The 72,089-nt window shown below is 41.2% G+C and overlaps 4 protein-coding genes across 6 annotated transcripts in view; 1 reads left to right on the forward strand and 3 right to left on the reverse strand.

The window, feature by feature from the left end:
• LOC306972324 (insulin-like growth factor-binding protein 3) overlaps nt 1-2,214 on the forward strand; it is a 7,580-nt gene extending 5,366 nt beyond the window's left edge. For all 3 annotated transcript variants that reach the window (XR_013793492.1, XM_079568907.1, XM_079568908.1), the window contains one exon: nt 1,430-2,214. Coding sequence is in view for 2 of the 3 variants with exons in the window: in XM_079568907.1 (XP_079425033.1) it covers nt 1,430-1,534 (105 nt within the window). In the remaining variant the exon portion in view is untranslated. The remainder of the gene's footprint in view (nt 1-1,429) is intronic.
• A 1,616-nt stretch (nt 2,215-3,830) lies between these two features.
• Nucleotides 3,831-5,253, reverse strand: LOC306972392 (insulin-like growth factor-binding protein 1). The gene is made up of 4 exons (XM_079568980.1): nt 4,906-5,253; nt 4,418-4,533; nt 4,140-4,268; nt 3,831-4,017 (listed from the first exon to the last, which is right to left on the reverse strand). The coding sequence occupies exons 1-4, from the start codon at nt 5,237-5,239 to the stop codon at nt 3,898-3,900; spliced, it is 699 nt and encodes a 232-aa protein (XP_079425106.1). The 5' UTR covers nt 5,240-5,253; the 3' UTR covers nt 3,831-3,897.
• A 5,921-nt stretch (nt 5,254-11,174) lies between these two features.
• Nucleotides 11,175-51,173, reverse strand: LOC306972492 (adenylate cyclase type 1-like). Its single transcript, XM_079569138.1, has 20 exons — nt 50,444-51,173; nt 43,444-43,593; nt 42,273-42,391; nt 34,703-34,814; nt 25,327-25,454; nt 24,591-24,749; nt 24,358-24,499; nt 22,024-22,179; nt 19,736-19,933; nt 19,535-19,632; nt 19,154-19,238; nt 18,990-19,079; nt 17,057-17,319; nt 15,990-16,116; nt 14,022-14,138; nt 13,779-13,925; nt 13,599-13,697; nt 13,401-13,515; nt 12,891-13,015; nt 11,175-12,357 (listed from the first exon to the last, which is right to left on the reverse strand). Exons 1-20 carry the CDS (start codon nt 51,050-51,052, stop codon nt 11,968-11,970), a joined length of 3,429 nt encoding a protein of 1,142 aa, XP_079425264.1. The 5' UTR covers nt 51,053-51,173; the 3' UTR covers nt 11,175-11,967.
• An 18,199-nt stretch (nt 51,174-69,372) lies between these two features.
• The window catches only part of LOC306972534 (NAD-dependent protein deacylase sirtuin-5, mitochondrial-like), a 5,497-nt gene continuing 2,780 nt past the window's right edge, over nt 69,373-72,089 (reverse strand). The window contains exons 5-9 of the mRNA XM_079569198.1: nt 71,991-72,078; nt 71,862-71,915; nt 71,412-71,535; nt 71,183-71,298; nt 69,373-70,467 (exon numbers count right to left, since the gene is read on the reverse strand). Coding sequence (XP_079425324.1) covers nt 70,404-70,467; nt 71,183-71,298; nt 71,412-71,535; nt 71,862-71,915; nt 71,991-72,078 — 446 coding nt within the window. The 3' untranslated portion in view covers nt 69,373-70,403. The remainder of the gene's footprint in view (nt 70,468-71,182; nt 71,299-71,411; nt 71,536-71,861; nt 71,916-71,990; nt 72,079-72,089) is intronic.

Raw genomic sequence — 72,089 nt, forward strand, 5'->3', positions numbered from 1 at the left:
TAAAATTGGCAGTAAAATAACAGCCCTTGGGTAGCTCCACAGACTCAGTAAGTCATTTGTAGTACCCATAATTTGGAGCTGTGGGGTATAATCAGCAACAGATGATTCGCACTGGCCACCAAGCGCCTCAAAATAGAATCTCGGTTCGGAGTTGTTCACAAACGGCACTAAGCAAATATTTTACCAGCTTTCTGTTTACCTTAAAGGGCTCTCTATATGTGTGAGTTTGAAATACCGCAGCGTGTTGAGTAGCCGCGACTCAGCACAATTTCACCGCTACACTGACATATTGTACATTTTTTGACTGTGTTGCGATGTTGCCCTCTGATAAAGATCACACCCGGGTTGTGTTTTGTTTCATGCATGGTTGAGATACTCGGGTCACACAGGCTGTCTCCTTTCAAGTGCTAAAAAAATGAGGTGGTGACCCTCCATGGTCAACCTGCCTTCTGATCGATTCAGTGCTCAAATTGGCTCCATTGCAGATCATCTGTTGCTTAAAGTGATGGACTGTAAGTTTTCAAAGCGAGGAGAACAGGAACAGAATTTTCAAACGATCAAGCTCCTCCCCCCCCCCCCAGGAAAAGCTTGTCTCATTGGTCAACGCTGGGGGATACTAGACTCTGATTAGTTGCAGAGATCCAGGAAGGAGGGACTTTACAAAAAAATAATAAATATATATACATTATTACTTACTTTGCATCAATACGCAAGACCAGGTGGCCGATTTAGACTTCCACACAATCAAAGAGGAGACAATGCGCAATCTAACTTTGAGGTTTTAGGCTTGTTTTTCTCTTAACATAATGAGCTCACACTGTTGCACTGATTACATATTTCTCCATTGATTAATATGGGAAGTTGTGGCTTCATTTTCATTTTTCTCAAATTGTAGCTACAGCTGCTGTGCTAATGCAGCTCCTGTCGACTCAAGGTTTTTCAGTCTTCGGAAGTTGTTTATTTCCTAGATTTGTTAATATCTACTTACAAGCCTGATTTATTGAGCTTTGAACCCCAAAAGACAAGGATGACAACAATTTCTGTAACTTTAAGACACTGTAACACTTCAAGTCTCAATAAGATATCCAAAAAAAACCTCTGATTTGTTTTAATGAAATGAATCACCATAGCAAACACATACATTTAAACTTGACTTTTGAATTCAGTCAATATGGACAATTTGGGCCATTTTCAACCATTATCTGTCTTATTTTCATACGATAGAACGCTTGCAATAAATTGACAGAAAAGGTTTTAAATTGATAGTTGCCCAGCAGAGTCTCTCCTCACAGTTTCCCATACGCACAGGTCATTTGAAGTCACGTTTTTCTAAGCATAATACAGGGCCTTCAGCGCCTCTTTCACTATTGCCGGCTTTATTGAAGCTGTGTTCCTCAAGCCGCTATAACTCTCCTTCTTCTACTTGCAGTGCCGTCCGTCCAAAGGCAGAAAACGTGGCTTGTGTTGGTGCGTGGACAAATACGGTCAGCCCCTGCCAGGAGACGCCCAGTACTACAACTCCGAGAGCCAGTAGGAGCAGGGCAGGAGCGAGGGAGGGAGGGGAGTGCCAGCGAGATGAACTGTAAACAAACAGAGACACTGAGGATATTGGAGAGAGGTCAGGAGATGGTTCCAGCCGATATATGGATGTTTGCTGAGCGGACCGGTTGCCTGCGGGAGCTTTTTTTTCTTCAGAGTGAAGGAGCAGAGGAAGAGAACCGGGAGGAGTGATGTCTCCCATCGCAGATACACGCTGTACTTTTCTGCAAGGGTTGACCTTTCTAAAATAAGCTATTTGTGTTCTAAATCAGTCAAAGAGGACATTATTTTTATGAGTATTGTCATTTTTATTGACTCCGAGATGAATACGCACAATCATGTGTACAGAAATGGGATGTGTTTTTGTCGCACTTTGTATACTTCAAGAATGCATTTGAACAGGAAGGAATGTGCCAAAACACACCGGTCTCGACGTTATCTCGAACGTTTCTTATTTTACGTTGCCTTTTGCAACTGTACAGCTCCGACCACAGAGAGTATATTAAGCTTTTTGAGCCACAGATACGAGCACATTGCCATTATTTGTTCTGTGGCCATTGCCGTTTTAATGTCAATGTGCTTATAAGCTGAACTTTTGTGTCCACAGTCCCCTATGTTCAATCTCAGCGGGATAATTTAATCACTTTTAACTTATGCTGTTGTAAAATGCAACCACCAGAGACTATTTTTACTTAATAAAGGCAATATGAAATGATCCACATGTTGTTCGGCTATATTGAATGTGTTGATTAAAGTGATAGCCTGTAAGATTGCAAAATGAGGAGATATAGAGAGAGCGAAATTAGAAAGTAAATGATCAAGCTCGGATTGGACCTGTAAGCCCCTCCTCGTTCCCTGTGCACGTAATTGACAGGGATTCTGATTAGTTGCTGGGATCAGCAAAGGGAGGGACTTAATAATATGTTATTGTTTAATATGACTTACATTATAATAAAAGTGCTGGCCCAGGCGGCCAATCATACGGAATGTGTTTAATTGATAAACATTTAAAGCAGTACAAAGTAACTCATGTCCCTAGAGGCCATAAGCGCCACTGCAGAAATCGTAGCATGTTGTGTTTTTTACTCATTAATTGTCCATGAGAGTAAATACTACGCTGGAAGAAAAGACTAAGGGAGAGAGTGATGTTGTACATCCAATTACACAATGGAGCTATTTTTTTTCACTCAAACTTGGCTGTAAATACTGTTTAAGGGATGCTAGCCCGTAGTTAGCTTCGCCCGTTAGCCTGTTTCTTCTTTGTCATTCCATTAGTGTGTATTGGGGCCTCTGAAACGGTGCAGGAAAGCTGCAAATGTGGTTTTCTGGCCAGAGATACCGGGGGGGGGAGATGAAAGACCCCCAATCTTCCCATCAACACTTGTACTACCACTAGAGGCACTACGAAAAGGATTTATTAAGATGAACAAGTTACTTAGTACTACTTTAAACTTACAGACTATCACTTTTTGGAAAATAGTATGTTTTATTAAGGGAAATGTAAGTATTTATACACTTCTTTCGGCACAAAAGAACATATAATGTACATAATGTCAATAAGGTCATATGAAGGAATCGACATTTTTAATATATTGATAAACGTGTAATATCATAAATACATACAATGTCTTTAACAGCAGTTTCTTACTCTTTTCGTAAGTAGCATTGGTACAGTGGTCCATTGTCCACTTACTGACATGATCAGCCAACAAACGCATACACATAACCATAATAAATATTAGATAACACAAGGCAAACATATAAGTCATGATATGTGAGCTGCTATGGCCGTGGAGGTGCGGAGGTGAGTGGAGGTAGACAGATGCAGCCCGTGGCAGACCTCAGCGCGGCCTGGATGAGCCCTGATATGTTTGTGCTGGGCCACTGTGCACATACCTGCGGCGCTTTAAGTATTTCCCCCCGCAGCCATTGAGGAAACGCCAATGGAGATACATTCAGACAATGTCAACAGATTGAATGAATGAGCAGCTGTGTTGTTTCGTGAATGAACGAATACATGTGAGAAAGAGAGAGAGGCAGAGAGGGGGGGAAAAAAAGAAAACGCATCCTGGACACTCCTAACTGGGCTTGGCAAGAGGCGCTGACCTGCGGTTTGTGAGCAATGGAGTTATTTAGACGAAAACACAAATGTATACAGTGTAGCCCTATTTACAGTGTTAAAAAATAGACAAACATATAAATATCTAAAAATGAACAAATGGCTGATGCTGGTAATGTACAAGTGAATAAATAAAGAGTGAAGCATATATATATATATATATATCATGTACATAAAATAAAGAGGAAACGGGTGAGTGGGTGACTGAGTTCATCAGCATTAATCTAGAGGGCACAGTTTTAGTGGGTGACTTCCTGTTGACAGTCTCCGAGCAGGTCCGCTGAGCCCGGGATCCTCTTGCCATTCCAGGAGGAGACACACCAGCAGCGCGCCGGGGGCCCGATCAGTGACGACTCACACTGCACACAAAGTCATCATTAATATCACATGTCGATTTTATTAAGGCCTGGTGGAGTTGTTTACTTCAAGGGAATACAATCTGACAACAGCCTATAATATGGACTTGGATGTAATATCTCACCTGCTTGGCCTTATAGAACCCATGTCTGTCGCAGTTGGGCAGGTAGAAGGTCGTGAACTCTTCCCCCAGTGTCTGCTGAGAGTTGGCTATTGTGTCCAGTGCAGCGTGGAGTTCAGTGTGACAGGGGCCCTGGGGAAAAAAAGGAAGACGCCGCCACATTAAAGGCGCGCTTATCAATAGCAAGTGCGCCCTCTAGAGGAGCAGCGCTGAAGTAATGCTGTTTATATTCTGCTCTGAGTGCCCCATGTTGTTGTGTGTGTTGTTTTTTTTGCACCCACCTGCTGCACCAGGTTGTTGCGGATGGCGTTGACTTTGGCCTTGATGCTCTCCTGACCTTCTGCAGATCCTAACAGGTTCTGGAGGGAGCTGTGCTCTGTTTCAACGTCTGTTTCACCTGGATCAAGCACAAACAAAAAGGTATGGTTTAACAGATGACTTTGCTCACTGGATTTTTCACACCTGCATGACTGTTTAGTGACGTGTCGAACAATATTGCACTTCATTTATTAATGGGAAACTATATTAATAGGAAACAGGAAATATTTTGGCTATTCATTGTTTGGATTCTGTTAAAAAATAGGATTGTGCATTACGCATTTAAATGCACATGCCTAATAATGCATAACAATTGCTATTATTAAATTCCAAATCTATTGAAGTTAGTTAATTCTTTAGAGAATATGGTTGATGACATGATAACGCTATAGCAGCATTTTAGTATTACACATTCCCTTGCCTAGTGGATCTCAGTAATAATGAAACATACCTTGTCCCAGGTCCTCAGTGCAGACGCCCTGTCCCCTTGTGAGTGCGTGCAGTGGTCTGACCTCCCCTGGTCTGGGAGAGCACCTCAGCCCGTCTCCGCAGTGGGCAGTGTGGACCCCGCAGGACGCCCCTCTCTCCAGGGCACAGGTCATACAGCAGCCACACCCTGGCTCCCTCAGCACCTGCCTGCAGTCCGCTGGTACCACCGGGCACTGGCTCAGCTGCTCCTCGGAACACGGTGCGCACCGGATCGGCTCGGGCCCTACCACCGGGTTCGACCTCACCGCACCCAAAGTCACCAAAAGTACAAAAAGGGTTTTATCCATTCCAGTCATTGTCACTCTCTTCAATGTCCTGCTTTTCTTTTGGGATTCTATGCATGTTCTCTTGCTGCTTGCATATATATATACAGCCCCAGCAAAGAGTTAATGATTGATGTAGTGTAGGTGTCAAATATTTTTGCTTTGAACGGAGGATGACCCCATTTTCGTGCGTCTGTCCGGGTTCATGGGGTCCGCAGTCAATATTGACTTGGGGACATAAAGTGATTGTACATCAAAACAAGAATGTTTTTGACCAGCCGATCGACCATCAGGGGATTGAGCCTTGAGAGCAAAAACATCCTTTCTTTTTTAATGTTAATACTTACATTACAATATATTGCTTTATTTTTTTTTTCAAGCATAAACGCGCACAACAGTGTCATTTTGTTGTACCATTTGTTTCTGCATGGTCTTTGTGCAATCTTATCAGGCGGTCTGACAAACAGCATTGCGTAAGGCCAGCTGTATGGATGGCTTGGTCATCATAACATGTTTGTCTGAAATGAGATGCTATAGTAATTGGCTGTTTGCTCAGTGTAGTATTTTGTAACGGTGGTTACGGGCGATACGTGCTCAGAGTCGTTCTGCATCATGATCCGCAAACATCGTGTGGATTGTGTTATAAAACTAACATAAACGCCGATGTCACGCAAGGACAGGTTTCTGCAATGGCGAGGACAAAGAAGTCATGTTTACAGGTTTCATCCGGCCGTTTATAGATTTCTTACATTTCTTTGTTCATTCTAGGGCTGGGCGACATATCGATATTTAAGATATATCATTATATTTTTAAATGAGATATGGAATTAGATCGCATATATCGATATAGTTTAAATTTGCGCTGTTATACTTGTTTTATAGGCTATTTTTATCCAAGATATTTTTATTATTTAAAACCCTTTGTAAGACAGTGTTTATGTTTACATTTTATAGTTAGTTTTCAATAAAACTACTCGTATTTGGCTTTGACTTAACATTTCATTTCACAGCTCTCACTTTGTGGAAATAATATTGGAATATATATTGTATATCGATATTCAACCTAAATATATCGGGATGTGACTTTTGGGCCATATCGCCCAGGCCTATAGTTCATTCCCAAATAACTTTTTAGCCACAGTTTTCAAAAACTGACAATTTTTAGCCATGACTTAATTAACTATCTAATGACTGGAACTAAGTATCTTTAAGAAAAAGACAGATTAACAAACAGACATTTTATTTGGAGAGGATGCACATACAGAAATCTGCACTACAGTCTGATATGCTGAAACTGAATTACTCTCTCACCATGAAATAAAGCTCCTGAACAAAACCTTTAAATAATGTGCATAACCTTGCATTGGTACTTAGGCTTCTTTCTATTCTACAACCAACTCATGTGTAGTAGCCTCTTCAATATTGAACATCAGCTGCACCACCCAGTCAGGAAACAGATCCGCCTTAAAACAGACACATTCAGAACTTTGTTGCCATGACGAAAATCCCCACGAGGTTTTTTTTGTAGTTACCTGGAATTTAACCCTTGCACCTGTCGTAGACCTTCTCTTTCTCCTCACTTTTGGTTTTGCCGCACTGATCCGGAAGTCATACTTTCTCCGTTTTGACTGGGGCAGTGCTGACAAAGATCGTTCTGAGCGGCGAGATTTACGAACAATTGAAGGAGTTTCTAATTCTTCTTCTTCTTCTAGCTCTTGTTGCTCTTCCTCTCGATGTGACAACTGCGCTGCCTCGTCTTTCTCCTCCGATCCGGGACTTTTCCGCAGTTGTTCCGGTCCTGCTTCTTGTTCCTCATGTTCCTCAATTGTAGATGCTGCAGATTCATCATCTTCCTGGATGGGCTCCAAGCGTTGCCTCTGCAAGTACCAAAAAAAGGGTCCTGTTACAAACCGGACGATATACGATTTCTAAACACGAAGATTTAAAACATGCAACTCACATTTAGTCTTGGGAAATCCATTTGTACAACATGAACTTTTCACTGGTTCGTTAGAGACAGTCTGCCTGATGGCACATTATTGGGTAATTCAAATCAGGTGTGTGTGTGTCGGATGGAAGCCCGGAGAGCTCAAAACAGCAAACCCATGAAGAACATTAGGCTTGTGTTTTAGATGAACTGCTCTAGGATATGACGGAAACTATCGAAGCTTTCAATGGTCCCTTAACCTCTTAAACCCCACAAGCATAATTTTTCCGGGTTTGGCTTTACCCAAATCTAAAAGCTTCTTGGTAGAAATGGTCAAAATAGCAACGAAAATGAGGATGAAAATGCAACAAAAAGGCCAAAAAAGAGCAACAGAAAAGTGATGAAAAAGTGACAAAAAGCCACAATAAAGTGAAGGAAAAAGTGATGGAAAAAGTGATGAAAAAGTGACCAAAAAGTGACCAAAAACCTACAAAAGAGCACCAAAAAAGTAATAAAAAGCGATGAAAATGTGGCAAAAATGACACCTCAATCCAACAAGAAAGCGATGGAATTTTTTTTTCAAAAAGTGGCGAAAACGTGAGGAAAAAGCTCCATTTAGATGCGTTTTGTAGGTCTTAGCTTTCAAATGAGGCATTACCTTGGCCTATAGGCTGTAACCTTATAGATTTGGGTCAAACTGAACTGGAGAAAATGTGTTCGATTAAGGGTTAAAAGAGACATTGTGACTTTTTTACACAGTTTTGTAGCCAATACTTCAAACCTAATCGGAGCATTGTCCACTGATGAACGTATGATCCGGGGCGACAGTGTATTTGCAGCCCCAGGGCAGCTGTGGCTACAATCGGTCAGACCCAACAACCGTCACTTCCTGGTCAAATGCCGGGGTCACCATATGGGACACAAAGGACAGCGTGTATCAATCAGTGCGTGTTGAAGGTGTCACAGGACTTGCATCCATCACAGCAAACTCGGTAACCTACCAATATGGAGCGAATGAGTAATGACGTGGAAGCCATTATTATCTGTCGGTGGAGTGTGACGGAAACAGAGCAGGGGTTCAGTAAGTTTGAAATGAGTTCTATTCAGGATCTGAGCACAGATATCGCAGGGGGCCTATGAAGAAGTCCCATTTTCTTTTATGAGTCATTTACTTTATGGCAAACAGGAGGAAGGAGGGGCGGGGGCAAACAACCAGGAGCATTGGAATTTGAGGGAAGACTGGAAAACTATGACTTGCCAGATTTTGAAGTCCTAATGAGTCAGTGATAAAATAGCTAGCCAAATGTTAATGGTGAATCTACAAAATGATAAACTTTAAAGACTGTGAACCTGTAGGTCAAGGTCAACTCTCTTGAAACTGTTGGCAAATCTGGCCATAGTGCCTTGTTGTCATAGTCGCCCCCCATCGACCTGTGATATCAGCAGTACAGTGTGTTAACCGCTCGTGTTTTTTTACCCTACGCCCACACATTTGCCTCATTTCCCCTCTGAACTCTAGACCTTTCTACATTACAAGCCACTATTACAATAAATCGCTTACTCATTCTAGATTGGTTGCTAAAGTAAGAAAAACATGGTTTGGATTATTCATCTCACTGTGAAAAAAAAAAATCTATTGGACACCTTTTATTTTCCTATTGTTGGATAGTAAATGTTTGCTACTTTGTTGTTGAACCATATAAAGCACAAAAATACTACTCCTTTTTATGTTAATTCGGGGGCAAGTGAGACACTGCAAAAAATGAATTCATGGATTAGTGGAAATTTCTCAAATGTGGCATAATAATCTGAATTTGCCCTGTTTGACTAGTTTAGATTTGGTTGAGAGATTTTACCGAGTCATGAACCAAGCTAAGTAATGTAGGCCATATTACTTAGTAAATCTAATATAATCTAGTTGAAACTACTCAAAAATAATCTGAAAAAAAATCAGTTGTAAGTAATAATTCATTCATCGAAATTCATAATTTTATGTCAGTAAGTTTTAAAGGGACTATACAGAGGTTTAAAATGTTAAAATTAAGTATTTTACTATATGTTCCAGCAATGTCCTAATGTGTAGAATGAGCCCAGATCTATTCACCACAACTGCCTCCACAATGCTGCACTGTAATTGTGTGACTATGTTTTTGCAAAAATACTGTGACTATTGTGTCATATGCACTTTAAAAGGGACTATACAGAGTTTAAAAATAGTAAAATTATCTAATTTCCTCCCCTTAAATGTTCCAACAATGTCCTAAGGTGTAGAATGAGCCCAGACCTGTTCACCACAGCTGCCCCTAAAATCCTGCACTGTCACTCAAAAAGGTGTCACTTCTGGTCAAATTGCCTTCATGCACGCACTTAATATAGAAGGTGCAGTTACACGTATGACCTGAGGTGGCAGTAGTGAGTGTAAAAATGGTTAACTTGCATCTAGCCCCTTTAAGTTCAAACTCAAGCTCAAGTTTTTTAGCGTAAGCAAAAATAGAAAACAAATCCACTTTCGTATAAGTTGCTTCCAAGAGTTACATTTACAGCCCTTTCCTTTTTACTTTTAACCTACTGCTCAACCTAGCCCAAGAAAACTTTACTTCTGTCTTATTTTATATTACATTTGCTTTCATAAGTGACTGAGAAGGCCAAAAAATACACGTGAGTATGTCTCCTAGCTGCTGCATTGAATGGTACACAGAGACGTGCTGCTTGACACATAGGGCACAGGACAGCCGGCTACCGACACAATAAATCTGTCACTGCTTCACATAATGGAGTGAAAAGTGTTATTTGGAGTCATAAAGTGAGGTGTGGGAAATGACTTTTATAGGGTGAGGCTAACATGGAAACAGCCTATAAAAGTTATTATTGAACCCCCTGAGTACGAGAGCTAGTGTGGATAAATAAATCTATTATGCAGTCGTAGCTTTGAAACTAACGTAGTAACATAGTTGTTGCAGTGGAAGTAGTAGTTGTGTTGGTCATAATTGCAGTGGAAGTAGAATTTGGTGTGGGAGAGACACGTCAATTGTGCTGTAGTTGTCATATATGCGAGGAGGAATAGTAGTAGTAGTATTTATAGAAGTAGTGCTCATTTTAGTGCTAATATAAACACAAGTATTGGTCTGTATAAACAATGTAAGGTTGTATATGGTTTGGAATAGCTGCTTTACTTCATGTACTGATACTCTGTCATTGTAGTATCAAAAATTGAGCAGAAGTTGGTTGAAAAACTTTTATATTTTATACACCAATATTGTCTTTATTACAAAATATTAAATAACCCAACTTTACACTGTACAAGATACACCATACAGTAGTTTACAGCATTTGGCTATGTACAAAAAGTACGGTCTGCATATCAAAGTGAATATATCTAAAAAGGCAGATTGCAACCACTGTAAGCTTTTGTAGTAAGGCATACAACTTGTGTCATATTTACAAATTCGCAGATCAATCAAAAAGCTCTACACCAATGTAAAGAGACTAGAGTAGTATAGAATAGGCCTATTAGCAACGGCATGCGGAAGCGACGAAAATAATAATAATGATAATTAAAAAACATTGTGGCTTATTACAGTCGTGGTATGCGCTCGATACATGTACCACGTTTACAGTAAGATGTACTGGTCTCATGTACTGTCATTTGGTCCAGATTTGGCATCGATTCCACAATATAAAAACATTCCATTCGCGACGACTTTAAAGGGACCGTTTCTCTTCAATGAATCTAGAATTAAGGCAAAACACTGAAAAGGATTCGGAAAAAACGTATTGCTGTCAATATGAAAAATGTATTGCAGGTTTTGGGTAATTCCATGCTTTGTAAAAATCCGTATGTTGATATGAAGATGACGTATAATGATGGATAATAAACTTCAGTCATTTTTTTTCACCACAAAAAAAAAAATACAAGCAACCATTAGGCATGAAAACAACTGGCAAATTTGCTGCGTATGTGCCCGTATGGGGACATGTGCTTCAGAGGATAAATGATTATATTAAAAATTGAATTATAAAATATTCATCATATTAAAAAACGAACTTTTCCCCTTAGTGTCTTGCCTTAATTTGCTGTATAAAGTCTCTCTTCTTGTGCTTCCCTTTGGCCAAGGAGTTTAAAGCCATCATTGTCAGACTCTAATAAACTGCTAAATATCTCTCTCCACCTTAACCATCTTGTGGGCCAAAAAGGTCTGTTTCTTCTTCACCTGGATAAATAACTAAATAATTGACATATTAACTGCTGAAACTAAAATAAAAAAGACACGTTTTGAACGTGCTGTGTTGTGAGGCAATGGAAACTTCAAGAAAACATGTATTATTACTTTGGTTTACTTTAAACACCTATGGCTGTCCACTTGTATAAAGTCGTGCACTACTTCACTGTAAATATGCCTCAAAGTACTGCAAAAAGTGAGATTCGAGTATAAAAAGTGATTATTGTTGTTATTATTATTGTTATATTGTGCTGTCGGTTGTATTGGTCACACACATGCATTCACACACACCCACGTGCATGCAAAACGGAATACCGGTTTTGATATTGTTAACAACGTTATCCTTGGCATAATCGGAGAAAGACAGTGCAAAAGCGAGAGAGAGCATGAGCAGTGTCGACATGAACGCACACAACGTTTGTGCACTGTACAAACAAAAAGTCCTGGACACGACCGAAGCCTTGTGTTTGAACGATATTCTCCATGTGTGATTGTCTATGTCGTCCTGAATTGTTGAACCGGTTCATCCCGGTAGCTTTGTCCTCTGGTTAGCTCTTCATGTTCTAACCAGGCGATTCCATTCTTCAATCATGGCTAACTTTTTTTTGCCTTTTTCACACCGCGTCATCTCCATCAACCACCTCGATATCTATCTCCGTTACATCCACGTCTTCCTCCTCCACCACTTCCCTGACGGCGGGCACGCACGGAGAGGCGAGGCATTGGCTATTGCTGCCGCTGTTGTTGGCCTGGTTGAGTTGGGCGTTGCTGGCCACGGAGGAGACGCTGCCCAGGTTGGCGGGGACGCTGGTTTTGCCGCAGGAGTGTATGCGCCGCGCCAGGCTCGCCGAGCGCATGACGGAGGAGGTGGTTACCGTGCCGATGCCCTGGACCTTGCCCTCTAAGAAGTAGGTGAGCATCTCGCCTTTGCCCTTGACGCTGACCTTGCCCCGGCACACCAGGTCGTAGTTGGTGTTGAGCAGGCGGTAGACATCTTCGGTCACCTAGCGAGAGAGCAGTAAAGAGTCTTTTCATACAGTTAAATTGGCTAAACTAGCTCTTTTTTTCAGTGTTTAAACAGTTTTCAAAGGAAAAAAAAACTGACCAAACCTGGGAAACGTCTGTGACTTCTTTGAACTTAAAGCCCATTGCTTAGTGAGGGATTACTGTTTTTGACCTGCAGTGTGACATGCCACTACAGGGCATGTATAGGTGCACAACAAAGGCATGACTTCTTTGTCCGTGCTACTCGTACCCCGATAGAGAAGATCTCTTGTGCCCAGTCTGGTAGGTCATGACCATTGTGGAAGATCATCCATCAAATCTGACATAGTTTTCGCTATGTTAGTTTACCATCACAAAGTAGTCGGTGTCAAACTTAAGCGTTTTTTTTACTCTTTTTTTTTTTTTGCTTCAACACATGTCAAGGACAAAATTCTGTGCAATCCATCCCCTCTGACAGGGTCCTCATGATAATAAATTGTTTGACGTTCCAGTGGTCACAATAGTGGGACTTGTAAGGCGTCGACAATAATACCTGTATTTTCCCTGGTACTCCAGTGCTGTCCATGCGGCTGGCCACGTTGACCGTGTTCCCCCAGATGTCGTACTGAGGCCGCCGGGCCCCGATCACGCCTGCTACCACCGGGCCCACGTTGATACCTATAGAGATATCGCTACTGTTAGGGATAGAATAGCCTGGTCTCCAGAAGCTCTCCACGCCTTCTCTAGTAACTCTCCACTCTCCACAGAGAATGTGTGCTGTAATTAAAGCTAAAGGCCTCGAGCTTGTGACCTTTTTTTTTTGGTCAGGCAGTGCACTGTATAATGAAGGATATAGAGGAAATATGTCATTATCTGTAATTGTATTGAAACATCATCTAATAACTCTTGCTGGTGAACTCCACCGAAGTCTCATAGTTACACCAAGTGTCATCAAAGGATAAGAAGCTCTCTGTCCTTTTTGTTATGTAAAAGTAACAAAAATTATGAAGTGAAAAAAATTGGAGACCCCTGACCCCCTACGTGTCAAGAGAAACAAACATACCAACTCTTAAAACAAATTCATTGTAAGATTGATAGTTGATTTCATCCAGAACGTCAAACATCTCAATGGCGTAGTCTGCGATTGTGCTCAGATGGTCGTACCCTGATTTTTTAGCCTGGAAAACAAAAAAAACAAAAAACATTGACTTTGAATTTATACCTCAATGTCTAAAAATGTACAGAGAAGTCGAATGCAAACCTTAGTTCCTATTGTTGGAACCAGCCCCACAGCAGCCATATATGTGCTGCCAATGGTTTTGATTTTCTCAATGTCTTTGTAGCACTCTTTGTCCATGAGCTGTCGAAAAAAATGTAAAAAAAAAAAATGAATAGCTGCTTCACTATTCCAAATCCCCCAGAAACTAGACTGTGTTTGTACCTCATCAAAGTCGGCTATGATCTCATTGAGCAGTCTAAGGCACTCCACTCCCATGTTGTTGCCGTCCAGCTCTATGTAGAAGTCATTGAAGTTGGGGATGGAGGCGAACAGGACGCCCACTTGCGCGTAGGACTGGTAGTACAGATCCTTCGGAAGAAACGCACGAGCACAGTTGCAAGGTCTTTAGTTTGGAGCCAGTGCGGAGTCTTTCAAATGGTGCGAAATGAAACCTGTGCGGCTCACCATGTTCCTGGGGTTCGACATGAGAAAGTGCTGGGCCACATGCGCGGGCAGCAGGTTGAAGAGAATTCTGCGGTTGTCGAGCTTGACCTTCTCCATGCCGTCTCTCTCTTCCTCGGCCTGAAAAGACAGTGCAGTTGAGTTAAGTAGGACTGTGTAATGATTGCATTGTTGGCAATTTCATCACAAGTACGTACAGATAAATTCAATTGCTTTACTTTCTAACTGTTGGTGCAAGCAAAACAGTACGTCAACGCTCTATATGTACACAATAGGGGGCAGCAGAGGAGGAAGGGCATTTTATCTTTGCATTTTGAACTTGAGACATATACTTCTGGTTCATTGATAACATTCGATGGAATTAGGCTTTATTACTCCCTTCTAATTTTTTGAAACCATGGATTGTTTCTTAAAGGAATAGGCCACCGTTTTTACATACTGAGATATGTTCTTACCTTAGCTTTGACGAGTTCTTTAGGACCTGTCTGGTCTTCCCCCGTGCCTTCAATCACGTAAACACAGCCCAGATGGCGTTAGCATTTAGCCTCTCCTGCTCTCCTCTATAGCTCCAAAACAGGTCAAGATAGAAGCTACCAAGCTCTTCCACGTTTTCCCTATTTAAATATGGTTACGTGAAGTGTTCCACTACAAAGTATAATTACACAAAATTAAACAATGTGGATTTTCTAAGCGGATAAAAGGGGGAACTATATTGTAAGGCGTAATAATACCAGGAGTAGTTCGAAATCCGCGCAGTAATCTTCACTTTACTGCGCAGTAATCTTCACTTTACTGTGCGGATGCCAAATTACTCCTGGTATTATTACGCCTTACATTATAGTTCCCCCTTTTATCCGCTTAGAAAATCCACATTGTTTAATTTTGTGTAATTATACTTTGTAGCGTAACACTTCACGTAACCATATTTAAATAGGGAAAACGTGGAAGAGCTTGGTAGCTTCTATCTTGACCTGTTTTGGAGCTATAGAGGAGAGGGGGAGAGGCTAAATGCTAACGCCGTCTGGGCTGTTTCTACGTGACTGAAGGCACGGGGGAAGACCAGACAGGTCCTAAAGAACTCGTCAAAGCTAAAGTAAGAACATATCTCAGTATGTAAAAACGGTGGCCTATTCCTTTAACCCCCACTTGAACCGATCACATTTTCTCTAGATTGGCTTCACCCAAATCTAAAAGCTCCTTGAAAAAAAGTGTCAAAATAACGAGGATGAAAATGCAACAAAAACGTGATAAGAAAAGCAATGAAAAAGTGAAGAAAAAGTGATTTAAAAAAAAGCACAGAAAACGCAACAAAAACGCCACAAAACGACCACAGAAAAATGTCAAAAAGTGATGAAAAAGTGACACAAAGGTGCGAAGAAAACGCAACAAAAAAGTGGCAACGCAAGGAAAAGATCAGTTTAGATGAGTTTTGCAGGTCTTTAGCTTTCAAATGAGGCGTTACACTGGCCTGTTGGTAAGCTGTTGGATTTGGGTAGGAAAATGCACTTGGTGGATTAACAGGTTATCTCAAATTGTTCAAATTGTTGGGTGTTGTTATGTTACAAAGTGATATTTTTTATACATATTTGATGATAACGATTCATTTTACGCAGGTCAATGTAGCATGAGGAAGTTGCTGACACTGGATTGGGAATAAAAAAAGTTGCACTTTTCCACCACATGGGGTCACAACTTCACTTCCAACTACAAATAAACTGCTGTTTATTGAATACATGTATCAATGTTTACTTTTCCACAGTGATAAAACATTCCTGCCGAGAAACGCCAAGCGAAACCTAGCCAAAACAGCCCTCTTAGCAGGATTCTGCCAGGGAACAGACAGCTGGCAGCCTATAAATACAAAAAATAAAAATCCTCCCACATACAGTACAGTATAACCCAATATTTGACGTCTCTATCAGGAGATCTAGAGGCCCGGGACAGCTTGTCTTACATGCAAGGACTCCTCACCTGCACGGCCCATAGGAAGTCCAGGCGGAGTTTGAGGTCGAGCTGTCTGGAGTGGAGGGCCAAGGCGCTGACAAAGAGGAGCAGAGACAGGAGCGGCTCGTAGCCTCGGATGTGGAAAGACCCCCCACTGTGGAGGAGAGCAACGGTCAAGTCAGCGCATATATAGGAGCGAGACCACACAGGAGACTTCGACCCCACACGGCGGCGCAATCAGGGAAGAACTCATATTACGCCAAACAACTGTAAAGGCCTGGGGCTCAGGTTATAGAATCTGGTGTCGAAAAGGCTATGGTATGCAGTGGTTCTCAGATTGTGGTATCTGGTAGAACGTTTTTTTTTTATTACTTGGCTAGAAACTCTTTTCGACGTCTCAAAACATAAGCCTCTTTAATTCTGTCTGACAAATAAATGCACCCTTTTTCAAGTGCTACTGTTTGCAATAAAGCAAAAGCCGCCAGATTATGATATAAGTTCCAACGCTCTTGACATTGCCTCGCTGAGAAATAACTAAGCCATCACGGTGCCCACATTGTCCTGTCAGGATTCAATTTGGAGCTAATGAGCCCATGTGCAAGCGCTTCAAAGACTGGCTGCTGGAAGTGCGTGGGCCGATAAGGATCTCTGCGAATTCACTGTACGCGCGTTTTTCTCCCAAGTCCGTCCCCGCTTATCTGTGACGAACCAACAACTTTCACAGCCAGACATTGTTTCGGCGCTTGTAGGGGTTTGCGATTTCGCTGTGAGAGGGAGGAAGCGTGCGCGATACTGCGAGAAAGTTACGAGTGTTGTCATCACGGCCACTTTTGGATGTGCTGTTTCCAGGAAAGCGGAACCCGTGATTTTTCTTCAGAACAACAGCGGTTCGCTTGTGAAAATGTCTATATTTATTCCGTTTCAGCCCCTCAGTCCCCAAAAAGTTTATTCTTTTACTCTTAGGTCCTGAAAATCTTGGCTTGCTTTCCTGAACCCCAGAAAACCCAAGTCCTTTAAAAAAATGATCAACCTTGTCTCGGTGCTCCAGCCCAACAACTTAAAAAAAACTGTGTACGTTTTGCCTCAAATATTACCCCGTAGTCTTGCGAAATCCACTCAGCTCCAGCACAGTGACATACAGGACGCCCAGGAGCACCATGAGCGCCATCTTGGGCAGCCAGGACACCCGCAGGAAGAGGGCCAGGGTGAGAGTGCCCACCACGCAGGAGATGAAGGCGTAGCGGGCTCCGTCGCAGGGCAGCTCGGCCATGGTGCGGTTGGCGCCGCTGTCCACGTCGATGATCATAATGGAGCTGTTCGAGTAGGCACTGCCCCACAGCCACGGCATACAGCCCACCTGCAGAGCACAAGGATCCACTTTAACAAATGGTTACTACGATATTGTGCTTATGTCTCTCTCTCGGATGAAGGGTCAGTATTATAGTATTTACGGAAGGTTACACTAGATTTAAAAGAAATGAACCAAAGGAACATCTGCATGTTGATTATATTAGTGTCAAAATGTTAAATAATCCACCATTGTTATCTACCATACAAACATTTGAATATGAATAGGCATTTTGCAGGGTCGCATCTCAATAAGACCATACAGTGTATGCAGATTATGTCACAGCATGGCAGCACAAGTCAAATGTTTGTCATGTTATGCTATTTGTTATTATTTGTTATGAGGGTTGGTTTAGAATAACGGTGTAAGTGCATACTCTATAGAAACCTCTGATGACATCAGATGTAGCACCAATGTTTCAAATGCACATTACAATTCCAGAAGAAAATATTTTTCTGGTGTAATTCACACTCCATAACAATCTAATCTGGATTTCTAAAAGGTTATTACACATACATATAAGAATATGTACAAATACATCAAATAAAAGTACACATATCTGTGTATAAACAACCTGTCAATAGAAACCTGTCAATGACTTCCTCATTATTGCAGATTGCAATGAAGGTCCTGATTTACTGTTTTATTTAATGTTTGTTTTTTTTGACACAATTAGCCAAAAGAAAAAAGAAAGGCCCTATACCTGGGGCCTTTCAAGCCACTAAATTAAAGTGTTAGTGATGGTCGAAACTCATTCCTAATTTTTTCATGACATTTGTAGCATCCAACTTCGTCACATTCAGTTATAGGCACATTTCACAACTTTTCAGGGTCACTTTCACACAAAATGCCAGAAAACTCGCCTGAAAGTTCATGAAATTGGTAAAAAAATGTTTTATAATTTGATGCACAGTGTTTTCCCCAAAATGTTTGACTTTACAATACACGAAAGGAGTACAAACTAAATGTTGTCAGGTATATCACCCGTATAGAGCCCTGGAAGTGACATTAGATATAAAATGTGTTTATTTATTTTTTTGGGAATATTATCCTGAGGGAATGAGAACGTAAGTTGAGCATCTCTAATTGCAACCTAAGAACAACTGGCCCGGAGCATTCTGGGACGTTTTGGGTAGTATGTATTAGGGCTGAACGATATTGAAGTAACATGCAATATGCGATACGGCTGTGAAATATTGCGATAACGATATTATTGCGATATTTAAGATAAGATAAGATAATCCTTTATTGATCTCACAAAGGAGAAATTCACTTGTTGCAGTCACTAAAGTCTACTAAGTCACTTTCACTAAACTAACTACTTTCAAGAAAAACATCAAACACACCATCAGGACCAAAGCAAGACTAAAACTGAACTAAATTGGGACATGTTAAATTAAAACTGAACTTAAAGTTTCCAAGAAAAATGTGTCATCTCAGTCAGATGAAGACTTAAGTGATGTTGTGATGTATTGTGGCTTCTTGCGATACGGATATTGCATCGCCTAATGTCGCAATACGATATTTTTTGCGATCTATTGCGCAGCCCTAGTATGCATTGTTTTTTAAATATGAATATCAATCCATATAGCTGTGCGTCATGAACAAACAACCTATCATTTAAAAAAAGCGCTTACATAAAAGAGAGCAGACAGGTGTAATCATAACTTTGTACATACCACGCAGGCCTGGGCCACCGAGTAGATTAAGAGCACTATGAATAAACAGAGCGCAGTGCGGATCTGAATGGTCAGGCACCCTGGGAAACACTGAGAGAGAAGAACATGTCATTAACGTTATGCGCCGCTCGTGTATGACTGTGTCGCTGTGGGAGAAACCTTACCTGTACTTTGGTTATATGCAGATACATGATGCAAGCTACTAGGAAACAGATGCAGAAGACGAGCAGAACGAGTACTAATGTGCCCCTGAGAGAAAACGAAAAAGGGATTAGAAAGTAGTTTTTGAAATTAGCTGCAAATTTGACTTGCTTTTGTACGAGATTCTGAATTACTAATAATCAACAAAAACGTGGGGGTAAAAACTGATTTGGAAAATGACTGATTCTTATTTATTTATTCTCTACTCATCTTAAAATCAGTGAAAGAAGAAAGATAATGTTTTGAGATTTGAGATTACGTTTTGTTTCAGCAATGTTGCTGGCTGGCAAAAAGGAAAGATTGTCCCAAAAGATATTCACACTATGAACACCACCCAAACTCACTGTGGTATGATCAGCAGATAGACAAGGCCAAACAAGGCGGCGAGCACCAGAGAGACGATGACTGCGCTGGTGAAGTACTCGTCTGGAAGTTGATGGTACTGTTGGACAAAGACAGATCTTATTAGCTTTTCTTTTTAATACATCCAGCAGTGTATAGTGTTTTTTTTGTGTGTGTGTTCTTTTCTTAATTTTCATTCTCACCCTGTGCTCTCGTTCGGAGCACTTGTACATGAGCGTGAGGACGTTGAGGTCGGCCGTGTCAGATTCGGTCTGCCGGGCCTCGATCAGACGCCCGATGTAGCGGTTGACGCGCGTCCGGGGACTGCTCTGGGTCACCGTGGTCTGGTTGGTGTTGGAGCGGTTGCGCAGTTTCTGCGGAGCTGTCCGCATGGCCCTCCGCTGGCGGGACAGAGGAGAAGAGCAAGTCGGTGGAGGAGTGGTGGAAGCAATAGTCAGGTTGATATTATTGATTATGGGAGATCAGTTGCTGTTGTTTCGAAAGTGCAGCCAGTTTAGAGTGAAATGTCAACATCTTTCATCGAACTTGGTGCCCATTCATTATCTCCATTAGCTTGAGTAACAACTATGCCTAACAATAACCCTTTGTGTGGCTTGTGTCTATTATTTGTACTTGATTTGAGCTCTTATTTGGATGCAATTCAGTGGAAACATAAACCATTTTGTCTAAGTTCACACCATTCCAGTCGAAACCTATGTGGGTTTAGGACTGGTACCATGCATCGCCTCTGACTATCATGCAGAATAAAGTGGAGCTTCAAATGAGTACATTTAAAGTAGTGATTTTATCAGAACAGAAGCGACCAATAAATAGGTAAAAGAGCCAAGGACCATTCAGGGCATTCCACCGTCAGTTTTAAAAAACAAAGCCAGTGTGAGTCAACACTAAATATATGCAGTTCATTATACTTTCAAATTACTGAATTCCCTTCCATTTAACTTCATTAGTGAACGCACCCTGCTGTGCTGTGTCAAGCACTTTTTAAATCTCTGGGCACTAAAGTAGAACAGGAAAATGTGAGCGTGTGCATTTTTTTGTATCTTATCCTTTACATATGAATTAAACTATTGTTTTACGTTGTAAATGGCCTTTAGTGCAAAGAACGACGAGTAAATTCAGTGTTTTCTGTTCGGTTTTGGGCCTGTGGAAAAATCAAAGTGAAAAATGTAGGCTGGGTTCTTTCTGTAACTCTTTTGTGTTTACTTCTCCCTTCTCTCTTCCCTGCGTTAGGGTGTGTGCAGCGGTGCGGTGGGCCGTAGATGCTGAATCCTGCTTATTTGTGTTGTTTGCTGTAGCATGGGACACATAACTGACACCCTGTTCACTGGGTCCTGGCTGTATCATGGCTTTACAATACGCTACTCTTATTGCAACAGTCGTGTAAACGAGTATGGACAAGAACACAAAGACAACACAACATCACGGACACAGACTGGACACAGTGTTATGTCACAGAATGTTATAGCCTTATGTTTAAAGAGAACCCTCCTATCCATATAAATCCTCTATTTTGATCTTTTCCCCATGTTATAATCGTGTGCCCTTATCAAAAACATACTTGATTACTTGAGTAATCCTGCATATTCACAGAGACTTTGAATCCTCTGATGGCGACAGTGACGGTTTGTGTGAGCAGAATATTGGGCTGAATTATACCTTTGTCCTAGGGCTGCTACATAACTGTCTTGAATAGGGCTGGGTATCGTGAAAAATAAATATACTGAAATATGTGTCAAATACTGTAGCATGGAACAGATTAATAATGTATATATGTTCCTTTTCCTTTTATTATTATTATTATTATTTTTATTTGAGGTGAAACAACCTTGTCACTACAAAAGGGTGGGAAAAACACTTCACAGGTTTTCTTATTTTGTCCCCCACTTTTTAACAATTTTTGTTTTTTTCTCAATTTTGCCCCAAATTTCCCCACTGTTTTTTCCCATTTTCCCCCCCCAGATCTTTCCATATTTCTTTCTTCTTCTTTTTTTCTTTTTTTTTTTTTTTACCTGTGTTTCACTTTTTTCTTCATTTAAAATTTTAAACAACATCAAAATTGAATAGAAAGATTAAATATTTTGTTACCTGCTTTTGATACTTTTATTTTTTTCTATACCAGTAGTACCTAAACCTTTGTTTGCTTTGATACCATACTGGTATTGTTTAACCTAGTCTTGAATTGACTATTGTGATATTTTACCATAAGAAATTTAAAAAAAAAACTCATCAAATTGTATCAAGACAAGAGACTTAAAAAAAATGCTATCAGGACCAAAACATCAGTAATCAGAAACTGGTGAGGAAAAACTAAACTTTTGCCCCTTTGTGTGCAAGGATCCCTGTGTATGATAATTTGGCGATGTATTTGTGCAGCCCTGATCCATGTTCGATATACAGGGCAATCATAATAGCTGACAGGAGGGACAGACACAGACATGTCAACACAACAACACAGGTCACAGAGGTGTACCTTGTCCCCGTCCTCGCAGTTCATGACATTGGAGAAGGGAATCTCAGCCTTGAACATCTTCCTGCAGTGCATAAGCTGCACTAGTAAGTAGCACACAGTTTTGAACTTCATCTTTTTGGCGGGCTTTATGTCCGAAAGAATCAATCCTGGGAATATCTGTCACCGGATAGAAATGGGAACAAGGATTAAGTCATGATACCCCACACACCATAGTAAATACTTATGTAAGGGTATAAGAAGGTCTTACATAAAAAAAGAAAAAAAACAGACACTCATTGCACACATAGTACTGTACACGCATGCAATGCCAAGTGTAAATATATAGAAAACAGAGAAGCCTGTGAACTATAAATAGAAATGTACACTTTGTATTAGAACAGCTGGACATTAGGAGGACTACAAAGCCTGGCCAGCCATACCATTTATTTGTTATTTGTTTTTGTTTTATGTGCAATGAATTGTATTGTTATGTAGGGCCACACATTTACTGTATTAATCTTGTGGCTCAAAGTCTTTTAAGTCAATAACAATCACACCTATGTAATTAAAGCTACAATTTTAATACTACAGTGAGAAAACATTAATACTTGACAGAGGACATTAAACTTTATGCCATTTAATTATGTCAACAAGAGATATTACGGTAATCGTGTACAAGGTTTGAACATTCACATTTTTGAAAGTTAAAAGTCAAATTCCATAGATTTCTGGCACCATTAAATAGAAAAAAATATACTACTTTTGGCCTTCCATAACTGTATAATGTGAATTTAGTAACAGATTTAGTAACAAATTAAGCAATGTAAACTGCGCAAATAAAGATGTCTTGCATCCTGTGTTACACATGGACGCAGCCAAGCAAAAAAAAAAAGAAAGAGAAATGAGGCTTCACATAAAGCATAAAGCCCGCCCACTTTTATATTAAATGAGGAGACTTTATATGCACAGATCTCTTAGCAGAAAGTGAATGGGACTGGCTGACCAGGCTAAAAAGCATGCGCATGTTATCACTGTTGGGATAAGGGTGAGGTTACAACAATACTGCAGCAGCATTTTATCATTTTACTCCTTTTTTTAACCAAGCACTACGTTGCATGTGCAGGCCTCTTATGTGTCCCTAGGCGGGAGTAATTAAAGCCACTAGTGGAGTGAGGAGCTGCCTTTCCAGCGCAGCTTAGCTTCTCTGAGCCGTGCCTTTGATGAAGACTAACATCAGCGCCATTAAGAGGATTAGGCAAGTCTGCGTATCAAAAACACCGAGATGTTACAGGTCTTTAATAGGTCCTACTGTAACTTCTATACGTATGATCTTATGTAACGGAAGCTGAGGAGAGGAAGCACAGCAGATGACAGCAGGGGGGAGACTATAGCGGCTGCCGGCACAAGACTGAAATTCCCTTCCAGCTGCTGTGGCTCATCTGTCCATGAGGATGTCTGAGGGTCCTGCATCTGCGTGCTTGCTCGACCGTGCACATTTGAAAGCGCAGATGCCCTGAAGGACTGTTTTGTTTGTTTTGTTTCTTTTCTTTCTGTCTTGGAGCTTCATTCCAGACAAGCCTTGAAGTGACAATTCCCAAGAACTTCGTATACATGTGTTGCATGCGAAAAGTCAACATTTATCAATTTATAAGAGTCTGGGGTTAATTAAATATCAAAGTCATGTCACATAAGTTGGAAAAAAACGTTGTAGCATTTCGTTACCATAAGTTCGGTAGGGGTGCACCGATCCGATACTGGTATCACGGGTACGATATCCGGTATCTCACCGCTTTAAAAACACAACTTTCACCGACTAAATCCAAGTGAATATAGGCATGCTTTATGTTATTTTGAAGGGCAGAACCTGGAGAATTCAATCGTTGAGTTAGTTTTATCCTCAACATTGTTTTTGCCGCACAAAATGCTGTGGCTAGGATGCTAAAGCTAGCGGCAACATGCCAATGCTAACATCAACAAATCAAAACTGGGACAGAAACTAGGACTGGATCACCTAAAGTAGCCAAATGAAATAAAATCAATACATTTTAGTTGAAAAGTATGAAATGTTGCGAAGGAATAACTGATCTGACATATTAGTTACGCACAAGTTGTAACGATCAGATCAATTTATGTAAGTTATTCTTGGTTAATGTTTTTCTATTACACTTTATTACACTTTATTTGTTCATTCACAGTAACTACTTTTAAGAAAGTCTCATGGTATCGGTTAATATCGGATATCGGCAGATACTCAAACCCCCAGTATCGGTGTCGGAAGCAAAAAAGTTGAATAAGTGCATCTCTAGAGTTCACAATAATTACTATGTGGAGGGGGTAATTGCTCTGGTGCCGTACCTTCCGTCGGTGAGATGGCACTATAAAGAAGGTCTCGATTTCGTGTTTTTGGAGGAAGGCGTTCCTTTCGTGTCCGTTTCCAGGCTCCACCTCGTAATCTCCGTTCAGGCACTCCAGCGTCGATTTGGTGATGTGGACTTTCCTGTAGCGAGCAACGATATCAGTAAAATGTAGAGTCAGAGGCTGTGATTGGCCGACAGCGGCGCGGAAAGTGGCGTGTCCCCCGTACTGACCCGGGTAGCCCTCCCGCCTCCATCACATTGGCCAGGGTCACGTCATTGGACCAGACGTCGTACTGCCACTTCCTGAGGCCCAGCACCCCGCACAGCACCCGGCCCGTGTGCAGACCCACGCGCATGTTCAGGTTCACCTCTGTGGCCTCCGCTACCGACCTGTGCAGGCAAAAGAGAGCAGTTAGTTCCTCTACGAATGGCAACATGGCAAACTTTGTGCAATGGTTGGAGACTTTCTAGACCGGGATAAAGAACCAATCACTGAATCACGGTAACTTATTCACACGGGCAGTGGGGTAAAGTGTAGCGCCATTTCGTCCAGAGGTCCCTCTATTGAAAAATAGCCTTTACAAGAACATGATGAACACACTGAGCGCAGAACTGCTCATAGTGGGTCCAATAATGGATTACGGGTTTTAAACACTTAACAAGTGGCTCTTCAAAAGTGCTTGTGAGGCATTCCTATAGTCTTTAAGGTTAGCCTATTTATCCTTTGTATTCTGGGTTTTACTTAACATCTAATAAAAGTTATGCTCTGCCATAGTTGTTCCTTTTTCTGTGGGCCTTCTGTTGTTTGCTTGATCATCTCTTTCAAAGTTAAGCGCCAGATAGAAATAGCAACACACACGGCTATTCCGGCTGCAGTTTGCCCTACTTATGAATATCTCAATGAACCGGCGCTTGAATACATTTACTCGCGCTCGCACGATACGATTGAATAGTTTGATATACTTACGTGATGGTGTCAATCATGTCCAGCCCCATCTCCACACAGCAGTGAGCGTGGTCCGTTTTGGGTTGGGTCAATCCAGATACGCAGTAATAGCAGTCGCCCAGGATTTTAATCCTCCTACAGTGGTTCTCCTGGAAAGAGAAACAAACTGTCACCATAATGAGAAAATGAACAAAAAGGCAAATTTGTCACTGGTACAAAAAAAAGCCTGGCCAACTCTGATCTGGCATTTAATTTCAGTTGATTTATGAAGCCAGTGATTTCAGTGAAGTTATAAACACGATCATTTATCCTGAGTGTTAAAAGAAAACAAATAACCATTATTTCTTGCTCAACTTTGAGTCACAAGCCGTGCTGATTTTGCTAAACTTCTGTCTGGAAATAAAGTAACCTTCGTCAGCATACATTGATTGGTGTCGCTAAGAAATGCATGATTAAGCTTGAAGCTGCCAGAAGCAATTCTCTAGAAAATTGTCTCTGTCAGTAGGTGTCAGTGATGAACCTGCTCTCTGCTCGGTTTTATTCCCGCAACCCTGACCTTCCCGGTGCTGCATGCTCTGAAAACAGAAAAAAATATCTGATGGTTCCCTGTAGATGGATTATTTCACAGACAGACCTGGACATTTCATGAGGATTTCAGCTGCAGCAGAACAGGTCTTTTGGAAACTTCTTTCATAATACTGCACTCTGACTGCACTATGACTGCACTCTGACTGCACGCTAACTGCGGCTGCTACAAATGTGATTCTCTTCCCCCTCGCTTCCATCTTGACATTTAATTGTTTTTTTTTGTTTGTTTCATTGTTTTAATGTTTGCACCGGCCTGTGAGGAAACTCCTGTTGTGACAAAACATCTTGGTTGATTGATTTCAGCTTCATATAGTGACCCTCCTTTACCACCCTACCCATCAGCCTCCTGAACCGCTCCATCCTCTACCCTCCACCACCATCATTGTATATTCCACTACCAGCTTTCTCTGCTTGGATTCAGTGCTTTTCCACTGAAAGAAAGGGGTCAGGGCTTCTCTGCTTAGAACCGCATGTACAATATGGACAAGTGTGTTAATAATACAGCATAGATCTGAAAGAGCATGAACGCCGAATACAAAAGTTGAAAAAACAACAACAACAACAACTTTGAGTCTTGGAAACAGTGCCATTCTCAGATCTCAACATCACACCATTAGTGCTGATTTGCTTGAAGCTTAAACTGGATCTTGCTTCATCATCACCCTTTACACTTGTGTAAGGACTGTGTTCAGCCAAAATGTTTGGAACCTCATCAGCTGTCCATCTTTAGGCCTATATTTAGACGAAGCGGCATGGAAAACACAGTTGCATTTTAACAATAGTTCCCTGAGATGTTCCATTTTGATTATCCCATTCTTCGCACCCCCCCCCACTCTCCAGATTTTGACTTTGATCGCTCTCACTTTAGGCAGCGACGTGATTCACTCACAGCGCAGCAGACACAATACAAGGGGCATGGGGGGAAAAAAAGGAAAGAAAAAAAAAGCAAGCTGCGTTCACAAATAGAAACCATTATCGGAGGCTATGAGGAACGCATTCATTTTACTAAGGGGGACGCGAGGTTTACTGTGGACACTGTCTCATAGGGCCCTTTTTGGTTTCCATGGAGGTAATGGGATCACTGGCCATGCATGTGAGAAGCACAAAGACTCATAATTATGCACATCGGCGGGCTCAAGACAAGATGGATGCTCTATTTTTAACGCGAGAGGCCTGGGAGTAAGCTTGGAAGAGCACGGCGAGTGCAGCGCGCGATCACGCTCTCGCCGGGTGCACCAGTGGACGAGGGGCAAGGATATGAAGAAGCACAAAGGTGGACACGATACACAATAACACAATAATAGACCGCACAGTACACAGGATGTTTGGCTGCCATATGACTGATTGGAGTGCGCAATAGGGATAAAATCTCTATATAGGGGGGACAAAAACCAATAACATGCCCTATTATAACAACAAAGCTGCCCTGTTGATAAATAAATGAATGAAGAGCGCTAACCACTCCTCCATGCCGCCTGATGACTATATGGAAAGCACAAATGACACTATTGCATCTATACAGGCAAGCTGTGTGAAGCGTTTTGCTCAGTCAATTTGGAATCAATTTGCTCCTTCTCATTTTTGCAGGTAATGCAGCTTAATTTCATACTCTGTTGAACTGTGGCCATCTGGATTTAACCTACTGTTCTGATTTGGGGTTCCTGCAGTTGGTCAGGTCTAGGGTCAGCAACACTGTATGCCCCAAGACCAGCTGACGACCTGAACATCCTGAATGACCAGGTTATACCATCAATGGGTTTCTTCTTCCCTGATGGCACGGGCATATTCCAAGACGACAATGCCAGGCTTCGTCACTTTCACGCATGGATTGGCCTCCACAGAGTCCAGATCTTAACCTAATGGAGAATCTCCAGGCTGTGCTGGTGAAGGCTTTGAGTGGTGGTCACTCTCTCCCATATCAAGATCTTGGTGAAAACTGAATGCAACACTGGATCTTTTGACATTGCAAAAGCTTACTGAGATATAAAGCCACAGCGAATGTGCGCTAAAGCTAAAGGTGGTCCAACCAAATAGCCGCGAGGTGCCCTGCTTTTTGACAACGACACTGGGGGCCGCCATTGCTGTAGTACCTCCATATCGCAGCTAAGCCCCCATTGAAAAGCATTTGGACTTTAGACACGTTAAAAACAACTTTAAAGCCTGGTCCCAATTTTTTTGGAACTATCTAGAGCTAGATATTCCTCCTGGGACAAGGCTGGGTTAGTTACAATTAAGGGGACCAGGCTGGTTTTCGTAAGAAGAATTTTTGAAATCTCGTACTTAATGAGGGTCGGACTCTTAGCGTCACGCAAGGGCAGAGTTTACAGTGAAAATCCCGCCCTTATGTCCTTTTTAGGAACATGCTTCGTCAGAGCTGAGGAGGGGGAGTCTGTAAATCAGCCATGATTTCCCCCACGAGCATGGTCATCATGGTAAACGGGGAGGAGTGAAGAGAAGCTGTCCATTTATATATACAGTCTATGGTATATACACCATGACTATCGGGACAAAAAAACAAAACAAAAAACTGTGCAGTTGCTTTGACCTATTTGTGATTGAGTCCAACAATCAACTGTAAAGTGCAGGTTATCATTCCACTCTTATTTACCTTACCTTACCTTATTTACCCACCCTGACCTCTCACAGTGAGCTTAATTTCGTGCAGAGTAAGCCACCATGACCTCCTGCCCTGCGGGGCTATATGAGGACAGAGAAAGGTGTACAGTCTGCTGCTATAGGCACAGGGGCAGCCGTAGTCAAGCCACACACTTTCACCCTGTGCTTTTCCTGTGCTAATCTGCGCTGCCACAGCTTAGGCTCTGATTCAGGCCCGAGCGGGATTACCTCCACCATGTGACTCCTCCAGCATCGTATGCAATCTGTGGGCTCATTAGCATAGGAAGACCAGGGTGAAGAAGTGCGTGTGCTGCAGACTCGTTGTTTTATACACGCTCCTTGAGCCGGTGCGACAAACCAAAACGGGTTTAGAAATACGTAAAAAATGAACGCATTATTTGTGCACAGTATTGTTTTTATACTCTAGAAGTTTCCTCCACTGTTAACAAGCCAGGCTGCCATGTTTAATTTGGGCTTATAGGCCCACAGAGACAGAGGACAGCAGGACTCAGCACTGATCCGTGCACCTGCTCATGAGGCAGCATTTTCACCATGTTTGTAGCAGACTTTGTCATTGAGACATTTAGTTAGATTTAATGAAATGCTATAGATTGTTATTGTTTCATTTGTTGTCTTTCGTTTGATTTAGCATTATTCAAGGCTTTTGCAAGTTCTGTTGAAGGCACTACAGTTTTATAACTCAAAGTGTGGAAGGAAACAGGTAAAAACTCTCATTTCTGAACATACAAAACTCAAACTGGAGCAGAAAAGGACTGAAATAGTTTTAAAAGGCAACAACAAATAGCAGCTAATTATAAGCAGAGCATGTTGTGTAGTTGAAAACACGCTGCCTGACTAAAAAGTAAAATCGCCACAAAGGTCATTTGGTTGGACCGCCTTTAGCTTTGATCACAGCAGCATTCGCAGTGGCAATGTTCCAAAAAAGCCTCTGCAAAGTCAAAAGATCCATCATTTTTTCACCAAGACCTTGACGATTGGAGAGGAGTGACCACTGTGCAAAGCCTTCTCCAGCCCATGGTAAATGGTTTTAAGAAAGGAAGCACTCACTCATTCACGCTCTCATTCATGCACCGGTGTCACTAGAGGCGAGGTGGGTGAAGTGTGTTGCCCAAGGACACAACGACAAGAGGCCTGACCTTCCAATCATGAGACGGCCCGCTCTACTGTCGCCCTAAAGTTACTTAACGGGGTTCAGGTCTGGACTCTGTGGAGGCCAATCCATGTGTGAAAAGGATGTCTCTTGAACTATTCATTCACAACGGGAACCTGAAGAATCCCGGCATTGTCATCCTGAAACATGCCTGTGCCATCAGGGAAGAGGAAATCCGTTGATGGAATAACCAGGTCATTCAGGGTGTTCAGGTTGGTCAGCTGATCTCATTCTTTGGACACATAGTGTTGCTGAACCTAGACCTGACCAACTGCAGCAACCCCAGATCAGAACATTGTTAAAATGTTAAATGAAAACAACATGTGGCACGTCTTTCTGAACTAAAAACAGAAGAACGCCACCTTCTGACATCACTACTTGAGGGTGAGTATAACATGAGTCTGAGCAGTATTGACAAAACCAATGCATTTGTGTTAAATTTCCATCAGTATAGAGACGCATTCGGAATCTCTGGCCCTCTGACAAAGTGATTTCGATATTGCAAGTATTTGTTTCTCCAAAATCTCACACGTTCATTACACAACACTTCACAATTATATAATTAGACTAACAAATGTCAAAATGTGTTGTGGGGAGTAAAGAGCCATCACAGCTTTTAGTGTAGATGCAAGGGAGAGGAACAAGGAAGTCTGGCGAAGTTGCAAAAGACATTAGCCAGATACATCACGGAGCCTCCTAAAAATGGAAACACGAGAGAGGAAAAAGGAGAGAGAGAGAGAGAGATAGAGAGCGAGCGGGAGAGGAGCGCGGGGCATAAAAGACATGCTGCACGTCAATCACAGGCGGCAGCGGAGGAGTCGGGGAGCTGGCGTACAGAGAGGTGTGGAGGGGAGTGTGTGTGGGGGGGGGGGGGGTACGCCGCCGTAGAAAAAGAATACAACACAGTACGCGGCACATCCTGTCCAAAACTATTCATGTTGCACTCGCGCTACAGTCTTAGAGGGGACAGAATGTGTTGTTTCTCGGGGCAGGACAGACGGCTGGAAAGCGAGCCAGAGAGAGGGGCAGAGATTGACAAAGGGTCCGGTTATACGGTTCAAATCAGAGTATGCAAAGATGACGAGTAAAAGCAGGATGGACCTGAGCTAATATACAGAGGAAAACCAATACGGCATGGTAGGGAGGCACAACTGATTAAGATATGATCGAAATCACAACTTTAATGGTCAAAACCAAATGGCGGTTGTTGCTAGGGTTGTATGATCCACTATGTTCCACAACAATGACTCTTTGTGCTGACAGATTTGATTGGGTAAAGGCAATATTGTTTGTTGCTTGTTTCTTTCATCTTGCCTCATTTCAATAGATGCATTGTGGATATCAAAAAAGTAACAACAAAAAAAGTAGCCACACAATTGGCCACCATTTGAGATAGTGACAAAGAACAAAGCGTCAATGTTTATACCCACTCAATAAAACAATAGTGCCTTTAGTACACCAGACTGTGTATTGATACATCTTTTTTTTTTTCTTTGTTGCTTTTAAGCTGAACCGTATGAACAAAAATCAATTAAAATGCAAAAGGATTTGGAGGAATCATCTCCTAATACTTTTCTGTTCTTTGTTTAGATTGATTTACACTAATGTATTTCATAGAAGACACTTATGATAGTGTGAAGCACAATTTGTCAATATTTTCCTTTAGTGTTTTAGTCCTGATTTTTTTCTAGGAATGTGGTACTTGGGAGATCAAGAGAAAAAGTTGAAGAACTACTGACCTATTTCTATATAGTTTTCTCCAATTACTCCAAAACTACTTAAACAAATGCTGAATTATGATATAGTTTTCTACTAAATAAAGACACAAAGGCACAGACGGGAGCAAAGTAGTCCATTAATACTTAAAAAACGGACAATGCTATCATAATGCCCTATGCTAACGCTAGTTACAGCTTGCCAGTTTTTCGCTTTTACTGAAAAATCTGCTGTAAAAAAAAACATCCATATGGGCAAGATTTAGACTTTGCTTTATTTGTTTGTGATAAATAAGTTTATAGTCCGCCAGAAAACAGCTAAAAACAGTGGGAAAATTAGTTTTCTCATCACATACTTCCTTCCCCCTTGGCGACGCCACGCCCCCTTATATAACGCCCTTGTATCTATGGGGAAACTTGAGGTGACCCACCCAGAAAAAGTGCCACATTGCTGTATCATCTGCTTCTGAATGGCAAAGCAAGTCATGGAGATTTTACACAACTGTCACAAATCTGCCACTATAGATTGCTAGTCGTAGCTAGCGACACAAACTTATTTTTTTTTGACCAGTTTGTTTGTCTCTGCTTTGCGACTCCCATCTAGTGTGAAATAAAACACAGGAGGAGCCGGCAGCCAGTCGGCACTTTGTGGGAGAGCAGTGGGTTCCTGGCGCCCTTCCCGCACTGCCTGTCAGGCCTGCAGAGTGGCCAGGTGGTGTGGGGGCGCCTCGTGGCTCAGTGTATTTATGAAGAGCCGTGTGTGGCAAAGGCAGTGACCGCAGCCTGCTACTTTCTGCCAAAGGGCCTCAGAGCGAGCGGGCATCAGGGGCACCATATTGGTGAGAAGTTTGAACCACTCGGGATGATTACAAGATTCGCAGCATACAGCTCAGCAGAAATACAAACGAAGATTAATTTGAAAACCAGACACAAAACAGACCCAATCCATTATCCATTCATAGATACAGACGGCATCTCTGGAATCGCCCATATATGGTCATGTTTGAAAACAGTTAAGGGGGAAAACAATTTTGAAAAAATCTAAACTTTCTCTAATTATTCAAAAACTACTTTAACATATGCTATTATATGAATTATGAATATAGTTTTCTACTAAATAAAGATACAAAGACATGGAGAGGAGCAAAGTGGTTCAACAGCCCATAAATACATAAAAAAACGGAGAATGCTAACATGATGCTACATGTTAGCATCGGGCTAGTGCTAACGGTTAGCTAGTGCTTGCTACAACTGCCGTTTTTTCAATCCTACTGAACAATCTGTTGTGAGAAAATATCCACATGGACCCGATTTACACTTGACTCTATTTGTATGTGATAAATAAGTTCATATTCCACCAGAAAATGGCTAAAAAGAGTGAAAAACTGTGTTTCCCAAAAGATTCTATTTTCCCCCTCAGCGAGGCCACGCCCCCTTCTATGGCGAGATGCCGTCTGTATCTATACTGGAAAGGCGACTTACAGTAAGTGAGTTATAGAGACAGGGTAAACATTTTTTCATTACTATGACCTATTTGTGTCCCCAGATGAAAGGTAAACTAATATTGGTTTGATGACATTGTGATGTATTGATTTTTACATTAACTTAAAGCTACACCGCGTAGAATTTTACCCAAAAAATAAAATTGAAATACAAGCTTTTATTTTTTGACAGATATTTTCAGCATTGAAAAATACCTCAAACAAACATGTGATTTTGCTGTGAGTGGCTCAACTCTCCTAAGACATGACATAACTTTACCGGGAGTGGGTACGACTCCAGCTCATTTCCATGGAGATGTCGCCTAAAGTCAGCAGAATTTGAGATTTAAACATATTAGGTTTCCATCCAAATCCATTCTTTGATTTCTCACTGCAGAAATAGTATTTTCTGTCGAGCTGGTCATTAGGAGCATGTTTTGTACTGATGGCAACAGTATAGTCCAAAATGTTACGCAGTGCACCTTTAAGTTATTAATGTTTATATTTTTGTTATGGTTCAGGAGGCAATAATCCAAGCAGAAGGAGTTCCACCGTGTAGCTAGAGCTAAACAGGTTTGAAGTGAACAACACATTTATTTTACCTCCACAATCCCCGGCAGCCGTCCCAAATCAGGCCATAATTACTTTGAGTGCAGGGCTCCAGCTGATAAAGCTCAGTGATTCTTCATTTGAAAACAGAAGTTCTTAGTTTTCAAATGATGAATGGCAAGTTCATATTCTGTGAAGCTTGTGCTGATGTCTCATTCAACCCAGGTTCAGTAATGTCTTTTTAAACAAGAACGCATCCTACAAACATTGTCAAATCCAAAGATGGCTAAAATAGCTTTGGGATCGTGTTCTATTTTGGGATCCCATTTAAATGTTTATCTTTGAATTCATTCGTAATTTGATTTTGCTAAACCTCCAGTCAGTTACTCCTTTATATTGGCCAGGCTCATGAACTGGAGAGGGACTCAATGAGTACTCCCCTCGCCCGGTTGCCTCCGCTGCACTGCAGGATATGGGTCAAATACAGAGGATTATGGTGGCTACCCTAATATGCACCATCGTGTTCAGACGATGAGCAGTTCAATGATTGTACATCATTTTAATTACCAAACATTTTAAACAAACCAGCACAAGAGATCTAAAATTACTGGAAACCTCCTGTGAAAGCAAAAAGAGTGAGTTGTAATCCAGTGGATTAGTGGATTTGAAGGGCATGTGCCTAGTGTAAGTAAGAGAGGCCAGATTACATAAAGCAGTGCAACAACATTCTCCCGGGCTGAGGAGCGTGCCAGCCCAAGTCGCTTGAGCAAACAATCACACGCTGCATTCAAAGTTTGACTCAGAACTTTCGGGGTGTTAAAGCGTTGCGTTCGCAAGCTTTGGCAAACTGGAGTGGCAAAATTCACAGTGAAAATTGAGTGGATTTTTAACGCTGGAATGACAAAGAGTAAAATATTGACAGATGGAGAGCTGAAATATTTTTTTTGTTCTTGTTCAAATAAAGAAAAGGACTGGCGCAGGACGAACTGCACTCCGAGACCTTCAGTCAATTCAGCTCCTTCATACCAAGGCAACGGTGGCACCATTTAGCTGCGCGAGAATCTGGCCCAGATTAAAAAGCTCTGTCAACGCTAGCAGGAGATAATCATATTAGGCATCATATGGGTTTGAGTATTCACTGTGACCTCATGCTAAGCTGCTGCTTGTGCTATAAGGCTGGACAATAGCATGGCACATGGCACATGGCGCATGGAAAATAAGGGGAAAAAAGCTGACCCTAATGCCAACCATGACTGCAATTTCAGCTTCAAACTTACCGTAGCGAGCTCATCAAACTTCCCAAACAGCTCATTGAGGAGTTTAACCAGTTCCTGGGCAGTGCACTGTGAGGCGAGGCTGGTGAACCCCACGATGTCTGCAAACAGGATGCTGCAAGAAGCACAGACGGAGAAGAACACATTTCAGTCCATGTTGAATATTTATAGAAATATGCTGAACCGTATCAGGCAAAGGATTATTAGCCACAGGAAGTCATTTCAAAATGTTTTTCTCCCTTTCTTTTAGATTTACACAAGCTCATCAGGCAAGACGCTAGATCTGCACAATGAATTGAATTGAAGCAAATCGAAGCAAAATTGCAATTGTAATGGACACAATTAGCAAAATTCAAAGGTGGTTATTTGGAGGGGCTGAGTTTTGTCTCCATTGTGAAGGGATGTATAAACTGTGTTTTAGACCTCTGCAAACCAGGGCCCGATTGATATTATCAGCCGTTATAGGCACCCAGAGGAGGATTGGCTACTGGCCAAATGTTGCTGATATAGCCAATATTCATTTGCTGGTGACTTTTGTGAATACCTCCAGAACAAAAGTTATAGAGACTTTTTGCCACTTTCACATCTGAAAAGGGAGGGAGCCAAAGCTTAATACAAAGTGACAGATGACAATGATAGCCTCCCAAACCTAAATGCTTAGAGGCAAAAGCTGCTTGGTTGAAAGCTTAAGAAGTTGCTTTGTAATAGAACATGAAATCAAATTCATATAAATTAGTCAATAACAAATAATTTTACAAATGTGACAAGTTCTAATATATTTACTATAGTTAAAGGTTTGATAGTGGGAGAAAAAAGTTGATATTTGCTCTTTTGAGCGACTCTTTAAGGTGAACGGTTCGATCAAGATCTCAGTTGTGAAAAGAGCCAGATCTTTTTTTAGAATCAGCCCAACAATGGAAAAGGCAAGCTTTTTGCACTTAAGTCAAAGCTAAATGCAATAAAAATGATTTGTCAGCGTGAATATCAGACCCATACCAGCGGGGCCATAACGCCTTTGCTATGCCCGATCCCGTCAGACCTTGGAAGCTAAGCAGGGAAGGACCTGGTCGGTATTTTGGATGGGACACCGTTTGGTAACACCGGGAAGCCTAGTGAATGTTGTGAGTGAGTGGTTGGTGGTATGAGGGGCCGATGGCACAGAGTGGTTGCCTCGCTTCCGTCAGTCTACCCCAAGGCAGCTGTGGCTACAATAGTAGCTTACCACCACGAAGTATGGAGTGAATGAATAATGCAATGTAAAGTGTCTTTGAGTGTCCAGAAAAGCGATATATAAAACCGATGCATTGTTATTATTATTATTGTAACTTTAGATTATTTTCTATGTAGTGTGCCTTTTATCGATCGCGCCTATTGCGAGTATCTATACTGGCGTTATTGAAAATGTATATCAAAAAGAGGCAGTCTTTTGAACGGCTCTTTGCAATGAACGGATCCCAAAGACTTGGCTCCCAGCAAAGAGCCGCAAATCCCATCACTACCTAGAACACTGATGAATAGCATCATTGTAAAATAACACTTCAAGTTTAAACTTCCCTGTTTATATCAGACATGAAGATAAAAAAATAAAAAAAATCGCTAAACTCAAAAACTGTACAAATCCGTGGATGAAAGGTGACACAATAACACAAACATCTTTGATCTTACCTGAATAGAGGGCAAAGTGCCGCAAAATCAGAAAATTCACCCCGAGCCGTTTTATTTGTAGCATCTTGCCCTAAATTACTGACATGCAGCAGAATGGGGAAGGGGGGGGGGGGTGAATCTGCCTGCTGTTTTGTGTGAGTGAGCGGCAGCACGTTGAAGCGGAGCGACTTAAAAATAGAAGCGCGATCATTCTCACGGGGATCAAGGTGGAGACATGTCCTGTTTGGAGAGGGGAGGCTGGGAGTATAATGCAGCCATCAAGGTGCTGTCACTGTCTATGAACTGCTTTAGCCTTTGACAGCCGGCGCACGGCACGAGGCGAGCTGAGGTCATTTTTTTTTCCGGCGCAGATATACGGACCTTTAGATATGTACAGCGCTGATTTATTTAAGGCTTTTTGAGAGATTCCGTCGAGCAAAGTGGCTTCCAAAAACAAATGTATCGTTCTCATTCTGGGTATGAAAAATGGATGCGAGTGCCTGTGAGGTTGCGCGATGCATAATGCAAACATTCAGGAAGACAGTCGGGTTAATGCAGACAGAAGTTTCCATATTTGGAAGGTGGGGAAGCCCCGCCATTTTGACATGCAGCTAGCCGCTAATGTTAGTCTCTTAACTTATCTATCCCATCTTCATTGGTTCGCTAATGTATGGTACGCTGCCTGGCCTGTCAGAGTGTTGCGTCCCATTGCGAGGTGTGAATGGCATTCGTCACTTGTCCCCCTCCCTCGCCGTTCTACCCCGGGCCCGTCCCGTCCAACCTGGCCGTCTCCATCTCGTCCCGACAGCTGACAGCGGCCTGCACGTGGGCTGCTGTCTGCCGAGTGTGACAGGAGGGCGGCATGTCCATGGCTGAGCTGCTAAATGTCAGATTGTTGTCTTCACAGATGTCACCGTAATCAGGGGTAATGGATACAGCTACGGCGCACGTTCTGATTTGCACAGCGCCGTTATTGGATGGGGATCTGTTAAAGGTCCTAAACTTTGCATATTTCAGTTCTAGGCCTACTAGTTCTACTTTTTACATCTCTGCTTAAAAGCGTTTCATCTTTTATAGCTGTGAATAATGTATGCGTATAAAAGTAAGTTTCGTCAAGCAGAGGGAGACGGCAGGTTAAATGAGGCTCAAAACGAGACGTGCTAGTTATAAGCATGAAGCTAACAGAGAAGAATGAATGTGTAGAATGAATGTGTAGAATTATTGTGCGGAATAGACTTTTCACAGCTTTCTTCTTTTTATTTTTTTACTTTATCTTGTGTTCAATGGCCGCTGGATGCTCTGCTTTGTGACGACGACACTAAGGGCTAGTCCCCCATTGGAATGCATTGCACTTTAGACACTTTAAAAACAAACTTAAAGCCTGGTTTCTAATTTTCCTAAACTTTTTACAGCTACATATTCCTCCTGTGATAACGCTGGGTTAGTTACAATTAAAGAAACCAGGCTGGTTTTCGTAAGAACATTTTTAGAACTCTCGTACTAATGAGGGCCGGACTGTTAGCATTGGAGCTGCGTGAACTACATGAAACGCAAAGGCCGAGTCTACAGTGAAGATCCCGCCCTTATGCCCTTTTTAGGAACATGCTTCATCAGAGCTGGGGAGGAGGCGTCTGTAAATCCACCATGATTTCCCCCTCGAACGTGGTCATTGTGGTAAACGGGGAGGAGTGAGGAATGACGGTCTGTTAGTAATGTGTCTATGGTTTGTTTCGTAAATAGATACAGACGGCATCTCTGGAATCACCCATATATGGTCATGTTTGAAGCAGTTGAAGGGGAAAACAAAGAGGAGAAAAGTCTACATTTTCTATAATAACTCCAAAACTACTTCAACAAATGCTGAAGCTTTCAACCCAATAAAGATACAAAGACATGGAGGGGAGCAAAACGGATCAACAGCCCATAATTACAAAAAATAACGGCAAATGCTAACATCATGCTACATGCTAATATTAGCTACAACATCTGTTTTTTGTTGTTGTTGTTTTTTCGCTTCTACTGAACAATCTGCTGTGCAAAAACATCCATATGGACCAAATTTAGAATTGACTTTCTTTGTATGTGATAAATACGTTTACATTCCACCAGAAAATAGCTGAAAATTTGTGTTTCCCAAAAGATATTTCCTTCCCCCTTGGTGAGGCCACGCCCCCTTTTTGTCTATATCTATGCTCCTCCCATTTACCCCAAGCTCCTTCCCTGGCCCCACATAATGAGGAAGTGCTTTCCTTAGCTTCTGATGCCACACAAAGAGGCAAAAACAATCGCCGAAGCTTCACTACGACAAATCAACGCACTGCATTCCACTCTGAGACATCAACCCAACATCACACTACTGACGTTTGTCGTAAAGTTGCATGAGGGAGGAAGGGTCAGTGTTCTTTTTTGAACCAGGAAGAAAGGTCTAGATTTTTTAATAAGCCGTTCTGGATTGATAAGAGCATTTTCTAACCAACATTGTTCGAGATCAAGATGCTTTTGAAATAGTTACCGAATGTACCCCACATTGAACTGTGCATCTGAAATCCAAAGCGTATCCGAGAAGGTCTAATTGATGTAGGTGGAGGGAACCAGGATCCAACAATAGAGCAATGATCTTGGAAAATAACAAAACGATTTAATCAGCCCACTCAACACATGTCCAGTTTTCTTAAGCCCACATTAGCTCTTTACTTCTTCCAACACGCTTGAGCCAAAACTATTTCAATTCTTTTTTTTTTGTATAACGATAATGTCAGCGCCAGATTGTTTGAGAGGTATTGTGGGAAAACTAAAGAGTCCCACACACTTTTCAAACCCCAAAAGGGAGTCTAAATGGATTAATTAAATACTGTTTTCACAAGTTTGTCAATAAAAATAATCTAGACATTTTTGTTCTTTTTGGAGCAATTGGGTTTTGAAAACTAGTATGGTGACGGATAATCAAGATTATGTTTGACTAGTTTGCCAAATTCCACATACTGTACATACTCATGGATGGATGTATGAGCGTGTGTTTGAAAGTGCGAGTGTGGGACAACGGGTGGAAATTAGCCCAAGGATACAATCCGGTGTGGTGTGCTCATTATCATGCACTGTCCCTACCAAAATAAACCAATAAACCAATGGGTGCAGTTGTAGAAGGGGTACTAGAATAATAGCATTTTAAGATGCCCAATTGTTCTGCATGCAACTTGTTGTCCATTCTCCAAAGATTTCAAAGACACCTTGAGAGTACAGTACATGCCTGTAAACATTTGTCTATCACATGCCGCTCTGATATCCCACTGAGTGTGTGCCCTCAGTGTCCCATACCGCGGTTATTTTTGGTTTACCTCATCCCAACTTTACACGCCATTGTTTCATACATAAAAGATTTCAATAGCACATGCTGCAAATGAATGCTACATTATGAGAGCTTCTCAAAGCGCTTTACCATTATTCTCCCTGTCTGGGCAGTAGATAGGCTAGTTTCCACATGCTAGACACCAAAACAGACTGGGCTTTGCACCTAGCTTCATTTAACAGTTGCTCATATTGTCAAATAGCTCCTAATGAAATATAAACAATGACTATAGCAGAAGTGTTAATCACACCACATTAGCACTGTTCGGCATCAATATGATCAGACAGAGCCTGTAGCGGCCGCTGTAAACTGCTCACTGAGGCAACACAAACACTGTTATCACTTGTACTGTAATCATCTGCACTCTCTCATCCCTCAGTTCCACTCCAGCGGCACACATCGCAACCGCTCATTCAGCTAATTATGCTAATCCCCTCCTCACAGTCTACAGTGGCAACGGAGAGGCTTGAGCCCATGCAGTTTGTAGCCTATTTCCCACAACTGTCAATGGCCTATCAGTTCACTGGCTTCATCGAACAGTAGGACTCTCAAAAGCTCCAACTGAAAGACTCCGGTTTCGGCACATCTGGTCATCAGGAGAAAAATACCGCTTCTGCATCGTCACCACAAACATCATAAATTAGAGTCTGAATTTTGGAACTGGAATGAACAAAGGTACGTAATTTCAGACTTTAACATTATGAAAAAGCACACAAGGGTAAAAAAAAAGAAAGGTGGTCAGAACTGTAACGACCCCGGACGAGCCCCCAATTGTTACGACCCGGCTCAGCTAGTTAAAAGGAAGTAACAAAAACCAAGATGTAAATTGGAAAAATAAAGTTGTAATTTAATAAAAGGAGTGTAAAAGGCAATCTTAACTAAATGTGTGTGCAACAAAAATAACCAAACAAAGGCTATTTACAATATGTACAAAGGTTAACCGAAACAAAGGTACTAAGACTAAAACAAAACACGAACAAAACTAAGAAGTGTCTCAAACTACGAGTGTCACATACAGGCCTACACAAAAACAAGCGACACAAAAAAAAACACACACGAGAGACACAACTGAACGAACTGAAAACTAGTGTCTCTGAACACAAAAGTTAACGTTACGAAGAGACACAGAACAAATGGCGTACTGGCCACAAAGACCAGCAGCCTCGAATATTACAAATTGTGGCCTTTTATAGGTGTGGCTGCAGCAGATGGTTGATTGGGGGCCAGGCGTTCCGATACTGCACCAATCAGGACCATGGACGAGCAGCCAACCAGAACAGAGCATGGAACGAGTCCTCCAATCGCAGGCCAGAGCTCTCACAGTCAGATATCCATGGAGGGAAAGGACAGGTTTAGGCCACACAAACAAAATTATACAAAAAGGAGGGAGCCTGGAGGCCTGTGGCCGTAACCGAACTTTTCTTGTTAGCAGTTAGTAAAAAAAAAACAACCAAACAAGCCCAAGTTTTGCTATAGACCTGGCCCCTTGGTGGTGCTCAAGGAGGCAAAAGAGACTTTCCCAGATTTGCTGAGATGTAACTGTAAATGTTCTTGTGTGAGTGTAAGCAGTGAATTATGATCTAATATTGGAATGCAAAAGCCCAGTGCGATTAGTCACAGTTTGCACATTTTTTTTCCAATTAAGCGCCATTATATGCAAATGGATTGTAGCTGAATAGACATAAAAGACACTACAGCTAAACTGTGCCTCATATTTCAATATTACATAGCGCAAAATCCCACTGCACGCATGTTCAGCAAACCCAGCCCAGCACTACTCTTCGTACTGCAGTAAATGACTTTCTAATTATACTTCAACCTAAATTACTGTACATTATTTTACTCTCCAAAGGTTTTACTTCTACGGCTTCTATTTATAGAACCGCATTTCCTAAACCACTTTAAAAACTAGATTTCAGCTGCAGTATTTGCTACACCTTTGGCGAAGTTGTGTCCATATATAACCGTCACTCTTGACTGTTACGTAATCCTAATGTAGTCTCCATTGCATTTAATCCCCAGCAGCAACTTAATCCTGCGGCTAAGCAAACAGTCCTCCTCGATCTCTCCAAAGGCAAGGAGCGTACGAGCGAGCATTCAGAGGTGAGAGGGAGACGAGGTTTAGCCAAATACTCGAGACGTACTGAAAAGAGGGTTAAAGGAAAGGGCACAGGGAGTGAGGAAAGAGTTGCAGACTGTTTGAAGGGAATATACTGATGAAGAGGTTAGACGAGGTATAATGGAGTTTTGTATAGACCTCTGTTGCTTCTTTTAGCAATCAAACACATCCAGGTTAAACTGTTAATAAAATGTAAAACAAAACAAAAAATAAAAAGTGAATGTATGAATTGAATGTAGGTTAAGGGTTGTTCATGTCTCAGGACTCTTTTGATTCAGATGCTGCAGTGCTTCGTCTCGAGAGCTTTAGGGCACGATTTCGTTTCTCTCCTGCCTGGGCCATAATGCATTAAGACAAGGCTCATTCTACTTCCCACAGTAGATTCGCCCACGAGCAGCGCATACAGTTGCAAATGGATTGGCAGGTTTGGAGCCACAGCTGTGTGTGCGCGTGTGTGATGTTACCTGACATTGTCGTGGCGCTGGATGTAGATTTTGTGAAAGATCCTTTCTGGGGGCTTCAGGAAATCCTCTTTCATCTCCATAGCTACGTTTCTGGGCAACAGGCTCATTAGCAGGCGCTCCTGTGTGTGCGAATAAAGCAGCATGACAAATAAAAAAGATAAGTGAGTTCTCCCTTCTCCCTTTTTTTTTTTTCATTGCATTGAAAAGTGATCATAAGACACATCTGCAAAACAGCTGGAGGCACGGAGAGTGGATTTTTTAATCTAACTGGAAGAGTGGTAGAAAGCTAAAACATTGTCAAAAGCTACTTGTGCCAGTCTAAAAATGTTACTGTACGTCTGATGCAAATATGTTAAAAAAAAAAATATATATATATATATATATAAATAAACACCTGCAACCAATGTGGCAAGGAAAAGAGTATTTGGATCCATATCTATATCTATAAGCTTCACGCTTCTGGAGATTCCCTTTTTACAAAACGGACTCTTAATATGAGATAATGATCAAATAAATACACTCTCCTCCATTGAAAAATATCTAGAAATTCAAGTCTATTTTTGGCCAAAAGAGTTTTGCAACTTCATGGAAGAGTATCAAAAGACTAGGGAGTTCGTTATCTGAGATTTCGACAACACTTCTTCCTCCTTTTCCCCAAAATCTGGACATTCATTCATAAATGTCATTATGAATTTTGAGAATATAGTAGAAGAGCCATGTATGAAGTGTTATATGTATCCTTTGTTGAATCTTAGACAGGGGGTTATTGTTTGTATCATTACAGGAGCATCTGAAACTCTCAGCTCAACACGTCTGTCCAATCACTGTTGTTCATTTGTCATCGCTCATTTACATAACAGTTGATCATTCAGAGCCAACTTTATAACTTCTCTCACCTCTGGTTAAATATCACAGAGGATTCTCCATTCAGAACATTATTTATTTGTTAATCCGCCTCGTTGGTTTGGCTACAGATGGTGCTATGCTATTCTTTGATTGGCTAATCCATCTTTGTTGTTTTTGTTGATGAAAAAAAAAAGAGTAAAAGCTATTGAGACAAAGTGCTGGGGAAGGTGCGGGACCAAAAGGTGTGACGTGGGACAGAAATACATAAAGTGCAGGGATGAGTCATGGCAAAGCAGTGAAGTCTAATTTTGCCACTCTACTTCACCTGTTTCTCGTTCTCGTCCTCCATGCGCAGCCTCTCCTCAATGCAGTTGCGAGCCTGCAGGAAGGCCTTCCTCTGGGCGCGCTCGGTCAGGACGCGCACAAACAGCCCTGACAGGTTGACACTGGTGAACAGCACTGTGTTGGCGACCAGCTGCCGAAATATAGAGAAAACATTTCTTACAATAACAGAATCATCTGGAGTACTGTAAACGTATAATGATAAAGTCTTGGTCACGACTTGCTAGTAAAAGTACGCATTTAGCCCACTGTCATTTAATTAGACACTTGAATGTAGTTCAGTGTTTTGAAAATGTGATCAATAAGCCTCTTTATTAGTTATGTGGTAGCCTTTCTTTGTCCCGATACAGAGATATGTACTCTGCAGCATTATTAGCTAATAGGCTCTGTGTAAGGAATCTTTTTGGCTAACTTCCTGTTAGCAAGTGTAGGATAAAGAAACTACTTTTTGACCAAAAAAAAATCGACTAATAAACTTGAAACATCAAGTTGAGCGTGTTTCATAAATCAAATCAAATCAAATCAAATTTATTTATATAGCACATTTAAAACAACTGCTGTTGACCAAAGTGCTTCACAAAAGGCCTACAGTACAGAAACAAATAAAAATATAATAATAAAAAACAAAACACAATATACAAAACAGCAAAGCACTAACAGCTTAGATTTGGCCAGATATGTGCTAGACAGTGTTAAAAGCTTTTGCATAAAAGTGTGTCTTAAGCAAAGATTTAAATTGATTTAAATCATAAAAATCGTTTCAGATGGTGACGCTATTTTACCTTTTGCTAGCTTCTAATTAGCATTAGCCTTTAGCTTCAAGGCTAAACACAACACGGTTATAAACACAGAAGGCTCCTCCGGTGAAGTATTTGCATCCTGGGTAAAGGTTTTAAATATGTTGTAAGTGATTATCCAGCTGTTTCTTGTTTTCTGCCATGGACTGTTTAAATATATGTCTATTTCAATGGGACACGGCTGTCCATAGGTATAAAAATATGTCAGGAAACAGTCGACACCCTAGGAAGTTAGCATCATGCTGCCTATGGTGGATGTTTTTTCTGGATGAACCACAGGTGGTATGAGTAAGTTTGGTTTGGTCGCATACATAGACTGTAAAATTAAGAATGGACTCATTGTGGCACAACTTCTTCCTGTAACCATAAGGAAATGGCAGCTGGCTCCGGTAGTCCCTGGCTCCCATGAACTAAGTCAGTATTGAACACAGGCTTGTTATTGTTACCTCCTGGTGTTTGTCTTAACATGCGCAACATTGTCCTAATTTTATCCTTTAACTATTTTTATCTAAATGTTCACCCTGCTAGCAAGCTTCGGCTAGCCTGCGCTTAATGCTAGGGGGGCAGCCTCGCTCCCTCAGTCCATTCTTAACCCTACGGTCATCTTAAAAACGGCCCATTATTGACCGTCCCACATAAAATTGACCAAAATCTCCCAAACTTCCCTTATAATACTATCAAATCAACAAATCAATGACCGCCAAAACAGGAATTCTGTGGGGGAGACAACTAGGGCTGAAGAAGCTCAATTAAAATACATGACGGAATAATATTGCTAGAAACTATTGTGCAGCTTTACTTTGAAGAATAAATATAATGTGAAACTCTGCCACTGACACCCCTGTTGTTATAATAGCCTATGCATTTGAAAGAACTTGACAGTATCTTTTTTTTTGTATGTTGTAACTTGAAGAACACTGTAATGTTTCCAAGCAATAAGGAAGCAGTACACTCCATCCTGCATTTTTAACATAATTCATGAAAATAAAGTTATCTAAATTTAACATGTACTTAGTCCTGTCTGACTTCTCTTGCTATGTACCAGTCTATTATCAGCGGACAAGTTCAGGCTTGAGTTTTGGAGTATAGAGTGAGTAAGTATTTTGCTATTTTTGGATCAGTAACATTTAAACTGTTGCAATTCTGTGCCCCAGGTTCATCCATCACTCGGCTTTCAACCTTGTAGTCACTGAAAAGGCAAAGAATGTGTCTACTGGACCAAGGCTGGAGCCACATACTGAAGACTACGCAGTATATCATGCAGCCTGGTGGCATATCTGTTGGCGCTTCAGCGAGCAACCAAGAAAGTCCAGTGATTAAATAATGTGGATAATGCGACGTATTCAATGAAAGTTTCAGATATTTTATCTTTGTCATTGAATAAAGTAGTTATCAATAAAAATACTTAAATAATAACTTAATAGAAATCAGGTCAAGAATTTGATATTGAATAATAATTTAAAAAAACTTAAGTATTCAATTACAAGACTGAACAATTGGAAAACAGGTGTCACTTAAGAGGTGATGTTGTCACACAGCATTTTCTCATTTACATTTCAAATATGGGCCTGTAATACACACAATTTCAGATTAGGAGCATCATGCCCACAATAAGCTATATGATATTTCCCAGCTTACACTCGCTATTTAGCATCTGTCTTGATAAATGACTTAATGACCCCCCATGTCTATTGTCTCACTTTCTAATTGATCAGATTCAGGTTTGTTGATATTTTTTTCTTTGCATGTTTAATGTCTGGCTATGTTCTAAGAACAATTACACAAATGTCAATGAACAATGAACCATCACTGACATGTAGTCTGGTTCACGAAACCTAATACACTGGGCGCTTCAATTGAATCAATAGTTCACTGTCTTCCCACTGGTTTTAAAGACGTCCTGTCAAAGCTGCTGAAAGAATGACAAATGTTGTCGAGGCGGCTGCACTGTAGGTTGCTGGTGGTGAGGTTACTGTTAACAAGACTCTCCACATCATCGAAAAAACACCTCTCTCTTATTTCGACTTTAGCTAATGGATCATGGGCAGCACTAAATGCATTACTGAGACTGGCAGGTCCATTTTATGGAGAATATTGTATTACTATTCCTCTCAGCTGGAATGGAATTGATTGCATTTATATTGAATCCATTTACAAATGAGCACACTTTTGAGGTTGTTGGCATAATGGTAATTATATGTTGATGGAGCTCAGTGTTGGTAATCACTGGTTGTAGTGATGTGTGGTTTTCACATAGCGCATTCCTTGTCCCTTTTTATGTTCCTTTTATTGATTCATTAGTGTTGAGGTTGAGGTAATCTTTATTGTCCGTTGAGGAAATATGTCCTCTCCATTTGCTGCATTCCACATTTACCCATCTGCTGTGTAGCATCCATCTCCAGATCGGTCTATTTGATCAAGAGTCTAGATGGAGATTTAGCCGCCATGTTTTCACTTGTCGTTGTTCTGTTTGTTTGTTTGTTTGTTTTTTTGTTTGTTTGTTTGTTTTATTGATGGGGTAAATCGGAGCATCTGAAGGAAACACACCCAGACAGAGCGAGAACAAACTCAACACAGAAAAGATCCACACAGTTTGGGGAATAAACTGGGAATTGTTTGCTGTGATATGAGTGCGAGCCACTCGGCCACAGTCCTGAGTTATGTTTTTATTTTTAATTAAAATAGATACTAACACAATAAAAGCCCTGGGTCTCATTTTGTGGTTCACAAACAGTGAAAGCGGGACCTTGTAAATATTACATTGTGGTCTCTCTTTCTCTCTCTTTTCTAATTTTCCTAATGCATTTGTAACATCCCCATTCTGTCACAGTAATGTAAACAACATCAACAACTATCCTGCTCCTTCACAATCAATATAAAGGTCTTTTAAAAAAGATGCACTGCAGCACCCCAAGGTCTTTTATCACAAATGTCTGCTCTTATAGTTTAACGAAGGACAAAATCGATTTCTTCCCACTTTAAAAAAAAAACTCTGGCATAGGGCAGGGCCTTTAAAGTGGTGTAACAGTCAAATTGCCTTGAGATAGCAACAATTGAACTTGTAGCCCTATAATTCCCACGATAATTTAGTCACCTAATAGAGAATGGATGCTCTGTCATGACCTAATAGTAGTTTTGCCATACCCCTGTCTCCATGTTGTTATAGTAATGAGATACTATATTGAGCTGGCGCAGCCCGAGTACCTGGGACCTCTGCGGGCGACTGGATGCACACCCGAACATAGTGTCATGCCACTCAGCTCATCTCTAAGCTTAATGGATTAGCTATCTCTGGGCTAACGCCGCTGTCCTTCACATGGCTATGGGTTATGCCGGTATCTCATTGCGTAGCACACGAGGAAAAAACAATCTGTGCGCAGGCAAACACAGTCACATCGTCTGGGGGGCACGGCGAGTTGATCAAATCGCAATTCCGGCTTTGGAGGAATGCACAATCTTTCATGTCGGGCAGAAATGTTCCATTACCCCTGGGGTTTTCCAATGATGTGATAGATCATCTTTCCTCGCACCTGACATGTCTGCGAGATATAGAAGTGCGGACAAACACGGGGGCCAATATGTGCTCCCAGACACCCACTGCACGGCTCTTTCTTACACAGAGGTAAATGTGTGGTTACTTGGCCTACTTTTAGTCCTAGCAGCGTGTCACTCAGGTTCCTCATTCCTTCCAATCCTCTGGGACTGTGCCACATACCTACAGATACAGATTTTTTATTTTTTTAATGTTTGTCCTAGTGGTGCAGTGTGTCTAAATGTCAGGAAGTAGGTTTGAACCTCAAACACTGTCTCTACTGTCATTGTGTCACTGGGCCTTAAACCCATTGCCTATTTCAGTAGAAGAATATGAAAACCCACCAAACTTGTGACCGCTTCACTTTGGCCACTCCAATTTTTGCAAACTGCCTTAATTCTGGTTTGGTTTTACTGAAGTAGTCTTGGATGAGCCCCAAGAGTAACAGTAACGGTGAATCACTTTGAATTACCTTGTGTATGAATTGTAGTCAAATAAACTTGCCTTGATTCAGACCCGGTTTATCCTGATTTATTGCTTCATAATTGGTGTAATTCTTTTTTAGACTTGTGTTTGAACTTCATTCATTCATAATTTGTTTTTAAATACATTTATTATTCAGTTTACAAGGCTTACACCACATTTGTTGGTACTTTTTCTTTATGTGAAGGCCTTGTACCCGATTGTTGTTGTTGTTGTTGTGGTTTACAATGAAAGAGGGAGCGAAAGTTCAAACTGTTAGTTGTCTCAGTCCTAACACATATCTAATGTCTAACATCCCAACTATTCAGAGGGAGGACCTTTTAATGATGTTTCACAACCCTCAGGGTCACTGTCACAGTAACTAATAAAAAAGGCACAGCACCTTTCACTAAATCTTGTAATGAATACTTTTTTACATTTACTTCACTACATTTCAGAGCAAGTTTTAGTACTTTCTACTTGACTACTACATATTTCACTGAAATAAATGTCAAAGTGTTTGAAAGTTAAATTTAAATGCACATAATGATTTCACTGACACGCAGTGGGTGAATCAAAAAGCAGCAGTTAAGTAGTTCTTATCAGAATCTTCAGAATAATTGTCAGAAAATACCAGCGGCACCTTAAGCCGTCTGTTTGACCTAGTTAGATGATAACAGCTCATTTTTTCAGAAATCAATGCACTTTTAATCCCTTCCGTAGTTTTAAAAAACTGCAAGAAATACTTGATTTTTTTTTTACTTTGGTGCATTTGAAAGTGGATACTTTTCTACTTATTTCAGTCTTTTGAGAGGCAAACATTTTCTTCCCCACTGCCACATCGCTTACATTTATTCCAGTTCTTGCAGCAAAAAACTGTCTCCCCTGCAGTCAATCCACAACTTAACATTCGGAGTCTAGCCCAAAGTCAGACTGTTTTATGAAGCAAAAAGCGGGTCATGGCTGAATTACACATAGAAAAAAATTGGGATCAAAGCTGGCGCAAATCCCATCAAGTGTAACCCCCGGAGCTGTCCTTAGTGCTGAACTGAAGAGTCTTAATACAAGACTGTTCTCACTGGAGCTTCCTTCTCACGATGCTCAATAAAACATGACCAACTTTCTTTGGCACTTTGCTTTTTTTAAATATAGCTACCTTTACTTTGCTACCTCCCCTGACATCCCCCAGCAACTGCAGTTGGAAATACTTCTGCAACTGTTACTTGCTACAGTGTTTTTCTTGTTTTATAGATTGACGAGATTGTAGTAATATAACTCAACTGTCACAAATACTTCTGCTGCTGTGAGGCTGTTAGCAACAACTATTATATTACAAAAACAATATATGGCTATAATATATGGCTAGTGGCTGCTCATAATAGCCAGGCAACAAATTGTCCATAGTAAGTTACTAAAATATTTCAAGATTTTGACATTAATAGCCTTACAGGTCAAAGCACATGACTGAATAAGTCAGTAAAACTAAGTTCCACTAAGTACCCCGGATACGTCCCAGTCACTCACCCAAATGCGACCTTGTTTATAAAGGCACAGACAGACTAAACCTGATACCATTCTGACACAAAAGCAGTGCCAAGATCCGTCTCCGAATAAGGTCAAATGCCATTTCTCCAAAATGTCGTAAAGTAAACCTACCAGTCGAGTCACAATTTTGTCAAGTGCAAGTCCTCATTCTTTGAGATACGACTAGTTTGAGTCAAGTCTGAGTCCTAGACCTCCATTTATGAGTTTGCATGTTCAAGCCAATATAAGTCACCTATCACCTATCCATCACAAGTTATCCCATTCAAGAAGAGTTTTTTACCATTCCAAGCAGTGTCTGATTCCACTCAATGGACTCTTGTAACTCTGATGGCTTTGAACTTGTAGCCCATTATAAGCTTGTTTTTAAGCAGATATTCAGAGGGTCCAGTGCCAAGGACTTTAGAGCTAAATCAAGTCCGAATCCAAGACTGAGTCCTCTATCCTTAACCTCAAGTCAAGTCACAATTTAAGTCACTCACGGGTCCAAGTCGAGTCCCAAGTTGAGTCCCAAGTCGAGTCCCAAGTCCTCAATTTGATGGCCTGGTTAAGTCACAACACCAGGAAATTGTGCTATACGGGTCGCATGAGTCCGAGGACTTTCCCTATATCTCTGAAACACACAAATGCATGCTGAAGTGCGCACTTACTGTCCTCCATAGTTTCTGCGTTTTGACCGTGACCGAAGTGGCGGTGACGATGACATGCGACACGGACACCATAACTCCAAACAGAATCGCCAGCAGCGTCCGCACGGGGAGCAGGGCATAGGCGACGAACGTGACCAGGATGAGCTGCCACACGCCCTGCTCCGGGGAGGTCGGTGGTTCGACTCCCATGAGCCCCAGCGAGAAGGGGCAGCACAGGAAGGAGAAGGTGAAGCCGAACAGCAGCGTCAGGTTGACGATCTGCTGGAGCTGGGTCACTTGCAGGTACTTGACGTTAGTTACGACGAACAGGGACGCGAAGATGATGCAGTGCACCGGATGGGACCCCTTGGAGATGGTGAGCGCGGGTCCGGACAGCAACTCCACCACGGCCAGGGTGGAGGACATGAAGATGAGGACGGCGAGGGCTTTCAGCGTGGACGTCTGCTCCAGCTTCAGGTTGTAGTTTTGGAAGAGCGACTCGAGTTCCTTGCAGTCGAACTCGTCCTCGCACGCGATGGTGGTCAGGGGTACACCCGGCGGACAGTGACTTCTCTTCCGCCTCGTTTTGACTTTCTGAAACGGTACTTCCTCCATGTCAGGGCCATTCATAAACTGAACACCTGCTCGCTTGGCTCAGGAAAACGCGAGGGGTAAAAAAAAAAAAAAAAAGACGGAGATACGCGCGAAGAAGCGGCGACTGCTAGGTGTCCCACGTACAAAAAAACGCACTGACCGGTGGAGGACGCAGGGGAGGGGGGGGGTTGTGGGGGGGTGGGGGGGGGACGCGCTCGACACTATATCCACAGGTTGAAACGAGATCCTCTGATAAAAAAAAATGCTCACGGTTCCGCGGATGACGGGGCAATGCGGCTGAGAGACGTGAGGGGGGGGAGAGAAATCTTGAGTAGCCGCGCGCGCCACAGCGTCTACTTCTTGAGAAACGGCGGAGAGAGCTTTTTGCGGGGCTCAGATAGGATCACGCCTGCGCATTATGAGGTGAGGAGATAAGACAGGTCTCAGCCACTCCGCGCGCACAGTCAAGGCGATCTATAAGGCTGGCTGTGCGCGCGGCTCTGCTTTTCTTCCCACGTCTGACGGAGCACTCTCACCTATAATGACTGTTCTTTAGCTCTCCGCCTACCCGGATTTATATGTGGCATCTTTCCATCATTAGTGCGGTGTCTAATTTCATCAAGGTACCCCCCCCCCCCGTCCCGTCTACACAATGTACTCCAAAACACACATGCGGTTAATTGAAGGAACTGACATAGAACAAGGAATCGAGAATGACTGTGTTTTGTTGTGACATAAAGTAGACTCTAAAAAGTCTCGCAAACAAACTTTTCTTTCTTATATGCAATCATTCTCAATCACTATATACAGTACGTTCCATTTTTGTGCGATGAGATGGGAGCATATTGCACATTGCGATTGCACTTCGATTGCACATTCCCTTTCTTCAGAGCTGATGTAAGAAGGTGAATTTCTCCATTGTAAAGGCCTATCTCATCTGTGAAATGACATTTGTCAGTTGGTGGCTCGGCTCCAAACTTTCAGTGGGGTCACAGGACTTGTTGTACTCACTACTGCCACCTCAGGTCATACGTGTAACTGCAGCTTCTATATTAAGCTCGTGCAAGACGGCAATTCGGACCCGAAATAACAACTTTTTGAGTGACGGTGCAGGATTTTAGAGGCAGTTGTGGTGAACAGGTCTGGGCTCATTCTATACATTAGGACATGGCTGGAACATGTAGGGGGAGGACAATGCATAATTTTTATTTTTTTAAACTCCGTTTAGTCCCTTTAATGTGTTTTATGGCCGGTGTTGGGGAGAGTACACTGAAATTGTATTTAGTTACAGAATACTGAATACTCCGTTCCTTTGTCCAGTCAGAGTGCTGTATTCTGAATACTTTCTGAATAGTTTATATTTACATTATAAACATGCAAACGACACATGATTAAAAACATGCAGCTACACATGTTACACGCCTGTTTATTTACCACTAGAATGCAAAAAAGCCCAGAACGACATAGAGCTAAACTTTCCCCCGGCTGTTTTGATTGTCTGTTTTTTTCTTATTGTTATGAATATGAAACAGAAATGTAATGATTGAGTACTGCAATGTGTTTTACTTTTTAGTTAATGACAGTAACTGTATTCTCAATACCCTCAAATGAAATGTATTTATTTGACCTTTTTTAACCAGAAAGGTCCCACTGAGATTAAGGATCTCTCTCTCAGGGGAGTCCTGGCCCCAGGGGGGAACCTATTGCACATGTGTTTAGTGGTAGGGGAAACCAGAGTACTCGGCGGAAACCTTGGCAGACACGGGGAGAACAAGCAAACTTCACACAGGTGGGAATTGAACCCAGGACTGTCTTCCTGTGATTTAACGTTTTTATCTGCATTTATTATGTATTGAATGAGGGGATGAATTTCTTTTAACTTTAACTTATTTAAATAACTCCTTATTTGGAGGTACTGGTAGAAACGCTGACTCGGTAGAAAATATTTTCTTGTTATGCTTTCAAAACTATTGATTCCATCTGCATCATGCCGTTTTAGCATATGTTTTATACCTTTCACTTCCCAGACTTTAAACACTTCATCAATTTTATTAGGAGTTAATTGGGCGCCGTGAGCCATTTCTCTGAGAAGAATTGTATCTTCATTTCTTATTTTCTTATTTTTTTCTACATATTGTTCTCCCGATCTCAAAGGTATTGTGAACTGTGTAACTGCTCTCTACGTTTCTCACTTTTCCTTTTCAAAAAATGAGGGTAGTACTTTGGAAAAAATTAGGGTAGTCTTGCTTTGAAGCGTGAGCGATGACCGCTGCGCCACCGTGCCGCCCCTTTTGTAAATAGTAACTTTACTGGAATACAGTTGCTCATAATGAGCATTAACCTGGTACTTGCCACCCCCCCGATTAGGAAGTTATGGTTAGGGTTACGATGTCATGTAAGTTTCACTCACACCTTACACATAGTTTTAGAAACTAGAAGGTCTTGGCTTTCAAATGAGGTGTCACAGTGGTATATATGCTGTAAACTCTCCTTAATACAGATTTGTATATGAATAATTGCTGTACCTAACCCTAACCCTAAGCTGGCGGATAACAGGTTAAATACATGTGTTTATGGGTGAGTAAAAGTCGGCCTCATGATTAACAAAAGAGCAGGAGAGGAAATGCTGTATTTTATTATTGTAAATATGCTGAAACTGCATAACGTTTTGTTTTTTCATTTGTTGTTGCTTTTGTCATTTTTGTTTGTTTATTTATTCAGGAGGATGTGCTGAAAGTGGGTCCTGAAGCTACACCACTGGATCGGAGTATTTGTATAAAACAGTCATGTCCCATTGCAGTGATTTCCAAAAACATCCCATTGGTAAATTCATCTTCAGCTGGCCCAGTGATGAGCACTGCACACAAGCACCAAACCCACAACAAGCATCCATAACTGCTGGAACATCTGCACGGTTAGTGGCAAAAGGCACGTACCTGGCTCATTTATAACATATAAGTCTGCCTGCTTCGTGTAACGTCGGTGTTTGACAAAGCCTTCATGCTGGAAGGTGAAACATCCACTATACTCTAAACAACCCGATGACGACTTCAACAACCTTTCCCTGCGATGGATATCTCCTCTGAGGGCTTACAAAAACATGTTCACAGGTATTTTCCTACTTCATTCCTAACTTCTCACTTCAAGTCCCTCAACCTGCTGCGCATCGTTGCAACAAAAAGAAACTTTGCACAGGTTACGTACTTCGATAAACATGTCACAATCTTTGAAAGGAGCAGAAATGCTACATTGGCTGACTCATGATTCTCCCCTTCACACACTCTCTCTCTCTCTCTCTTCTGGCAGCCATGGCAGTTGGCACAGACGGGATATCATGTGTGCGTACCATTCATCTTGTGATTTGCCACAGAGACACTAGCGCTCGCACCAGCAGCATCCTTTTGGCATTTAGTGGGCGGCGTTTCTCATTCATTATCCAGGGCTAGATTAGTCATCCATCAGTCTGCCACGGAACGGCCGTCTACAATGTTGGTAAAGCAGCGCAAACCGATGCTCGGTCATTGATAGGCATTGGGTTGATTGAGGGCTGTTGCTTTGAAATCGCAGCGGTCGATAGCAGTGATCCAAATAAACCCACTAATGAGAGGGGTTTGTGGTTCCTGTTTGACCCATGGGTAAGACATTTACATTGTATTCATTTTGTCGAAAAACTATTTAACAATAGTGTTCTCAAGCAGAGTCCCTAAACTGACCTTTGTGTCTCCCTCAACACACTAGATGGGAACCACTGAGTGAACCAATGATATTTCACACAGGTATGTAGTTAATCCTGGAGAGCACCTTCTGCTACAGGGTCACTGGAGACACAAGGAATATTTAGCAAGTTAACCAAGAAACTGTGGCTAAAATAAGGCCTGTTTCCTGAAAAGAGGCGGTCCAGCTGCAGCAGTATCAAAGCAGAATGTATTTTGAGAATGCAGAATTCAGAACACGCGGCTGGTCTATTTTCAAAACTAGAGCTGTATCAATTCACGCCTCAGATCTCGGGCCAGGCTTAGAGCAAAGTTTCTTTCTTTTTTTTCCCCCTTTTTTTTTTTACTCTACAAAATCAAATTCCAACGTGCAGCGATCATTGGCACCAACTTAGACGACCAGTGTCGATGTCAATCCTAAAGCCGTCCTATTTATTTCTCTTCTTCAAACAGGGTTAACTTTATCTCATGGGTTTTAGTGGGATTTTTAGAGGATCAGAATCTGAGATCATAGAATAAACTGCTACTGGACAAGATTAGTAACAAAGCACTTCATAAAGCACAGTGGATAAACCATTACGATGGTGCTGACAGTGTTCAAATGTGAGGATTTTGCTGTCAGTATTTGTTTTGCCAGAATGATTGTAGTTTAGCATAAAATAAAACTGAGATGTCATTTTTTCCCCCGGGTTCTTTAGGGTTGCACAATTCTGGGAATTTATGGAAATACACGTCGCTTTCATAGTCGCTGATACAAAGAAGGGCTTTTAGAAATGGAACATTCCATGTTTGTGTCCATCTTGTGCATATTCATCAAGTGTGTACAGCATTACCACATGATATTGTTATAAAGTCTAAAATTTAGGTCTGTTCTGTTAAATGCAGCTCTGTGTCAGACACAGGCCCCGGCCACTCCTCGTATTGGTCAGAGTCTGTCATGATCTGAGTTAGAAAAAGGCGTATTTAACCAATCACAGCTTGATAAAACAAAATCCTTATGTAAACCTTTGCTGTTAGTCCCACCCAATGGCCACTGGTTGCACTACTTTACAACCACGACGCTAGGGGCCACCATTGCTGCAGTACCTCCGTATAGGGGCAGCAATACAAGCTAGTTTTCCATTAGATAGCATTGCACTTTACACACGTTTTATGCAACTGTAAATCCTGGTTTCTATTTTTTTATTTTATTTCTAGAGCTAGATTCAGCTCCTCTGATAACGCTGGGTTAGTTACAATTAAAGAAACCAGGCTGGTTTTTGCAAGGTACATCATAGAAATCTTGTATACTAATGAGTTCCGGACTTTGATTGGTTTGGTTACGATTGAACTACGTGCCCCGCGAGGTTCGAGTCTACAGTGGAGATCCCGCCCTTATTCCCTTTTTCAGGAACATGCCCCGGCAGAGCAGGGTAGGAGGAGTCTGCAAATCCGCCATGATTTCCCTTTAGAACGTGGTCATTATGGTAAATGGGGAGGAGTGAGGAGACGGAATCTATTGTTTATTATGTCTATGATCCTAGAATTCATTAGAAAGATTATTAAGCAGAATGTAGGTTTAGGAAAGTTGTGTTATGTTTTGACATGAAGATATTATGGGTCAAGGTGTCAACTCAAATTAATGTTTTATAGTTCAAAAACATTATTAATTTGTAGCTAATAGTTCACCAACTGTTTATTCAACAAAAATACATGCTAAAGTATAATGTTTATTGAAGCATTTTTGACATATTTTAATTTTTTTTCAAATTCCCAACATTTCCAAGCTAAAGTTCCCATTGAAAGTTTCCGGAAATGTATCTGGATTTTTTCACCCCTTTGCAACCCTTGTAAAAATAATAGATGTTGGATTTGATCCCCAACTGCTTTTGTGTCCTTACCCTTCATACATGTTTGAAAGTGTAATTGTCATTATTCAGTTAGCCTCTAACCACATACTGTATTGGCCTCAATTACAACTAGGACAATTTTTGGCATAAAAGTTTGCTATTGTGAGTCACTTTGAGAGAACATATTCAAAATTTGGCTTTTTAATGTTTTGTTTAAATGAGTCCATCCTCGAATGCCAATCTAGTTTAGTTTAAAGACAATTTGTTTTACATTTTTGTCGTGAATTTCTACATATTTAGAGCTGCTCTCATGTTATGCCATATTTTGCACCTGATTCAGCTCAAGTTTTCACCTGGTTTAGTCACTTAGAGAGCCAAATCTTTACAAAGGTGGAGCTTGGGGTGAAATGTGTGAGAACTACTGGTCTGCATGAGTTAGCCAAAACAAATATCACAGATATCATATTGAATCTCATTGTCGTTAAACTTGCATTGCTTTTCTGCATTCGCCCTGATCAATATTTTTAATATTCCTGGTAAGCGTTGGTGTTTGCAGATACATCTTAATAATGAGCGCTGCTGAGACATGTCGCCTGCTTCTGATGCAAATGTCAAACTGCGCTCCGACAAGATGAGGATCTGACATTCAAATCTGCCATTTTGTATCACACTGCATGCTGAGTCTCGTGTTCCTAAACGCAGCTTTTATCGGTGTGAAATTTTTTTTTTTAAAAGTTACAAATCATCACCCCAAAGATGAGCTCAAAGTTACAAATAAAAGAAGTAAATAAAAGTGCGAGACGTTTCATTTCGGACCGGCTTGAGCGTTGCTCTTGGCGCTGTGAGTAAAAAAACCCTTGACCTTTTCACCGTTGAACTCTTGGGCATTAAAACTCTTCAGGTGTAAGTGCGCGGTCACACTCCTGTGCCGAGAACAAAGAGAGAGAGAGGAAGTCCTATGGGAGTTCACACCACACAGAGCTGTACTCCAAGAACATCACACAAGGAGACTGCTGCAACGCCCGCTCTGGAAATGGAGAAAAAAAAAAAAAAGAGAGAGATTGAATAAGAAAACATCTCATCTGCCGGGCTATTTCTGTCTGGGCTCTTGTGTGGCAGAAAGGCGCATGAAAGAGCGCGTGGAACAGTGTAAATGTGATTATTGTGTGTGTCTGACATGTTTCTGTACGTGACAGATACAAAAAAAAAGCAAAGAAAAACATGTCAGTTTAAATACGGTAACAGAATGGACAAATCTTGAAATAGCAACTCCAGATGAATGCGGAATAAGATGATAAAACGCAGAATGGAGCTAAATGACCTCAGATTTACTTGAGTATCTTTTTGAAGAAATCATACCCGTTTGTTTAATATCAAATTATAAACTGCATTACCTCCTAACTCTTTAAACAGTACTAAGTAACTTGTTTACGTTAATAAATCCTTTCCTTTCCGTCCCTCTGAGGGCAATACAAGTGTTAATGGGTGGCAAGTTGGCTAGGAGACACCAATACACACTAATGTATACACACATGAAGAAGAAGCTAACAGGCTAACGGGCTAGCGCCACTTAAACAGTATTTACAGCCAAGTTTGAGTGAAAAAAAATGATCTTCATTGTGTAATTGGATGTACAATATCCCTCTCTCCCTTTGTCTTTTCTGTCAGCATAGTATTTACTCTCACGGACAATTAATGAGCAAAAAACCACAACATGCTACGACACCTGCAGTGGCGCGTATGGCCTCTAGGGGCATGAGTTACTTAGCACTGCTTTAAAAGTACCTACTATACTGTATCTGGTGGGGTTGGGCATGCAGGGATAAACTCTCCTTGCCTCTCAAAATGCTCCCATTGCCCAAGTCCAACGTCTGGCCTTGATGTGGAGGATTTTGACAAAAGAGCCTAATAGCGTTTTTTCGGACAATATTTGAAACTGCGAAAATGATGAATGAAGGAAGTCATGTCACTTTTAGTCCAACAACATGTTCTCACATTAGAACAATAAACAATAATCAACTTTCAAAAATGTTTGGTTTTATGAGGACAGCGCCGTCTTCTGGAGGAGTTTGGCTTCGTAATTCTGGGGGACAGCCACGTGACTAAAATAAGTCAGAGATGGAATCACATAGCATCTATCTAAACACTTAAGAGTCTGCTTTATGGAAACTCATACCTTTTATCTGAGGCCCCAACAATTCAGATTAATGAACATCTATTCCTCAAATGCCAGAAGGTTATTGCAGTTGTCAAAACCTCGATTGCGATTGGATATCGATAAACCTTGCAGCCCTACCCTGAGGGCAAATCAGGAGCTGGAGTCCTCAGGGTTATAGGGTTAGGGTTATTCTGGCAACTCCTGCAACGCCCCGGACATCCAAACTATAGGTTTTGCCTTTCCTTCTGTGTCTCCAGTGACGCAGAGGGCGGGGCGATTTACAGTCTTTCACACTCCAGCCTCGCTTCAGTACGCGGACACAACAGGGGAAGCAACAGTTACCAGTATAGGCCTTATTGGACAGCTACCTACTGTAAGCCGGGCAGCCCCCAGGCCAATAAAGGCGCTGTCCCAGTTTCATCACACAAGCCCGGAAAATGGACCGTAAAACCTTTGCATCAGACAAAAAGTTGGACCTTGTAAGGTGGGAAAGGATTGCTGGCGAAAGAGACCACTGGCAGCCTGCACTAGGCAGACAACTTCGCTTCTCTGAAGGTCAAGCAGAGACAGACTGCAATGGAAAAACTCACCCACCAACTGGACTCCAACTATTAAACGGGAAATGTCACCGTCCCGCAGTGAGCCAAGGCGTAGCTCTAGGACATTCGCGATTTACAGGTGCCAATGAGGATTCAGTCTTATAGTAATTGTATTATTTAGTTGTGATACCCACATGTTTGGGTACTTTTTAAACTAATTCCTTTTTTGTTCTCTGCCATGCCTCTATGGGTACATGTCACATTTCTTTTTACATTGTTAAAAAAGAAGATCCTTACCTCATCGCTGAAAGACAAGAACTTGGATCATTTTGTCAGTATGCAACCAATGAGACCGTAGCTTACAGTAGTCATTCATGAAGTTGAGCTAATCGGTCTAATGAGTCCAATGTAGTTAGCTATCGAACTTTTAATGTTAATGTCGAAAGAGATTAGAACGTTTGCAGAGGATTCACACAGCAAAATGCTAATGATGATATTAGTTAGAAAGGACTACCGCACTGCAGGATGAGTGCTTTGTTGTGGCAGGCTTGGTTGACTTTTTGAGCTTTGGCTATAGGAGGTTTTAAGTGGAGACACTACAGGCAAAACTCAATTTTTTCAGTTTTCAGGTTTTGGGCCGAATTGGTCTCTGAACATACAAGCTTTCACCCGGAAACCAAAAATATACCGAATCTTCACAAAAACATGTTTAAATATTGCGCTGATTCAATGTTCCCCCATAGACTTATATGGGACAATGCAATTTCAAGGGCCTTTTTCTCAAACACATTTTTCTGTCATTGTGGCGACGCTATGTTCACGGCAGTAGGACCTAAAGACTTCAAATGTTCCAGCCTTGGACTGAACAATACTTGGAAGATTTTTCAGAGGGATTTTTTATTATCTAATCCCTAGCCCCATTTATTGAGTTTTGAATGTCAAAAAATAAGGCTAAAATGATATTTTTACAAATTTTTCCACTAAAAAACAGCTTATTTTAAAACTAAACAAGAAATCCAAAATCCCCTCTGAAAAAGTCTTGGTAACTCATTTATCAATACAATGAAATAATAAATTTGAATGTAGCTCTATCCATGATTCAGATTTCGTCGCCGAAAAGATGGGAAATTTGGGGCATTTTTAGGCATAAAACACCTTGTTCTTATATGAAAAGATAAAATAACAGAAAACTTGCCATGTATTTTTTTTTTCACATTTATGCCAGTGATCGACAGCAAAAGTTTCAAATTGATATCTGTAAATATACATTTTTTCCCTATTCACCTGCAGTGTCTCGCCTTAATTGTAATTCCTTAAGAGAATAAGGAATAACATAGGACAAACAAGGCATGATAGAGTGTTTAAAAGTCTAAGTCTGAATATAAAGCACAGTGATTTAGATGCAAAAGGCAAACAAGCAAATCTCTGTATCTTGTGTGCACTCACTGGCTCCACTTGTCTCGCTGTATTTTGGCGGCTGGTAATTTCCCTTGGACAAAACCGGAAGCACACGTGTGAGCGGGGCTGCTTCGCACTCCCTCTCATCAGGTTATCATGTGGAATGATGCCACAGCAGCTGGCAGGTCCCACCAGAGCCCAGATGTGCTGAAGATTGGCCCGTCTCATAATCAAAGACACATTGGCTTGACACCAGCAAATGAAAGAGAGCCAACCCCGGGGGCCGAGTGGGAATATTGATGCATGTTGTGAATGAGCGAATGTCAAGCATGATTAAAACGTGTGATGTAAAAAAAAAAAAAAAGTGTAAACACCTTCTCGGATTGACAGGCAAGGAATTACTGTGTGTCTATGCCGCACATAGACGTAAATGGAGGATTCCAATACGTACATGCTACTTCCCGATCTATTGGTTAAATATTACTACAGTAAATGTTGCTCAGTCAAATTATTTCCAAATTGCTGATGCCTGCTGTGGAAAAGGTTCACGTATTCAAAGTAGGAAGAGAAACATTGTGAATATTCGCGACCAAATTCAACCTTTTGTCAGTGGGATTGACAGCACATCATCTACACCGCCACCTACTGTTCTGGAGTGTTCATTGTAATGCGTTAAACCTCTTAACCCTCGCCTTAACAGTGCATTTTCTCCAGTTCAGATTTACCAAAATAATAAATGCCATTGTAATGCCACATTTGAAAGCTAAGACTTTCAAAACTCATCTAAACTGATTTTTTTCCTCACGTCATTTTTTTTTTTTTTCAATTTAAAAAAAGTTGCATGATGCACCTTTAAAGGGGCTAGATGCAAGTTAGCAATTTTATGCTCACTACTGCCACCTCAGGACATACATGTAACTGCACCTTCTATAATAAGCTCGTGCTGACGGCACTTTGGACCCGAAGTAACCTTTTTGAGTGACAGTGCTGGATTTTAGAGGCAGTTGTGGTGAACAGGTCTGAGCTCATTCTACACATTAGGGCATTGTGGAAACATGTAGGGGGAAGAAAATACATCATTTTAACATTTTTAAACTCTGTGTAGTCCCTTTAAATGGGACAAAATATGGTGCCAATGTGGTACTTTCCTTTAGTGTCTTTTATAGAAATGTATACAGTATATACAGTGTTCTGTAATCCCTTAAATGTAATGGACGAACAATACTTCCTTTCACTTTTTGACTTCTGCTGCTGCTTGAATGCACATGGTTAATTAATTGTCTTTGTTTGTTAAATCTTTCAAATGAAGCAATAGAAATTGTCCCAAAGCCACAATGTCCCAAAGAGTAGATTTGCATATCAGTTTAGAGACGATAAAACATTATTGTAATACTGAACATATTAAAAGTTTTAGCAGACTAAAACGTTATGGGAGTTACTGTAGCTGTCAATGCCTTGGCAGAGGTTTATGCTATTATGTTTGTGCATTTCTTTGCATTTTAGTGTAGGTCACCTTTCTCAGTCAATCAAGCAATTTGTTTTTCAGTGTTTTCCAATATTACTGATTTTGATCAAACAGAGACACAGTTTGGGAATCAGTCCCAAAGTCAGAATTATTCATATCAATGAAGTGTTGCTTGGGGGGATCCGAGCCCCGACAGTTTTACTAGATATCTGCAAAAAATAATCACATTTCAACTCAGACTATTGGCTGAAATTCAGCTTTGAGCCGCCCCCCTCCAATAGTGCCCCGTTATGTGCACAGTCTGCTTATCGCTAGAAACGGCTCTGAAGATTTGTCATGCCCTGAAAAATATAATGCACACAACATTACAAAACCAAAGCCAGAATGAGGGAAAATCCAGCAGCTTATCGTTGGCTCAGAGAATAGACTGTCCCCTCTTCACAGCGGGACAAGTACAGAGTCAGCAGCACAGATAAATGTGTCCATGCGGCACACCAATGTAATACACTGTCTCTTGCACTTGTCACTCCACAAGGTCAGCAGATAGGCTTCGCCGAATTTGGGCCGTGATTGCAATGCTACTGTGGCTCATAGGTCACAGGTTTATCGTTTTAGAAGCTTGAGGCAAATTGTGTTGGAAAAACAAGAACAAGTTTTTTTTTTTTTTTTCTTCATTTAACCCGCATAGTCTGAGATTACAGAATCTATTCAGGGGAGTTCTGGACCCAGAGGGGACGCTTTTGTACATGTTTGTGGTGGTAGGGGGAGAACCAGAGCAGATAAAAACAAAAAGCACAACATACAGAGAGAGAGAGAGAGAGAGAGACAGAAATATAGTCCACACAGACAAAAAAAAAAAGCAAAAATAACAATGAGTCAATGGAACAACAGTGCTTTTCATTTCACATCAGTAGCAGAACAACGTGTATTATCTCACAATGTAAAACTGGTTACATCTGTTATCAAATGTACACACTGTATTATTCCATCAGGCCGAAGGCATGATATCATCAGTTCTGTGAGCTACATGACAGCTTTGTGATCGCAACCTTTTGCTTATCATGTTTGTGCATTTACTCGTCCTCATCTTTCTCTGTCAATAGCCATTTTAAAGTTTCCTTTGCGGCCAATTTTCGGACCATATGCTATAGCTACCATGTAATCCCCTTTCTCTTACGAGCACAAATGCATTTATTTGCTTTTACTTTAGTTGATTTTTTTCTTTTTTTTTATTATTGCATGAACAAAATTGTAATTTATAGAGTTTTGGGAAATGGGAAATAGTCGTGAATTCATTGTTGAGTATGACTAATTTGAAACAAAAACAATTTAGAATCAAAGAACACCCCTTCTTCTTATGTGCGTGCGTTAATAGCAGTTTCCTGTCACCCAACAATCATTAAAGGGATTATACAGTGTTAGAACAAAGTATTTTCCTCCTCCTACATGTTCCAGCCTTGTCCTAATGTGTAGAATGAGTCCAGACCTATTCACCACAACTGCCTCTAAAATTCTGCACTGTCACTCAGAAAGTTGTTACTCAGAAACTGCAGTTACGCATAAGACCTGAGATGACAGTAGTGAGCATGAAATGACCAACTGTTAGCTTCTTCTTTGTTTATTACATTAGTGAGTACTGCGAAGTTGCAATTGTGGGTTTCTGGCCAGAGACACCAGGGGGAGATGAAAGACCCCCCCCCCCCCCCAATCATCCCATTAACTCTTGTATTACCCCGAGAGGGAATACAGAAAGGATTTATTAAGGTAAACAAGTTACTTCTGCTTTAAGTCTGGGTTAAGCTGCAGGCATATTTCACTGGTCCATCCTCGGAATTATGAAGAAAAGCTCGAAATCTCCTTTTCCAAGTATCATCTTCCCCGTTAACAAGCTTTAGCTTATTCCTTTCTTTCTATTTGCCCAACAACTCCCAATCTTGTGAGTGTGCCCCGCTGCCTGTGCCATCTCAAGCCAGCTCAGACGTCGGCAGAAATGACCATCATCAAGTGTGCAAGTGAACGAGCAAGGTCAGACGCTTGTTTATACGCCAAATCACACAAGAGGGAAAAAAAAAGAAGTCTGGGCATGTGAGCTTAGTGCGGATCAATAGCCATCAGGTGCACAGGATTCTAGCGCAGCACCGTCTCATTGTGAAATCCTCTTAGGGAGAGCCATAGTTGGAGTAATCTGGAAGAGCCAACGTGTCGGAGTGCATTTATTAACGTGCACTACAGGCTCCGCCCACCGCTGGAGGTGTAGCACTTTGCTGCACGTGCCGAGAATGTGAGCGCCTTAAGGGAAGATAGCTAGATAGATTGGTAAATAGATTAAATAGACCTATTTGGACTAAATAGAATTACTAAATTATCTCCAATTAAAGTGAATGAAGTTTATAAATTGCAGAGCTTTAAGGGGGGGTATTATGCAATATCAACTTTTTCAAGCTTTACATCATGTTATTATGTCATTCCCTCATTAAAAACATGCCTGAAGTGTTGCCTTGGCACATTCACATATTTTTGAGTAATCTGTAAAAACTCTGATGGCAGCCATTTTAGGGATAGGTTTGCCTGAGTCCTCCTAGGAACGCCCCCACCTCCTGGAGACGCCTCCGAGCTTTCGTCACCAGCCGAGTAACCAACCACTGCTCCTCAGCAGAACCCCCTCCCCACTGATGCCACAGACAGCGTGTGGAGGGGGCGTGTCGGAAAGGGTCAGAGGTTCTTAAAGAGACAGAGGCCTATTTCAAGACATTCGCTACAGCCATTTTGAGAGAGCAATTTTATACAAGGCAGTTATTCTAATTTACTGTAGTTACAGACCAACAGAAGGTTTCTTCATCATTGTAGTGTGTTATAGACTGGTGCTATGTGATTGAAAAAAGCATAATACCCCCTCTTTAAAGGAACAGGCCACCGTTTTTACATACTGAGATATGTTCTTATCTGAGCTTGGACGAGTTGCTCCGTACCTGTCTGGTCTTTGTGTGTGACCTCAGTCAAAGACCAAGATGTTGTTAGCATATGGCCTCTCCCAGCATATCCCTATGGCTCCAAACGGGGGTGAAGTTAGAAGCGACCGCGCTCTTCCACGGGCACGCGCAAAGACCAGACAGGAGCGTATCAACTTGTCTAAGCTCAGGTAAGAACATATCTCAGTATCGAAAAACGGTGGTGTGTTCCTTTAAGCATAGACTTTAAATTATGAATGGACTAAGTCATAGCTGTCAAGTTTTCCGTCACCTGCCGTCTCACCATCAAGCTCCAAGACGGATCCGGTAGTTTCCCAAAACGGGAGACTTGACAGCTATGAAACCTCGCGACAACTGCCACTCAGGCTTCTGCAGGTGGCAGTTCTTGCGAGGCTAGTGACAGAGTTCAGTTCGGAGGGTCAGAGGGGTGTTTTTTAATATATATATATTTTGTTAGAATACGGGAAATGTACAGGATAAAACTAATATGGGAAGACGCTGGGAAAGAGGGACAATTACGTCAGCTTCCCGGCCAAAAAGGGACACTTGACAGCTATGGACTGAGGGAGGCTTCCCCCTTTAGCATGGGCTAACTGAGGCTCATTCAAGCTAGCCATTTGGCTGGGGTTTTGGAGCCAGCTCCATTATTTAGAATAGTGAAAAAGGAATACTAATTGGACGGCGTTGCACGTGGCAGACAAGTGGCGGTCAGAATGACAGCCAGTGTTTCAAACTGGGTTTTCCAAGTTTCAAAGGAAAGTCTATTTGAGCAAGGAACCTCCGGAGCCAGCCCCCATTTCCTTACAGCTTCAGGAAAAAGAGGGCTATCATTAGTCCATTCTTTATATACAGCCTTGGAGACTAAGTAGCCTTCCACCAGTCGTGCATGCACCACAGTTTGAGAACCACAGTAGGCCTGAAGAATTCAGTGTGAAAGACTCATTACACAACCACTGAATGTAAAATAAACGAATGTTCGTGTTCATTTAGTGTGGACTTGGCAAACTTTGGCAAACATAAACATCAAGCTTGGGCGGAAATATACAAAATCTGTGGCAAATGAATAGAAATTAGAAAATAATTTACCAAACATGTAAAATTGTATTCCTTTATTGAATATTAAAGATTTGTTTAAGAGTTCAAAACCTTTACAATTCATATGCTATGAGACTACAACAATAGGCCTAAATACAGTTGTTGAAAGGCACACACCAAAGAAGCGTGGGTTTAATGTAATCACGTGTTGTCCTTATAGAAGCGCTATAGCTTCGCCTTTGAATGTTGATCGATGACCAGCAAGAAACGGCAATAGCGCTAATCCGAATTAGAGCAGCACAAATTGAGCTTCCACTTGAGCTTATAGGCCAATCTTACCTCCCATCAACACATCTCTGCAGGAAAGTCTTTTATCTTTCTTTGTGAAAGCAGTTGTTGCTACCCAGTGCCTCTGTTTATGAATATTTACAGTCTCAGGGATTATCTGTAATTTTACTCCCTTATGTGATAGGCCTATACCAATGATCCTCATAAAAGTCTAGGCTAACTGGCTCATTGGCTTTTGAATAGAATGAATACAATAGATCTGTTTTCAAATGCTTTCGTCTGATAACCCACTGCAAAAAATGGCATTGTCTGTGTCTCCTAAGCTCAGTGTCAGGGTCCGTGACTGTTTACTTGCTTTTGTGATGTAGCATCCGAAATGTCCTACTGTCCTGGCTTTAAGTTGGCTCAATATATTGATAACAGCTCTGAAACCCTTCAAATAACAACATTGATTCCAACCATATTTTGGATCAAGCTCGCTCCTATTCCAGCCAACACTGCCATAACTGCCTAGACCCAATGTACTGTGCCATCCCTTGCCATATTGAAAGCTCCCACCAATGACGAAGAGTCTATTAACCTGGAGTCTTTAGGGTCATACAGACACTCACCACTTCTGCAGATTCAACATGCTCGGAGTACGATTGTCTGCACTCTCTCTAGCCTTGTAAAAATGGGCTCTGAGTTGACTGTATGAGGCAGGCTGAGATCTCTCTAAGTGCCCCACGATGTACTTTTCAGCTGATGACAAATGGGCCTTGGCCTTACCTAGTCCACTGAGGAAGGAAGGAAATGACAGGAATGTAATTGTTGTGGAAGTAGATGGAAGAATTTGATTTGGGCGCTAATTGTCAGGCAGAAAAAGTGACAGGCGATGAGTGCTAATGAGGGACAGTATACGGATCTGAAATTATGTTCATTTTTCTAATACGCACTGCTATGCTATTATAAAAGCCCCTTCGCCAGCCTTGATGGCGCTCGGGCCTAATAAGATCTGATGCATTAATATTCGCTTCAGACAATATGATCATTCAAAACTCCAGGTTCTACATGCCAGTGCCCCTCCATATTTGGACTAAGAGTCAAAGTGCCGCCTGTGTAAACTGTGTGTTATTTTCTGTGGTTGTCAGCAAAACAAAATACCAATAGCACAAACTTTGTTTTAACCTTCTATAGTATAAGGTTAAAGGTGAAGAGCAGGTACAGAAATTTAGCTTATAAAGCCGGGGGCCTGAAACCCACAACACTGAGGACAGTGATGTTCTGCCATAAGTGCAGCAGCTTAACTATCAGCAGCACACTGTGTTCACTGTAACGTTCATTGTGTCTAGTTGCAAGTAGTATAACAAGTAGACATACAAAGTTTGCATTTAACTCTAAGTTATTTGTATTTTATGGACTTCTGTATTTGTTGTTTTAAATATAATTCTCAATTATAACTATTATTCACTCCAGACATCAGATCATGACCAGATTTTGGTCTGCATGTAAACGTGCCTGGGACAGACAGGGTTCTTGGTTCAGTTGGTTGTTCCAAAGCTGCTCTGTCCCTGAGCAAGACACTTCACCCGCCTTGCCCTAATGAACAGTGAGTGAATGAGTGATTTGTGGTGATCAGCTACATTATTTTAGAACCTTTTGACTATCGAAATCATGCGAAATGAAAATAAGACTTGTTTGCAGTCATGATAGGAACTGAATGAACAAGGTGCACGGCCTCGTCTGTCCTGTCTCACTTTCTCTATTGGCACAAGCACCAACTACCCTGATGGCTTCTTCATGAGCCTCATTACATTATCATAACACTGCCCATTCAACATAACCTTCCATGGATAATTTGCATTAGCTGCCGGCTCTGGGACGCTCTCATTTCCAGTGCCGCTCCAGTCTAACCATATTAGTCCAGTCAGTGGGTTAGAATAAACAGTGAAGTGAAGTGCTGGCTTTAGTGTTTATTTAACAGACATTGTATATTGGCATTGCTCTGCCCCTCCATTCACCAGTTTTCATTATAATTATACTGGTGTCCAATGATACTTGATACAGGATTATGACAAAGAGGTTGTTCTAGCGTCTCTAGAGTCCAAATGTTTACAGCTTGAGAACAGCCTTGAAGGAGTTTAGAGAAGTGAGCCAGCCAACTGGATACATTCTTGGAGAAATGAAAGGGCACTGCTTTATACACAGTTTAGGATGGAATTTGGTATTTAGGCAAAGACTAAAACACCACACGGCTGTTCTAGTCCTTGCTGTTCTTGATCTGACCAATACATGTGTTGTTTGTTAATTAATTAATCAATGAAGAACAGCAGGGTGAACAGAAAGTAAATGTGGGATGGCCTTGTGGTCAATGGCTATGTTTACATGGCCAGAAAAATCAGATAACCGAGTAATCAGATAACCCAATAATCAGATCTGATGCATTTATATTCACTTCAGACATCTGAGAATCTCATCACAGCAACTGAATGTTCTCCCCACCCCTCCCCTCAATCATCTCTACCTGCAGAACCAGATGGAGATGATTGAAAGTCCATATTTGGACATGGAGTCAAAAGGCTCCATGTGGCTTTATATTCCTGTGCATGACAGACCGTACTATATTACTATATCTTTTAATCTGTGACATTAGTTTGGCCTTTTTGTTAGTTTATACACAAGTGTGAAAGATCAGATAGAAATCAGATTATACCGTTTACATGTCTATTCAATAATCTGAGAACTCCAGAAATCACATTCCGATCAGATTTTTGGCCTCCATGTAAACGTAGCCACTGAATGGGTTAGTAAAATTGTATTTTAATCACATGATTATAATGTATGTCACAAATATGGGCAGAAAACACCTGCGCACTTTTAGTGTGATATTTATTTCAAATGCATTTAGAAGATTTCAGTTAGAAACTGTTACATGAAACCACAAAGACAAAGTTATGACTGCATTATCTGAGTTGTAAAAAAGAAAATCAACCATGTTATTATTGTTTCCATTTTTTCATCACAGCACTTTTTAGTGAGCGAGATACATTAGGCATACAAGTGTGAGATTACCATGTTATGACCGAATTCATATATTTATAAAAACAATCACATGATCCGCTTCAAAATATCTAATGGGCAATGTGTGTAACCTAAAAGACTGACTCATACACCATAAAAGTTCAAAATTGTCCATGGTCAGTGGCAAAGTCTGTGGAATGTAACATTTAACAATATAAAACCAGCTTTTGGAAATGTCCCTGTAAACGATTTGGTTCGAAGGCACAAGATTGCCGGGGCCCTTGTAAAAGAAGAGAGAGACAGAGAGACACTGACACAATAAGGAATATTGATCCCAGCAGTATAGTCTTTGTTACATCCACCTATTAGAACGCTATAATATTTGCATACATGTGTTGTGCGTTTCCTTTAGGCATAGACGTTATTGCTTGAATCTAGCAGCAAATATGTATAAACAAAATCAAACTAATTCCAGTTATATGAGCCCATAAGGTATAGAGAAAGCATTCTTCTTCAAACGCAAAGCTACATTTTGATTCCTATCTGAAGCATCAACAGCTGATTTGAAGGCAAACATTTGGAGTAAGCATAACATTGCATAGGTTGCGTTCACGTGACATCACAACATTGTAAACATCCTACAGTTTAAAATTGAGGCGATGCGCGGCTCAATTTTGTCTCTGTAATTCCGGGGTTTATCCACGTGAAACAAAAACTGTCACAAAGTAACACAAATGACTGAGTTTAAATGATTTTCACATACAGGTGTCCAAAGGTGGTATCAAAACATTGACTTGGTAAAGGACTTTCAGCCAAAAGATTAACATGGCAGGATTGGAGACCTAATCCCTCACAAATAACGATCAGGTCGACCATTTGTATATTATCTATCATTCTCCTATAGAGTTGTATCGGCACCTGACCTGACTTCATGACATCATCAAATTGTACAACGTGAACGCAACCTATTGGTTTCAGTCTGTAAGGTCAGAATTAAGATTTAAGAGGTGCCAAAGCTGGAGGCACTGTGGTTTCACATGGTCCCGAGAAATGATACCTGAAAAAAAAAAAAAACAGGAAACGAATGATTTATATAGCAAAATAAAACCCACTCTGGTTCTAGAAGTAATAATCCCATTCATTTTTTCCATAGATTTAAAGCCACACTGCGTAGCATTTCACCCAAAACATAGAATAAAATAAAAGCATTTATTTTATTACAGATATTTTTGTTGAAAAACTAAATTAACAAAATGTCTATGCTGCTCAATTCTCCTAAGAACTGTGTAACTTTACAGGGAGTGGGGCGTCTCCAGTTCGTCTCCATGGAGATTTGGACTAAAGGCAGCCAAATATGGGACATACTGTAAGTGAGTTAGACATGTTCTCATCCAAGTCCATACTTTGATTATCCACTGTAAATATATCCTTTTCTGTGTCGAGCAGTCATTAGAAGCATGTTTTGTTTTGTTGGCTACAGGATGGTCCAAAACGTTACGCAGTGTGCCTTTAAAATAAAATAAAATGCAAAATGTGCAAAGTGTGTCAAAACACAAATATGGGCAAGTTGTGTCAATGTAACAAAGCCTTGAAATAAATTTACTGTATACATGCGCAAACCTCTGAGCATTGAAGATTGATTTTTTTACTTGAAAATGTATTTATTTATCAACTTGAGGACTTTATTATACTTATACATCTATTGATGATCATTTAGAAAGCATATTCATTTTGAAAAAGGCATGCAAATGTGCAGGTTGAAATTGACTTACGTAAAATACTCTGTTTTGGGACTTGTGCTCAGGTTGAACTCTGCAACAGGGACTCCTCTTGAAGCCACCCGTGGGCCAAACATGGCGGCGGGGTAAACAATGGAAGATGTGCCCACCTGAAGAGAGCAAAGGTTGGTATGTTTTATTTTTTGGTTTATTTTTTATTTTTTAACCTAGCACATCAATTGGAAGTCTCAAACTACAAACACACACAAAAAAGACAACTCACCACTAAACAGAGATCACACTCTTCCAGTTCTTTTTCCACTTTAGTCAAAACATGTGAATCCAAAGTCTCTCCAAAAAACACCACATTAGGCCTCAGGAGACCATGGCAGTCCTTCTTCTCACACCTAATAGGCCATCCAAGTAAAATGATTAAAACGTGCCTCAGCAACATGCACTTTGTTTATTTTACTGACATATTGTGTGTTGGATGAATATAAAGAAGGAAATAGATTTTCCACATGAACCCAGAAAAAAAGGCAACGTTTGAAGCTCAATACTGCCCCCAAGAGGATGGCTGGGCAAAACGCATAGTTTGAGGATTTTGATTTTGTTTTATGGTGGGTTTTAATGCTGAAGTTCGATTAGTGGTTTGCAGAAGGTATTCATAAGTTTTAGAAAAAATCATATGGGTTGTTATTAAAAGAAGATCCAGTATACTGTGTAATCTCACCTGGGCAGCTTATCCACAGGAATCTGGGCATCAGCCACATCGGGGTCAGGTGACCTGTAATGCAAACATGGCGATTTAATCTCATTGGTCAAAGTAAAAAGATTAGATAGTGTAGACTGCAGCTCGTACCCTGTGCCCTTCAACGCTGCACATATGGGGCTGTGCTTGTTGGAGTGCACATGGCCACAGCTCACGCAGCGAGTCTCCATCAGATTGCCTGCAGTGACA

The sequence above is a fragment of the Gobius niger genome (genome assembly GCF_951799975.1).
Source record: "Gobius niger genome assembly, chromosome: 13".
In the NCBI taxonomy this organism is placed as follows: domain Eukaryota; kingdom Metazoa; phylum Chordata; class Actinopteri; order Gobiiformes; family Gobiidae; genus Gobius; species Gobius niger.

Bases quoted from the DNA above. Each gene is read 5' to 3' on its own strand.
- LOC306972392 (XM_079568980.1), bottom strand. From the start codon at position 5,239: ATGACTGGAATGGATAAAACCCTTTTTGTACTTTTGGTGACTTTGGGT. The intron at 4,534-4,905 runs GTATGTTTCATT...TGCTTGATCCAG, and splicing joins CACTGAGGACCTGGGACAAG to GTGAAACAGACGTTGAAACA. The intron at 4,269-4,417 runs GTGGGTGCAAAA...TTTTTTCCCCAG, and splicing joins GCAACAACCTGGTGCAGCAG to GGCCCCTGTCACACTGAACT.
- LOC306972492 (XM_079569138.1), bottom strand. From the start codon at position 51,052: ATGAATGGCCCTGACATGGAGGAAGTACCGTTTCAGAAAGTCAAAACG. The intron at 24,750-25,326 runs GTAAGTATATCA...TTGCCTGCACAG, and splicing joins GACATGATTGACACCATCAC to GTCGGTAGCGGAGGCCACAG. The intron at 13,516-13,598 runs GTTTGCATTCGA...TTTGTTTTCCAG, and splicing joins TTCCAACAATAGGAACTAAG to GCTAAAAAATCAGGGTACGA.